General features: G+C 39.1%; 3 protein-coding genes across 8 annotated transcripts; all 3 read right to left on the bottom strand.

The window, feature by feature from the left end:
* Positions 1-11,318: 11,318 nt before the first annotated feature.
* Positions 11,319-14,312, bottom strand: LOC110875300 (disease resistance protein RPV1). The gene is made up of 4 exons (XM_022123496.2): positions 14,077-14,312; positions 13,450-14,017; positions 13,078-13,368; positions 11,319-12,986 (listed from the first exon to the last, which is right to left on the bottom strand). The coding sequence occupies exons 1-4, from the start codon at positions 14,310-14,312 to the stop codon at positions 11,364-11,366; spliced, it is 2,718 nt and encodes a 905-aa protein (XP_021979188.1). The 3' UTR covers positions 11,319-11,363.
* A 113-nt stretch (positions 14,313-14,425) lies between these two features.
* Positions 14,426-51,592, bottom strand: LOC110877204 (toll/interleukin-1 receptor-like protein). Of its 6 annotated transcripts, XR_004866822.1 has the most exons (9): positions 51,395-51,592; positions 51,229-51,278; positions 49,719-49,858; positions 49,271-49,331; positions 49,010-49,164; positions 48,834-48,936; positions 48,607-48,702; positions 21,899-21,987; positions 14,426-14,605 (listed from the first exon to the last, which is right to left on the bottom strand). XR_004866822.1 is itself a non-coding variant. In XM_022125371.2 (3 exons), exons 1-3 carry the CDS (start codon positions 22,616-22,618, stop codon positions 14,542-14,544), a joined length of 651 nt encoding a protein of 216 aa, XP_021981063.1. In that variant the 5' UTR covers positions 22,619-22,942; the 3' UTR covers positions 14,426-14,541. The 6 variants fall into 6 exon arrangements, 1 of the variants encoding a protein (XP_021981063.1); XR_004866824.1 differs by lacking the exon at positions 14,426-14,605 and having other exon boundaries at positions 16,690-21,987; positions 48,834-48,931; XR_004866820.1 differs by lacking the exon at positions 14,426-14,605 and having other exon boundaries at positions 21,415-21,987.
* Positions 37,745-44,500, bottom strand: LOC110877203 (trichohyalin-like). The gene is made up of 2 exons (XM_022125370.2): positions 43,836-44,500; positions 37,745-43,760 (listed from the first exon to the last, which is right to left on the bottom strand). Exons 1-2 carry the CDS (start codon positions 44,466-44,468, stop codon positions 43,431-43,433), a joined length of 963 nt encoding a protein of 320 aa, XP_021981062.1. The 5' UTR covers positions 44,469-44,500; the 3' UTR covers positions 37,745-43,430.
* Positions 51,593-72,089: the final 20,497 nt, after the last annotated feature.

Genomic DNA, 72,089 nt, shown 5'->3' on the forward strand with positions numbered 1-72,089 from the left:
TATACCACTAACTTTATAGTAAGAAACTAGAGTAATGCATGCTTTTTAGGAGTTATTTTGATTCTTCCAAAGAAAACATATTAGTCTTGAGAAATTTAGAATCTGGAATAACTCCCATGATAGCATTAATGAAATGAGTTCTTGATTATCATAAGAGATATAATGGTTGACTTATCACACTAGTCATGCTCTAGTTTTCTTCTGTAATACTTTTATCAGAAAAGAGCAGTATGATTATCATATCTTAAGAAATAATCAACAATCCAACAAGAGCAAATTTTGTAGAAAATCTTTAGTAAGCAAAACATTTTAGGTTTTGAAAATAAAGTGGATAAAATAGATGAGATACAAACTTAAGAAGAAACTTGAAGTGATTTACATTATGGGTTAATCAAGTAAGGCATACACAAATTATTATATTGAAGATATAGTTTACTATAAGGCCAAAATAACAGACTAATTTAAGTTTCTACCTGAATTTTGGCTTCGCTTTGGCTTTGACCAAAATTCAGACATTATAAACGTACATAAATAACATACTGTCTTTATGTTCTACATAAATACATAAATGGCTTCACTTTGGCTTTGACCAAAATTTATGCATTATGAACATACATAATAGAGTGACTTATTGTTCTACATGAACTTTGGCTTCGCTTTGGCATTGACCAAATTTCATGTATTATGAACATAAATAAATAAAACCAACTTAATGTTCTGCATGAATTTTGGCTTCGCTTTGGCTCTGACCAAAATTCATGTATTATGAAGGATATAAAATAATAAATTTCGGCTTAATGTTCTACCTAAATTTTGGCATCGCTTTGGCTTTGACCAAAATTCAGCATTATGAACGATATAAATAATAGACCGTCTTTAGTGTTCTACATGAACTCTGGCTTCGCTTTGGCTTTGACCAAAATTCACATATTATGAACACACGTAAATATAGACTGTTCTCAATGTAATACATGAACTTCGGCTTCACTTTGGCTTTGACCAAAATTCATGTATTATGAACACACATAAATAATAAAGTAAAGCACATAAATATTACATAACACCTTTGGGCCAGAAATGAAATATTTATGTAAATTAGGCTAATAATTTATTATGTGCATCATCAAACAATTAGTTGTTGGGTTCATTATCCAACAATACACATAATAACGTAAAATGACATAAATTAAAGTTGGGTCATTCGCAGGTTATGGTCACGGAAGTATCAATTAATTCTGTATATTAAAAGAGTCATGCGAAAATGAAGATAAAATCCACACTAAAAGTTAGGGTGTTAATTAATTTTGATTTATACAAAGTTTTACACACAAAACTGAGCAAAAATTCACACAAAATTAAGGTGAAAAGCATCACAGCAGCGCCATTTTAAGGATAAACATAACCATCAAATTGGATATCCTAAAATATCAGTGGTAATACTAATAAACAATCTACACCAACACCATCACTTAACGGTGATTAAGAAATATATATAATACAAAAATCTGTGATTAAAAATCCAACCATTGATCATCATAAGAATCATCTTTAATAATTTTCAATAAATTAATCAAAAAACTTCAATATTAATTAATAATTCACCAACAAAAATCAAATCTGTGAAGCAGAAAACGTTTTGGAATTTATAATGGCCTAGAAATTGATGCTTTAGATTCACATAATTGCAAATCAATTTAATTGTTTCCAAACTAATGTTAAAATAATGAAAGGATAAAACAATTAAAAAAAGTTTTTTTTATATTTTATTTCAGAAAATGGATTCATCATAATTGATTTCCAGATAAATATGAATCGATTATTAAGACTAAATTGATATAATCAACATACATGCTCTGATACCACATGTTGATTATATCTTTAAACATGGGTTAAAAAAATTGAACCCTAATCATATTTATTCAATCATGATCTAAATATAAATACCAAGTTAGAGATACTTACTTGTAGGGATGATTACCTTTGAGGATAAAGATGAAGTCATGATTCCCGTTATGGTACCTTGGGTTGATGGATCACCTTAGAGAGAATTTTAGTATTTTAGTATTGGTGTTCTTATGAAGTTGTTCATCTCTTATGATCCATATATATTTAACGTCAAACTGAATGATGATCATGAATAGTGATCGGTTATGAAAACACTTTACATTCTCTATTAAAGGTACCTAAAGGGAAATCATAATTGCCCCTTAAACTAATCAATAATTTCAAGTACTATCATCAAGTAATTGTCGGGGACTAGTTATGTCATATTGGTAATGTTACCAAATGATCCGTAAGGCCACATCAACGGGTTATTTCTAACATTAGTGAGTTATCAAACAACATCCAAATAGATTAAAACTACCTTCAAAATCAAGTAGACAAATTGAGTTGTCTATGTGCCTTTCAAATCTACAAAATAAGTCAACAAATAAATAAAACTGAATGTATGTCAATTATCTAGAGCGATAATCAGTCAAAATATTTCAAAAAAGGAAGCAAATAAGGACTATTATGCAAATGAAATATGTTCCTCAGATGTCTATGAATTTTAGCATGCTCATCATAAAACAAACCTCGATATGGATCTAGTTCATCGTCTTCATCCTATTGCAAAATCGATAGCGGAGATAAAAGCGAATCATCACCTATTTTGATGTCATCCTTCACCTCCTTCGTAGTAGTCAAACCTATGTCAATTTTAACTACTGAATATTTAAATCAAACTCGGTCCCTTTCAAGAATTAACCCAACTTGTGAATTTGGCAGCCCAAATGAATAAAATCGTAGTCAAATGTCGATTTTACCGATGCCCCCACATTAGAAAATTATTTAAGATGATGAATCAGATTTGAAATACTAATAACGGACTTCAAATGAAAACTTGAGTGAAGATATTTTTGGATCTCAATTTAAAAATCAAAGAATTTCAAACAAACTTAAATAACTTTGACTTTTCTTGCTTCAGTTTTAAGATTTGTTTTTGTTCATTCAATTCCCAAGAACCATAAACCTACTATCCTTTTAATCCCTTTGTCTTTGTTTACGCATAAACAACATGAAACTTTGTTTTCACACCTTAACCTTTAATCATCGCAACCACTAAAATCTTTGATCAAACTTAGCTTTAAATAAACCCTAAACCTTTATCTTAGCCGCTTTAGTAGTCACATCTCTCTTCTCTTGGTTACATCCAATTTATTACAGGGTCTATGCATTTTTCTTATATTTTCTCTGTGTTGTTTAAATATGCTAGTTTTAATTGTTTAGTTACCACTTTTGATAGTATATTAATTTACATATCATGAATGAAGAATAAGAAGGGATCTTAATTTACATACTAGATATTAGAAAACAATTAAATAGTGAATACAAAAACTGTAATTAAATCTTACAAATTCACAGATCTGATTCCTTCGAACAATAGCAAAGCTTCCTTCAAAAACGAAATTGATGCATCCAAACATGAAATCTTTGGCACTGGACTTACCTGTGTGAGCGGAATTCGGCTTGAACCCTAGCCAACTTTACCGGAAAGTCGATTCGCCAACCCTAGACACTAACAATACTGACAACCAGAAGCCATTCGAGAGCGAGAAAGAGGGTTTTTGGCATTTGAATGAAGGGGGAATTTAGAGGCAGTGTTTGAAATCCATTTGAATTTTGAAACAAAAACTTTAACAATTGCAGTTTTAAGCAAAGATGGGGTATGTATTTCAGAGAGAAGCTGAGATACATAAGGGTTGTTTTTGGGTTTTTTGAACCCTAGCTCAAAATGGGAAAGAAAAGATGGAGAAAAGATGATACAGAGGGAACGAATATGAAGAGGCAGAGGAAAGGGAAAGAAGGGTGGGAGAGCGTGTAGAGTTTTTGATGTTTCCTTTGATCTGCAGGGAAGAGAGATAGAGAGGTTTTGTTTGCAACCTTTCTTTGAACACGTGATATGCAGTTTGACTTTGGGATTTATTAAAAAAATGAAAATTCTTACAAAATGACACATCAGCTGAAACCAACGTGGGGGGCTTCTTATGTTGACAAATAAGATTTCTAACCTTTGCTTTATTATATTTAGAGATATAGGAACGAGATCAGGAGAGAACGGTGAAAAGTGTGAGAACGGTGAGAACGGACCCTGGCCGGCCACGTGATACAGCACTCTAAATTATGTGTGGGGATACGATTGTCATTGTCCACTTCCCGCTAAACAATGGCGTTATGATTCCGTTGCCCAAAAAAATTAAATAGAAATGGCGTTTTCATCTTTATGCTAGTTTTACATGGCGCTTTTTAAAAAAAAAATATTTTTTTACGAATGGCATTTAGGTTTTAATAACACAATGATACATGTATGGCGTTTTATTAATCAATAACAGATGATAGATGTTGAATAAGACAATAACTGTTAAATGGCGTTTATAACACAAACCATACATTTTTTGGCGTTTAGTAACAAAGTTATCATATGATACATGTTTGTGGCGTTTAGTAACACACAAATGATATATGTTTTTTCAATAACAAAATGACATATATGTAAAATTTCATTCTCATACATTATTAAACAAACAATACAAATTTTGGCGTTTTGGCAACAAAGTATCAAAGTGTATTTTTACATCACGAAAAGTAACATTCTGTACCATGTCCTCTTGTTGTCTTCTTTCGTTGCTCGTTCGGTTTTTGGCGTTTTGGAGCAGATGACCCATCCCCTTCCACACTTGTAGAAACAGCAAATTTATTGTTAAAATCAGAACGCCAAAAGCAGCATAAACTAGCACAATGTAAATCGAAGTTAACTTACTATGTTTTTTGCCTCTGGATCTGGTTTGATTTTGCGACGCCATAGATTTTGTTGTTTCGCGTTTTCTAGGGTTTTCGCGTTTTACGTTGGTTTTGGGGAGGTTTCTCTAGGAAATATATATGTTTCGGTCACGCTTTGATGTGTTTTGTAGATGAACATTTACCTTTTTGCCATTATGGGAGCGTGCCCCCTTTCAAAAGTTTATGTTATTTTCGAAAACGCCACCGCGCCATCTAGTCCATAGATTGTTTGATCTTGTTTATGCAGATTTTGTGTCTGATGCTTGTCCAATAGTTTAGTTTGTATTTTATGCTGATTATGTAATAGTTAGTGAAACGCTCAAACAAATGTGTATTGACCCGCTCGTTTGAAGTGGTCAAACGAGAGGGTTATGGGTTTGACCGTGTGTGTTTGCTAGACTAGTGGGTGTGGGTATAAATACCAACCCTTGTCTTTCATTTGTACTAGAAAGAGTTAGAGTGAGGGTGAGCTCATTGTGTGAGTTCCCTGTGAGTTTTATGGTTTGGGGAAGAGATCACCACTTGGTCTCGCTCCAGATGTATACTCCTTTGGTATTAAGCTACATGAAAGAGATTTCCGGAAGTCCACAGAAAATTGATTGCTAATTGCCCGAAGTGAGAAGCAAAAATATTCTGATAAAGACGTTCCTCAGTAATATCATCATGACTCTCAAAGTCATGCGTGGTAGCAATACCAAACCAAGTTCGGTTGTCATGTAATCGGACCGATTTGTAATGTTTTACTACCGATTAATACAAAGAAGTGTTTGTTTATCCATCTCTAATCTCTCCCGTCTTGAACTAATCTCACACTAATCACGGTTTCGGTCATGAAACACGGTCCTTCAATTGGTATCAGAGCCACGGTACCCGATTTAGTAAATCTAACCGTTTGCTAAATCACATGTGCTCTAGATCTGTGATTGTTTGTGATTTTTGTTCTAGATGTAAAAATGGGTAAACACGAAGAAAACCCAGATCTGGGCCGTTTATGCGAATCTGAGCTGAAACGGAACACACCAGGGGGTTAGTTTTCATGTTTCACATCAAAATCATCAAGTTTTCATCAACATATAAGGTATTTTGAAACAGATCTGCAAATGTGTTCTTGAGAAAGGGTGACAGCTGTTAAAGAAAGCTAGGGTTTCTTCATAACATGTTGACGAAACCCCTACACATGACGAAACCCCTGCACATAATCACTCCACGAAACTCCCCCTGTGATGAAACCCCACCCCCACGAAACTCCTGCTGAAGACCTTGATGAAACTCCTGCTGTTGATGATGACGAAACTCCTGCTTCTTATGATGACGAAACTCCTGCTGTTGATGATGACGAAACTCCTTGTTAATCAAAAACCCTTTGAGACACATTAGGGGTAGCGACTGAGGTAAATGATCCCCATACAATTCCACTTCAGACCCAATTTCAACATCAGAGAAGAAGATGATAATAGCGGCTGCTACGATGTTGTTCTGATTTGGGGTTTCATCAGATGTAGATGATGGAATCAGAGGTGTGTATCGCAGATGGCAGCTGTACAAGATATCTGCGGCTGGGGTGTTTTTGATTGTTGGAGGCTGTTCATCGAAGAGAGAGAGAGAGAGAGTCTTGAAAGTGCTATTGTTCGTCAAAGAAAATGGTGAAAGTTTTGAGTGTTTGGAGGTTGAAGAAATAGTGGGTGGCAGATACCTTTTTTTTATTTGGAGGTTTGACTTTGCTTATTGAAGATGTCTGCACATTTTTTTTTCTTTTCTGGATGTTTGGTATCGAGACATCTAGAAAGCACTAAGTGGACCTTCAAGTGAATCCAAGTGGGCCAAAGAAGATCACTAATTCGGGCCTCATATGATTTTATGTTGTTTTGGGCATCATTTGGAAACATTAATTTAAAAAAAAGGGGAACATTAAAAAAAATGTTTTAGATGAGACATTAGTCGTTATTTGCAGAGTGGGGTCGGGTGTTCGTGAAGTTTAGTTGAACCGCGCTTCTAAATGTCAACGTCAAATTTGTACGGGTTCGGGAGCGCGCGGGATGATGAAGCTTGGTGAAAACAAATGATTTTTGAAAAATGCGGGGTAGTCACGGTTACCGATGCAGACGTCAAATTTTGGTGACTTGACTACTATGGGCTAAAAACCAAAATGGTATGTTCACTTCCGCACGTCAATGTTTATGATTGTTATCGGTTAGTCGCAAATGTTTGAAAGCATTTTGTTTATTGTCATATTCTCGCATTTGAAAACGAACGTATGAACCTGGAATGTCAATACCAGTCCTAACGAGTTCACAAAGTCTTTGGAGGGATACAAGTCGGATCCTACGAGGTACTTGGCGAAATTTCTTTATCAACTAGAATATGCAACGAAGAAATCTTTTTTGTTTATTGTCATATTCTCGCATTTGGTAACAAATGATTGAACCTAGAATGTCAATACCGGTCCTAACGAGTTCACAAAGTCTTTGGAGGGATACAAGTCGGATCCTATGGGGTACTAGGGGACGTTCTTATTCAACTAGAATATGCAAAAAAGAAAGTCGTTTTCATGATTTTTCGAACAACTGAGAACATTCAGTGAAGATTGACGACAGTTCCGCTCAGTGGAGGGAATTGGTAAAAATTTGAAGATAAATTCTACTCAGTGGAGAGAATTTGTTCTGCAAAATTGACGACAGTTTCTCTGAAGTGGAGAGAATCTGTTAAGGCTTAGAGATCTTACCAAAGAAATGGGGGGATAAAAATTTTTCATATGTTGAATTTCTTTGGTAAATTTCTAAACGCAATCACAGGTGGTAGAGTTTGTGATTTTCTAGTGATACAAACGGTTCGGCGTGGAATGTTTTGCATAGAAGATTAAAGTGCATTACTTGGTCGATTCCACAAAGACGGTTTACAGAAGACGGTTCACCAGAAATCTCTACCAATGTAGTATGCTTGAATGAAATAAAGGTCTTATGACATATCAAGACTTGATGCAGTTCTTAAAGATTGGAACCCTTATCAAATGTCGGTTGGAGTATTGGAAGATCAACGGAAGATCGGTTAATTGAGCCTTGTGAGGAAATTGCACAACACCCAACACGGATACGCGTACTTTGAGGGGGAAATATTATACAAGGAGCGTCAAGATACTACTTACCTGGATCATCGTCAAGGGGGAATTTGTTAATATAGAGAAGATGAATACTTGACTGAAGATCGATTGCAGTTGCATTTTCAGCATTCGACAGCAACAGACAAGGGGGAATTTGTTGATGCAGATTTTGTGTCCGATGATTGTCGAATAGTTTAGTTTGTATTTTAAGCTGATTATGTAATAGTTAGTGAAACGGTCAAACAAATGTGTATTGACCCGCTCGTTTGAAGTGGTCAAACAGGAGGGTTATGGGTTTGACCGTGTGTGTTTGTAGACAAGTGGGTGTGGGTATAAATATCAACCCTTGTCTTTCATTTGCACTAGAGAGAGTTAGAGTGAGGGTGAGCTCATTGTGTGAGTTCCCTGTGAGTTTTATGGTTTGGGGGAGAGATCATCACTTAGTCTCTCCCCGGATGTATACTCCTTTGGTATTAGTTCGGTTGTCATGTAACCGGGCCGATTTGTAATGTTTTACTATCGATTAATACAAAGAAGTGTTTGTTTATCCATCTCTAATCTCTCCCATCTTGAACTAATCTCACACTAATCACGGTTTCGGTCACGAAACACGGTCCTACAGATCTGACTATCCATAATCGTTCTTACCGTTCTCATACTTTCACCCGTTCTCTCTAAATCCTGGCCCTATATATATAGGGATGAGTTAAAATGAGAACCACTAATGTCGTGAGAACCGTGAGAACTTTTGATCCGGCGCGAGTTGGGCCAATTTTTTTTTTTGCAAAAACATAGATGAAAACATTATAAACAAATCTTTAAAAAAGTAAAAAAATTGTCGATTCCTTACTTTTGACTGGTTGATGTTTTTTTACGCTCTAATAAAAAAAATAGTTATTAGCTGTAAAATTTTACGCCAGCGCCTAAAAAAAACTTATATCAGTCAAAACTAACGCATCCACAATTTTTTTTTTACTTTTTTTTACAGATGTGTTTATAATGTTTTCATTTACCGAATCATATATATATATATATATATATATATATATATATATATATATATATATATATATATATATATATATATATATATATATATATATATATATATATATATATATATATATATATATATATATATAGGGTAGGGATCCTAAGAGAAGTCCACCTTATTTCATAAAAACTAAACTTGAGAAGCATTCTGGACCCCACATTTTCCTTAAGATTTTCGTAATATACACATATGTATATAGTCAATTTTATACTATACATATATGTATATTACGAAAAGTATAGAGAAAATGTGTAGTTCAAAATGGTTCTCAAGTTTCTCAATTAGCCTAGTGCTTCTCACGTGATCCTAACCATATATATATATATATATATATATATATATATATATGTATATGTATATATATACTTTTTTTGAACGGCTAAATGTTACACTTCCCGGATATTAGGTATTGAACCATGACCTCCTATCTGAACACCAAGAGGGTTTTCCCTCTACCACTAGCCAAAGCTTCAATGGTATATATATGTACTATTAAGAAACCTGCGCGATACTGCATAACGACAATTTTTTTTTGTTAGTTTATCAATCCTTTTGTGCTATATTGTTGGGGTTTGCAAAGCTTAGCCATTAACTTTAATGAAGCGACACCCGGACTGCCATCAAACTGAATTAGAATTAGCCTATAACCGAAATTAACCAATGGGTACAGTTATTTGATTAATCGATTAACAAATTATGATTATGGTTAAGAATGTCCCATAACCAAACATTAACCAAACCGAAAAGAATATACTGTAAGAATGTGTATTGTCTATTTGCTTGACTTTTACAAAGGATACAAGAGCCTATTTATAATATAGAAAAGTAGATATCTACGGAAACTATACAGGGCTAATAATCAGGAATATAGCAAGGCTGTCAATCAATCACAAAGCTGTCAAAAGGATGCCCATAATATCGGCTGATATTATGGTCTAACAATCCCCCGCAGTTTGAGCCGTAGGCATCCGAAGGCATAAACTGGATCGAAAGCGTTGAAACAAGTGCTTCGGTAACCCTTTGGCTGATATTATGTTAGACCATAATATCAGCCGATATTATGGGCATCCTTTTGACAGCTTTGTGATTGATTGACAGCCTTGCTATATTCCTGATTATTAGCCCTGTATAGTTTCCGTAGATATCTACTTTTCTATATTATAAATAGGCTCTTGTATCCTTTGTAAAAGTCAAGCAAATAGACAATACACATTCTTACAAAGGATACAAGAGCCTATTTATAATATAGAAAAGTAGATATCTACGGAAACTATACAGGGCTAATAATCAGGAATATAGCAAGGCTGTCAATCAATCACAAAGCTGTCAAAAGGATGCCCATAATATCGGCTGATATTATGGTCTAACATATACATCTATATGTATGTATATATGACTATCTAAAACCAAACCGAAAGTAATCTATACATGCTTAAGTTGAAATGAATACATGTATGTATATGTGACTATCTAATTTTATAAAATTTAAGTAAATTTGCCAACCACTCAAAAAAGTAATTATCTAATATTATAACGTTAAATATCAAAAGCACAAACAAATCTTATATCCTACAACCCATTTGATAAAACCTAATTATCTTGTTCTGACCTTTGATTATTCTAGATTTTAGATTTAGTTTACCGAGTGCCAAGGGAATATACACCATTACCCACTGTTGAAAATTAAGGGATCAACAGTTCAGGTTCTTGTAAATGATTCACTTTCAAGTGAATTTGGTTCTCAGTGTTAATATACATCGCATAGGTTTCTTTCTAGTTTCTTCACTCATGTTGGCTCTTGAAAGACAATACAATTTGACTTTGAAGTCAAATATGTGTGTAGCATTCATTTTCTTTTGCAACTGGATTTCCTTTTCAATTGTTTCATCTAGTGCCAACGGTGGATAACAAAGTGTGTTAGCCTCTATAGAAAGCCAACCAAAGCGTTACTTTTTATGCCTTGATAAAATAAAATAAACCTAAGTACACAAGTTATTTTTTACACCTGCTAGTAGGACCCGTGTATCAAATGAGATACGGTTCTCAGTTCCTAGTTTTATATTTTATGGGTTAGGTCCGGTTTTGGTTCGTTCTGACCTGCGAAGATTCATCAAGAAGTCGTGGAACCGTTTAAAACCTAGTTTTTACAGAATAATCCAAATAAACCTAACTAGTCAAAGAGAACAAAATGTCAAAGTCATAGCTGGCTCTAATTCTGATTGAGGCTCCTAATTTTTTTGCTGAAAAAACAATCAAGAATTACAAATCGATGTAAATTTATTTACAGAACCCCTGTTACATTATATAAATAATAACATGTTACATTCTATACGTCATAAACTTAAATATCCAAAGACTGGACTTTTAATACTTGTGAGTGCCTATCTCTTTTCACAGCTCTACTGCGTAGAAGTTAAGGGATCCTGGGTATGACTCAGTGAAGGATGTAAAACCATATGACTGAAGCTGCTCTCTTGACCCAGTAATCCGCAGACCTTTCAACTGAAATATGCTCTGTGGAAGACGAAGGCGACTTATGCCCTCACTGAATATATTCAACTCTTTCAAACATTCTAAACACCCAATTTCCTCTGGCAAATTCTCAACTTGATCACAGCTGGATAGATCTAAACGTTTTAGACATTTCATCTCACATATGCTGTTTGGAATGCCTTGTAAAGATTTACACCTCCCTAATTCTAACTTCTCTAAATATTTTAAACATCCAAGTTTCTCTGGCAATTTCTCAACTTTATCACAACCAACGACACGTAAATATTTTAACCATTTCATTTTACATATGCTATTCGGAATATCTCGTAAGGATGTGCAAGAACATAGGTATAACTCCTCTAAACACTCTAATCTGCATATCTCTTCTGGTAACTGCTCAATAAGCAAACAATTACTAATTTCAAGTGATTTTAGATGCTTCAACATACAAATGCTATCTGGAAGATGCCGAATCTCTACCATATTCAAAGAAAGCTTCTCTAAGCTTTCTAACTGCCACAGATCCTCAGGAATACTGCCATCAAGTGAAAGCCCTCTTAAATGTTGTAAACCACAAATAGTTGCGGACCAATACTCAAGATTTTTGCAAGGGCATAGACCTGAATAAATAAGCTTCTCAATATTTCCCATCCATGAGTATCCAGGTTCATCTGTTTCACAATCAAACCCAAAATTTGGCAATTTATTATTAGGGTGTAGTGGGCATATATGTATGCACTCTGCCTTTATATATGATGTAGCTATAGAATAAAGCTCAGCTGAGTTATACCATTCATGAACCTGGAAACTTTTAAAATTTGAGTGAGTGTCTAAGCTAAAGTAGGCAAGCTTTTTTAGACATCCAACTGGAGCATGAATTTTTAGAAGACAATAACATTTTGAAAGATCTAATGTCTCAAGATTTGGAGTCAGCTCAAGGTTAAGATTACTCACCTTAGAACCTCTGATTTTAAGGTATATGAGCTTTGGACATTCAACTGGCATGTGGAGTTCGAACTCATTACATGCATCAAGATCTAACATCTCGAGATTTGGAGTCATCCCGAGGTTTAGGTTACCCACCTTAGTTACATGGAGGGTGAGGATTTTGAGGTCCAAACATTCAACAGGCATGTGGAGTTCTACAAAGTCAACACATCCTCCAAGATCTAACTTCTCGAGATGTGGAGTCATCCCAAGGTTAAGGTTAGCCACCTTAGAACAACTGAGATCGAGGATTTTGAGGTTCGGACATTCAACGGGCATTTGTAGTTCTACAAAGTCAGAACATCCTCTGAGATCTAAAAGCTCCAGATGTGGAGTCATCCAAAGGTTGATATTACTCACTTTAGAATAACTGAGGTTGAGGAATTTGAGGTTCAGACATTTAACGGGCATGTGGAGTTCGAAAAGGTGATCGCATTCTTCAAGATTTAACTCCTGGAGATCTGGAGTCAGCATAAGGTCAAAGGTTCTCAACTTTGAACCATGGAGATCAAGGAATTTAAGCTTATTAAGAACCTGTGAGAACAAAGAAAGGATGAATATTGGTAGCATACAAATTATAACATTATATGCATTACGCAAACCAACCGATCAACAATTATTCTACCTTTCTTTCTTCCCCTTGCCAAAGTTCAGTGATATTGCTCCAAGCCATTTCTAGGTTGACTAGCTTTTTTGCATGAAAAGTTTTAGGTAGAAAACAAAAAGGGTACGGACGCCAATAAAGATATTGTAAAGCATCTGGTAAGCATTGGCTACCTTTGTCAAGTTCTTCTGTGACATATACATCCTCCACATAAAGCAATCTAAGTTCCTTCATCTTTCCAAGACCTTTCATAATAATTGCTGGATTGAGGTCTATACGCTTGAGTTTTATACATAGTGTTTCTTCGGTACCCTATAAATAGAAAAAGCTTATATGAATTTTTGTCGTAACAAATAAAAAGCTTTCCAATTTTCATGTAAACTTCAACCTTACCGAATCATTTATAACCAGTATATCTATAATTTCCTCATCAATCCATAATCGAGTATGTCTCCTGGGCTCATGGGGGTGTAAACGCCTAACAATATTCCTGCCCAATTCTTCTAGATGATCATTCATGAACAACATCTCAACAACTTCACCATAGTTGTCAACCTCAGATATGGTTATCAAAGATTTTTGTTCAAGAACACTTAAACCAATCTCAGCATGAAATCCGCAACTTTCGAGTATTCTGATTGCATTCTGCTTCGTGGCACCTTTAAGTATGCATGCAATATCCAAAAATATTTCTTTTTGATCATTATCTAGACCAATATAGCTTAGTTCCAGTTTATCCAAAGTTTCCTTCAACGGAATTGTTTTTAGTCTTTTTATGGCATCTACCCATTCATGCTCACTTCTACCGCAAAGATGTGAACCCAAAACTTTGATTGTTAAGGGAAGACCATTGGCATAACGTACAACCATCCTGGATAGCTCATCATACCCTTGATTCGGAGACTCTCTCCCAAATGCATACCTGCTGAAGAGGCAAATTGCTTCCTCATGCGATAACAGGCTGACATCATGAATAAAGTGCACTTGGGGAATAAAGTTCACTTGGTGTGCCTTCAACACTTGCTTATTCCTTGTTGTAGTGATGATTCTACACTAGGTTTACCAGCTAACGCCTCAAGTTGCTCAGTATCATCCACGTCATCTAGAACAAGCAGAACCTTTCTACTACACAACATCCTTTTCATCAGACTTTTCCCATCATAAACACTTTCTACCTCAATGCTTTTATCATTTAACACACTTTGAAGGACCTTTTGCAACTCTTTCAAACCAGCCTTTTGAGCCTTCCCTGACATTCTCAACGAAACATTTAGTGTCACACCCTAACCAATGGCGGAAACATCGGGATGAGACGAAGTGTGAAGATTGCTCGAGACATCATAACGCTAATAATTGTGGCAAGTATTTAAATAATCCGATTTCATTTCATAAGACAAATTGTCAACATTACAAGAAATTCAAATACAACAAGTTTAACAAAAGAAACATAACAACATAACCAAAATTGATACTACATATTAAACCCTAGCGTCTATATGAGTATCTAGGCATCAACGCTACTTCATTTCTTAGCATCATCCTCATCAACCTGTAACATGTTTAAAAATACAATTCAATGCAAAAGCAAAGGCGAGTATACAAGTTTGATATATACATAGCAAAAGATAAGTTTTAAACAATTCCTCATAGCAAGCATGTGATTCAAGATAAACGTTTAAATATGGTATGTGTCTAACATATCAAACCAAGGAAACGCAATATGCTCATGACATTACCGAAGATAAAGAGGCGGGTCGTTAATCCTATAGCGCTACATATGTCACGGTTTGGCTCGTACGAAGTTAATGATAAATTCAACACATAAGATTAATCCAAGTTTAAAGTATCAAGCCATCACGTATACAAGCATGTTATAGGAATGTTCATATGTTTAAGCAAAATGTTCATGTGTAAGTTTGTTGATAGATAAACATGTTACACCCCAAAAGTGGTAAAAGTAAAAGGGGGGATACGAGTATACTCACAAAGTTTGCATGTGCTTTCCGATTATCCAATTATTGACGAGTTGATGAGGTTAGAAGATTGAATGTGTAGGGTTAAAGTTCAAGTATGCTTAGAGTCGAGATTCGGTAATTAAAACAACATAAAAGTAAGATATGAGAATAGCATGAGAAAGTAATCATCTTCAACACTTAACACTTGTATGACACTTGGTAACCACAAGGGTTATAATAATGTTTTCATGAGTTGAACACCCATAAGAATCACAACAAGGTTTAGGTCTTAGGTGATGTTCTACTACTTTAACATATAAATACGAGTTCAACATCAAAGGTTCGAATGAGTGTATATATATCTAGGTTAAGTACTACATATTATTTAGTCCAATAATTCAAGTAGGAGGTAGAAGATTAGGATCTTCATTTAGGCACCTCGTGTTATCATAGATGTCATGTATGGGGTAGGAAGGACATGCTTCCATTTAGGAACCCCTTGAATGTTCACCACTTCACTTGTTGTAAAAACAACCAAGGAGGGTCACGAACTAAGATTAGCACAATAACATAAACAACCTATCTATAGAGAAATCATCAAATCATGTGAGGATTGTATGTAGGACAACCCAAGTTGTTCCATAATCACTCATTCATCAAGATCTAAGCGATCTAAGCTTGACATGATTTGTGGGTTAAAAACCCTAAACAAAACAGAAAGTATTTGAGGATTATCCTCTGATTTTGCATGTCTCAACCTTGTTTTTAAGCCTAACTAACCATAGGAGCGGTTATAAGCATAAGGACATAGGTTTGAGTGAGTTAAACTCATGTCTAAACAAAGATTAATGAAAACAAACTTAAACAGTGGACTTTGAAGCCTTTTTGCCGGAGTTCCAGGGACTTGTTTGCTGTGAAACACCCCTAGAATCAAGGCCAAGGTCAAGCCAAGCATTCTGGAAAAAGAATGGACCAAAACGGATAAGAAATGAAGAAGTTATGCCCATTTTCGTAAAGCTTGATGAATCTGCTCGAACCTGAACTTTCAGCAACGATTTTGAGTGATTGAGAGAGATTTGAGAGTGTTTCTAAAGTGCAAAAGACTTGGGAGGCCTTGGGTATTTATAGGGAAGGGTTTAGGTTAAGTTTAGGTGAGGTAATTAATGTTAAAGCATGTTTTAAACTCAAAAAAAAGGCTAAATCCCGCTCAAAAACGTAGCTGAAAGGTTTCTGCGCGCTGAAGTTGCCTGGCGGAGGGACTGTTTAAATTAAATGGGGACCAGTTCTCTTTCGATGTGCAGCCGCAGCTCAACTGGCTGGTGTGTGCGTGTTTGGGGTGGCTGACCCGGGTTCGAGTCCTGTTATCAGCATCCTGTTTGTTTTATTTTTTATTTTTACTTAAAACCCTATATTCTCATTTATTATATAACTTACCCCTGTAATTTAACTAACCATGTTATATTATTACCTTATACTTAAACTAACCAAGTTAATTATAAAATCTTAATCATTTAGTTTATTTAAACAATTGATTAAGAAATTTTAACTAGGTTATTTCTTAACCTTAAAATCTATCGGGACTAACTGGATTATTAGAAAAATAAACATTTAATTTACAAAATTACCATATTTTATGAGCATATTTAAATTAGGAAAAATTCATTAAACGGTTATTCATTTTTACGAGACTTCCACTCTCATTATTAATTATTTTAACGAGCATCAAGTGTCGGTCAGTAACGAATCAAGAATCTTTGAACAATATTTCGTTCACATAACGCATTATTCACAAAGTTTCACGTATTTGCAATATTAGCACAAGGTTTCCAAGAATGGAAGTACAAACAAGACTGCTATCAATGGAAAGTACAAATAAGCAGGGCGTTACATTTAGCTTCAAACAAAATGGATATAGAATCAAAAACAGCTCTTGCCAAAGTCGTCTTACCACCACCTCCCATCCCCCAAATCCCTATCATACGAACATCATCGGAATCAATTTCTAACGATGAAACTACATCCTTTACCCGGGTCACCATGCCTACTAACTTCTCATCAATGATTGAATTAAAGAGATGTAGCTTTAGCGAAACCTCTTCAACAATTTATTGGAAAGAAAATTCTTCCCTAATTTCAGCCCCTCTTTATTCTAATTGATTGTATTGCCTTTTGTCAAGGCTTTTATTTTGGTATCTTTGGTGTATATAAACTGCACCTCTGTTTGTTATTCGATAACCCTTTTCAATACAATATTTTGGTTTTATTATGGTATCAGAGCGCTCTTCCAAAACACGCTCAAACAAAACCCCAAAATCCTAAACCAACCGGCTACCACCCATGGCCGGCGACAAAGAAACAGAATCAAATGCGACCAGCGACGCAGTCGCAGACCACACCTCACCATACTATCTCCACCCATCTGATTATCCACGACAGTTACACGTAAACGAAACCTTGAACGACAGCAATTACCTCGACTGGGTTTCAGAGATGGAGACCTTTCTGTTTGCCAAAAACAAGATAGGCTTTATCGATGGGACCCTTCGGAAACCTGAAAAACACACCCCAAACACATGCCATGGCTCCGATGTGACGCCATGATTAGAGGGTTGCTGACTACAGCCATGGAAAAGGAGATTATAGTTAGTGTGAAATACGCTAATTCAGCGGAAGAAATATGGAAAGACTTGCAGGAGCGCTTCGGGAAGGAGAATGCACCGAGGGCTTATGAACTCAAACAATTGCTGATGATGACAAAGCAAGACGGCTCCTCCGTGTCGGCTTATTACACCAAGCTGAGAACCATCTGGGATGAGATAAGTGTTGTTTTCTCCATTCCAAGATGTTCTTGTGCAGGGTGTACATGTGGTGCGAGCAAAAAGATAACCGACTCCAAGGATAAGGAAAGGCTGTACGAGTGTTTGCTCGGACTCGACAACGAGTATTCAACTATTAGAACCCAAATCCTTGCTATGAAACCCATACCCAGTCTAGGAGAAGCGTATCACCTCGTTTCAGAAGACGAACAACAGAAGGTGGTATCCATGGGTAAGAAGACAAACACCGACACCGCTGCGTTTCAGGCCTTCGTGAAGAAAAACGGGGCTGCTGGAAACCGAAACACAGCCAAGAGTAACAAAAAGGTTGCTGATGAGAAGATAGAGCATTGTGTCCTTTGTGACAAAGATGGGCATAGCCGTGACGGGTGCTTTAGAGTGATCGGGTACCCGGATTGGTGGCCGGGAAAGGGAAAGACAGAGAAAGGAAAGGCTAAAGCCGCATGCGTTGATACGAAGCAAGACACAAATGAACTCAGGCAGAGTGGAACCAGCCCCATACCGGGGCTAAATGAAGAACAGTACCGACAATTTTTGCACATGTTTACCACTAAAAATATGGCTAACGTGGAAATTACTCAACCTATGGCTAATATGGCAGGTATTTTCGACGAAGGTAACGGATGGATTATCGACTCGGGTTGCACCGAGTACATAACTCATAACTTAAATGCTCTTCATGAGATATTCAAAACAATACATGATGTTCCAGTCACCATCCCTAATGGTGATTCCATAGCAGTCAAGGGGAGGGGAACATGCACTTTGCCAAATGGGTCAAGGATTAAAAATGTTTTATATGTGCCTGAATTCACTTGTAACATATTATCCGTTAGCCGATTGACTAAGGATCTACAATGTACTATAATGTTTTTCCCGGATTTCTTTGTCATGCAGGACTTGAGTTCGAGGAAATTGATTGGAACGGGTAGATGCGAGAATGGTCTATACCGGATGAGGATTGGAGGCGAGAGGATGGCTATGGCTGTTGGAAGTAATCTTTGGTATAAACGCTTGGGGCATGCGTCTCACAGTAAACTTTCTTGTTTTGATTTCATTTCTTTGAAGACAAATGATGAAACTTGTGATTCTTGTGCTAGAGCAAAGTTTACTAGACTACCATTTATTACTAGTTTTATCAAATCAAAGGAGTGTTTTGAACTTTTGCATTGTGACATATGGGGTCGATACCGTACACACTCTCTGACCGCAGCAAACTATTTTTTGACTATAGTCGACGACTTTAGTCGCTCAGTTTGGGTGTACCTATTGAAACGAAAGTCGGATGCAAGTGATTGCCTAATTAGTTTCCACAAAATGGTCAAGACCCAATTTAATAAAAACGTTAAAAGGATTCGATGCGATAATGGAGGCGAGTTTACCTCTAACCGAATGGTAACCTTTTACAATGAAGAGGGAATGTTGCTTGAGACCACATGCCCTCACACTCCGCAACAAAATGGAGTCGTTGAACGAAAGCACCGTCATCTACTCGAAACAGCGAGGGCACTTAAATTTGAAGCTAAGTTGCCATCAACCTTTTGGGGAGAATGTATCCTAACCGCAGCTTATATCATAAATAAGCTACCATCCACGACTATTAATAACAAAACCCCTTATGAAATAATTTACAATCAAAAGCCCAATTATGACCACATGAGGGTTTTTGGTTGTTTATCTTACTACCGAAGCACTGAAACAAGAGGGGACAAGTTTGAAGAAAGAGGGAGACCCGGTATATTTTTAGGATACCCTTACGGAACAAAGGGATACAAAGTTTTCGACATTAAAAATAAGAAAATGGTAGTCTCAAGAGATGTGAAGTTTGTTGAGGATGTTTTCCCTTATGTCAAAATCAACAAATGCATTGAAAAGGAAGAAGGTGTCGAAATGTTTGAACTCCCTTCCTGGTGCTTTCATGATCAGAATGATATGGCCACAAATGAAGTGGAAGAAACCAACACAGTAGCAAACAACTCTCCCAAGAAACGATGCAACCGCCACCTAGAGAACGAAGAAGCCGAACTCGACCAGCTCGCCTCAACGACTACGTCGTCCATCTTCCTCCATCCATAGACCAATCGCCACCCGACTCCGATCAAGGTTCCTCTACGGTACATCCTATTGCCAATTTTATTTCCTATGATAAATTCACAAATTCTCATAAGGCTTTTTTATCGGCCATCAGTTCTAATGATGAGCCCAAGTCCTTTAAACAAGCTGTGCAGAATCCCAATTGGAAAGAAGCGATGAAACGTGAGATCCGAGCACTCGAACAAAATGGCACGTGGACCCTTGAAGATTTGCCAGAAGGGAAACATGCTATAGGGTCAAAGTGGGTGTACAAGCTGAAGTACAAGCCGGATGGACAGATTGAAAGATACAAAGTCAGGCTGGTTGCAAAAGGATTCACACAAATGGAAGGGATCGACTTCCATGATACATTTGCACCAGTAGCCAAACTTGTTACCGTTCGAACGTTGCTTGCTGTAGCTACCAAAAGAAACTGGGTGATCAACCAACTAGACGTGAATAACGCCTTCTTGCATGGAGAGTTGGATGAAGAAATATATATGAAGATACCACAAGGTTTTGAGAAAGGCAACGAAAACAAGGTTTGTAGGTTAAGAAGATCTCTCTACGGTCTAAAACAAGCCTCGAGAAACTGGTACCAAAAGTACACTACTTCCCTACAGCAAATCGGCTTTGAACAGTCTCGGGCCGATCATTCCTTACTCATCTTCAAATCCAAAGAATCATTTGTTGCGGCTCTCATATACGTAGACGATGTTATCCTCACTGGGAATGATGTTAAGAAGATTGAAGAGACCAAGGCCTTTCTTGATAACAAATTCAGCATCAAAGATCTCGGGCCCTTGAAATACTTCTTGGGGATTGAGGTGACACGTACTCGAGAAGGATTAATTTTGAGCCAACGAAAGTACATACTTGACATTCTTGAAGACAGTGGGATGATGGGTTGCAAACCGAGTGCCTTCCCAATGGAACAAAATACAAAACTTGCAAAGAATGATGAAGAAGTTCGGGCCGATGCCAATCAGTACCGTAGACTCGTGGGGAGACTCCTGTACCTGCAGGCGACTAGACTCGACATCACCTACTCAGTCAACGTTCTTAGTCAATTCGTTGGTGATCCACGGGCAAATCATATGGAAGCAGCCATGAGGGTGTTACGATATTTGAAAGGGACGCCGGGTCAAGGCATTCTCCTCTCTAAAGGGGGAGGGACAAAATTAGTCGGGTATACCGACTCGGATTGGCTCGGCTTCCCCGACACGAGACGATCAAAGAGTGGTTATTTGCTCCTTTTAGGCGGGTCACCGGTGTCGTGGAAATCAAAGAAGCAAACGGTAGTGTCTCGCTCTTCGGCAGAGGCAGAATACCTAGCCATGGCATCAACTGTTAGCGAGATTCTCTGGCTTCGATGGCTTCTGAAAGAACTAAATGTTGAACAGAACAATGCTACACAACTCTTTTGTGACAATTTGGCAGTTAAACACATAGCAAATAATCCGGTCTTTCACGAACGGACGAAACATGTCGAAATGGATTGCTATTTTGTTAGGGAACGAGTTGAGTCAAATGAAGTTGTGCCGCTGCACATTGACACCAAGTCCCAGATTGCGGACCTGTTTACAAAGCCACTGGGATCTCGACAACTCGTATTGTTGCTTGGCAAGTTGGGCATTTGTGATCCGCACGCTCCAACTTGAGAGGGAGTATTGGAAAGAAAATTCTTCCCTAATTTCAGCCCCTCTTTATTCTAATTGATTGTATTGCCTTTTGTCAAGCCTTTTATTTTGGTATCTTTGGTGTATATAAACTGCACCTCTGTTTGTTATTCGATAACCCTTTTCAATACAATATTTTGGTTTTATTACAATTTGTTGAATGAAATTTGCTTCATGTCTGTGTGTTAAAGATGATTCCTTTAGATGATTAGAGAAAAAAGAATCCTACATGAAACCTGAGATGACATCGATGTCCTTATTAAAGACAAATTAGAAGAAACAAAAGTGAAGGATGTACCCATTGAAAGTGTTCTTCAACTCCATCCCAGCCAGGCCAGCTGCTTCCTTCATAGCATTTCTCCACCTTCCAACGTTATCATCATTTTCCTGTTGGGCAAAGTTCAAAACTTTCTTAGTATCAACACAAGTACAAGACATTAGAATCAGAAACTTCTACTATAAAACACAAAGAGTTCACTGAATAATACAAAATGCAGACATGTAATGATAAAGATGTTACCAGATCTACTATGGATCCGTTCAACGAAGCAGAAGATTTGTTGCAGCAAGATTCTACAATAGAACAAAGACAGTCCAGAGGTAGAACAGAGCTCCAACTACCTCTTACATGTTTTGCAAAGGCTTCTCCAACAGCGCCACTTTGGTGGCGCACTTCAGTGGGTTCCACATCAAAGAAAACGGGGAAAGCAGTACGCTCCGTCATCTTCTGGCACTCCATAATCTTGACGAGCTCGTCTAAGCACCATGATGAAGATGCATAGTTCTTGGAGAATACAATTATGTAAAATCTAGAGTCTTCGATGGATCTCATCAGCTGCTCACTGATCCTTTCCCCTTTCTTGATTGTGTCATCGTCTTTGTAAGTAATAATGCCTTTTTTGACAAGAGCATGATAGAGATGATCAACAACAGTTTTGCGGACGTCTTCACCCCTGAAACTCAAAAAGACATCGTACTTGAACCTCTGTTGAATGGATGAAACTGAAGTAGAAGCCATTGAATGTATGCTTAAAGGATCGATTAAAACCAAATTTTCCTTAATCGGTGGTAATCTAAACGAACTGAAAAGAAATTAATAATCCAGTGCACTGAGCGTTTACCAAGAAGACAATTGTTTGGAAAAACTATATGATGGGTTGGATACAAAAGTTCTTATCTTTATAATAAAAAATTAATGAATACGCGTAGTGACCATTAGCATTGCAGTGGTATTTTCTTGACTTTCTGGTGCTAATAGATGTATATTATATATGTAGGTCCCTTTCACGGAGGATGACGAACCTAAACCTTGTTATACAAACCTACTAGCGAGTGCGGAATCCAAGCTAGTAAGCAAACCGAGATGAAGCAAGTAGAGAAACAAACACACAAGAGTTCACCGATTAACACCACTGTATTAATACGTATGAAGGTTCCAGTTACAAGCACAATGTTTACAAATCTAACTTGCAAACTCTCACTATGTGTGTGTGTGTTTCGGACAGAAAGCTCTCAACTATCTCTCGGGTGTTTCTGTCTCTAAGTGTCTCTCTAAAACACAACACACTGCATGGGTATTTATACCCAGCCCATGATGTCTGGTCCGAAGGATCCGATAGATGGTCCGAAGGATCATCTATCGATGACAAAGCATTCGAAGGATCAGCAGGGACCTCGAAAGATCACCTTTCGAGATCTATCATTCGAAACATATCTTTCGATGAGATTGAAGGATCCACATTATCCTTCGATCTCTTATCCTTCGACACAGAACATCTTTCAACATTTTACAAACTGTTGTCCAAGTCAAACCGGAGGATGGTTGACTTGGTCAACTTACAACACTAATCAGGACATCGTTTACATCGTGACCGAATACAGACAAAGTACAGACACAAGTGCACCAACAAACTCCCCCTTGGCTGTAGCTTTGTCTTTATCTTCTATAGTTGTAGACTCGTCTCGAACTTCGATGGTCTTTGGTCTTCGAGTTCTCAAAACTCTGATGTCCTTTCAAGTCTTCAAAGTCGGAGGATCTTCAAAGTCTTCACGTATTGAAAGCAGAGAGTGTATCAACAAACTACCCGTATCATGTAGGAAGTGTGTTGACAAACTCCCCCTTGGCATAAGCTCCCCCTTGAGTTTGTTTAGAGGCATTCTAGTCTTCAATCTCATCGAAAGATATGTTTCGAATGATAGATCTCGAAAGGTGATCTTTCGATGAGATTGAAGGATCCACATTATCCTTCGATCTCTTATCCTTCGACACGGAACATCTTTCAACATTTTACAAACTGTTGTCCAAGTCAAACCGGAGGATGGTTGACTTGGTCAACTTACAACACTAATCAGGACATCGTTTACATCGTGACCGAATACAGACAAAGTACAGACACAAGTGCACCAACAAACTCCCCCTTGGCTGTAGCTTTGTCTTTATCTTCTATAGTTGTAGACTCGTCTCGAACTTCGATGGTCTTTGGTCTTCGAGTTCTCAAAACTCTGATGTCCTTTCAAGTCTTCAAAGTCGGAGGATCTTCAAAGTCTTCACGTATTGAAAGCAGAGAGTGTATCAACAAACTACCCGTATCATGTAGGAAGTGTGTTGACAAACTCCCCCTTGGCATAAGCTCCCCCTTGAGTTATGCTCGTGAATGACTTGATCTTTATGAAGTGAGATCCTTGTGGTGTTGATGATGGCCAGCGGCAACTCGATCATCTTCATCTTTTGAGCGCCTTCTCGTCGTGTCTTCATTCCAAAGCTTGTCATCGACCATGTTCTCCTAGCCTTTAGAATCTGCACATGCAAGAAATCTAAACGCGTAATGAGAACAACTGCTTGGAATAGTTAGCATAAACAAATGACACACGAATGACCATGTCACAATCAAACACCGTCCGACAGTTTGAAAGTTTAATAAATTTGTCAATTTTCGATTTAACTTTCAAAACTTGCAAATTTCGACCGTTTATGAAGATTTAGTCAATTCGGTTTTCAGTCAGGTTTCAGGCAACGAAGACTTGAGCTCCAACATCGTACGATCGAAAATAAGGTAGAAATAAAATCTTTTTGGCTTTTACAAAGTTTATATTAAAACACAGATTTTAGGTGTGTTTTTGAAATTAAAAGACAACAATTTTAAAATCCTTTGAGTGTTATCAAACGACATCACCGCTAATGTCGTGCTGATATGCACCAAACGACGAAACTGTTTAAAATAAGACAATAAAAGTTAAGCAGTAAATAAATATATACAGACATTCTTTTTGCGAGTTTCGAGGGTAAGAGAATCATATCAGTGTACGGTCATGCCAAAACACTCTTGTTGTTCAGTTAGTTAACATTAAAATAAGCATCCTATAACAATTATCGGTATTGTTGTCCACTTAAGCTCAACTTATCAGATGTAATCATGGCGAGGGGATACGTTAAGGTATGATTTATACTTACCGACCGGTGTTCATCCACATCACGACACATTCCCGTATCAAGGTATGCACGAGAGTTCATCTTACCGGTGAGTATACCGATTATCATCTGTTTGACCATATAAAATGTGAGGTACTCACTTATTTTGATTTGAAAACAAGCCCTATGTGATATAATCACTTATTGATGAGGAACTTGATTTTCATATGCATGAGGGCACAGGTGCAAGTCCGTGAACAGGTCAGTACTTCCGTACAGCAGAGAGACGAACTTGACACCCGGATAAATGTGATATTTTATCACTTATTTGTTTGGACATGTGATTGTTTATCACTTAGGTCGAATGCAGTATGTAATATGTACACGTATGTATAGTATCATGGAAGATCTAGACTTGCGTCCCCGTTATTTTTCGGTAAAAGATACAACCATGATACCCAGATGATAAGCAGCATAAAGACCGAATATCTCAGAACCTCGGCAATCTATCAACCGAAATTTCGGTACTAAGACCATATGCCAATGAATGGTTCCCACCTGGTCGTCAGTCGATTAAGATTTATATCACCCTGCACACTTTAAAATGATTGTGAGCCTACCGATACATCTTATATAGAGCTGCTTATCGTTTTTCATTTAAGGTTTAAAGAGGTTTGGATAGACCACTGATGTACTATCATTTTCTCTTTTGCTCGCCAGGAAACTCATTTTTGTTTTTCTATTGTTTTTGTGTTTTTGAAATTTTTCGATGTTTTTGGATTTTCAGATTTTTGGATTTACTCCCCCTAAAATCAATAAACTAAGACAAATTTAAAACACACAAAGGTATTTACAAAAATGATTTTCCGATGTTGGTTTACTCTTGCTTGACCTTAATGCCATTTACCAATAATAAGAAGTCAAATCTAGATTTGTCAAAAGCTTTGGTAAATAAGTCGGCACGTTGGTCATCGGTGTGGACCTTAACAACATCGATTAGCCTTTTCTCAAAGCAATCACGTATGAAGTGATATTTGATTTCGATGTGTTTGGTCTTTGAATGCTGCAGATGATTTTTAGTGATATCTAAAGCAGCAGAATTATCAACGTAAATAGGAGTAGTTAGGAATTCAAAACCGTAGTCCCGCAATTGTTGTTGGATCCAAAGAACTTGGGAGCAACAACTTGAGGCAGCGATGTATTCAGCTTCGCATGTTGATGTAGCGACGCATGTCTGCTTCTTGCACTGCCATGTGACTAGGCGATTTCCTAAAAACTGACATCCAGCCGTTGTGGATTTGTCGTCGATTTTACATCCGCCAAAATCAGAATCACTGAATGCGACCAAGTCAAAGTTATTATCCCTAGGATACCACAGACCGGTGTCGGGGTAAGCCTTCAAATAACGAAAAATCCTTTTTACAGCTGCAAGATGAGAGGCCTTCGGGTTGACTTGATATCTGGCGAGCAGGCAAGTTGGGTACATTATATCTGGCCTTGATGCTGTGAGGTACATAAGGGATCCGATCATCGCGCGATAGTATGAAGGGCTAACAGGTTCACCCTTCAAGTCTGGAGTAATTCCGTGATTAGTTGGCAGTGGGGTACCAATGGGCGTTGCATCGGACATCTGGAACCGGCTCAAGATGTCTCCAACATATTTAGTCTGATGGATGAATATCCCAGACTCCGTTTGTTGCACTTGTAGGCCCAAGAAGAAATTCATTTCCCCCATAGCACTCATCTCGAATTTATCCTGCATAATGCGCTCGAAATTCCTACACAAGACATCATTAGTAGAACCAAAAATAATATCATCAACGTATACCTGAACCAGAAGAAGATCTCCATCTTGTTCTTTGATGAAGAGAGTACAATCGATAAGACCTCTTCGAAAACCGTTCTCCAGCAGATATGTAGATAAGGTTGCATACCAAGCTCGTGGCGCTTGATGAAGACCATAGAGAGCTTTGTTTAGCAACCAAACCCGATCGGGATGGACAGGATCTTCAAAACCTGGAGGCTGTTCGACATATACCTCTTCTTCAACCACACCATGTAGAAATGCACTTTTGACGTCCATCTGGTAAACCTTGAATCCTTTGAATGAGGCATAAGCCAGAAAGATCCGAATAGCTTCCAGACGTGCAACAGGTGCATACACTTCGTTGTAGTCGATCCCTTCAATCTGACGAAAACCTTGAACGACTAAACGAGCTTTGTTCCGAATAACCACTCCACGGTCGTCTTTCTTGCATTTGAAGACCCATCGAGTGCCAATCTTCTTGTAATTCGCAGGTTTTTCAACAAGCTTCCAAACACCAAGCTTGTGAAATTGCTGCAATTCTTCCTGCATGGCTTCAACCCAAGCACTGTCTTTCAATGCTTCTTTCCACGATTTTGGTTCTTCTTGTGACACGTAGCACGCGAAGGACCAGTCATTTTGTTGACCAGATTCTCTTATAGCTGAATACAAACCAGCATTCCGGTTGTTTCTCAGCTGATTACGCGTCTGCACACCGCGATGGACATCTCCTATAATGTTCTGCTGGGGGTGGGTATCATGAATCCTCATTTCAGGATTATCTGGCACACGTGCATTGATACCCAAATTGGTAAGATTAAGATCAACAACCAACTCCACACCAGGAATGTGGGTAGAGGTGGATGCATTCCCTTCAGCAGTGTCTATATTCTGCGTATGAGGTGTATCACCAGAGGCACCTTGAACAGGAGCAGCTGGAGCTGAGGATCCTTCGGCTGCATCATGATATTCATCATCTTCAGAAGAATCATTATAATCAGCAGCATCTTCATAAACCTCATTTTGAACCATATTGTTGACTGACGAAGAAGCTTGAGGGTCAACAACAATAGGTCTAACCAATGGTGAGACAGCAGCGTTGTCACTTTCCAACAACATCCTAGCCGCTGCTGATTCTTCGTCAAATGTTGGCAGATTGAAGGAGTCAAATAGCCCATCATAATCGAACATCCACGGATCACCCGGAGCCCTAACAGGACTCGTGTACCTTTGAACCCTAACTTCACTCCATAGCTCAATCTTTTTGGTAGCTAGATTCCAAACACGAAAATTCGGAGTAGCATATCCAAGGAAGAAACCCTCGATAGCTTTAGCTCCAAACTTTCCATCCGGCTCAATCATAGTACAAGGAGCACCAAACGGTTCAAGGTAAGAAAGATCCGGTTTCCTTTTCTGAAGGAGTTCGAAGCAAGTTTTGCCATGTCTCTTTACTGTGAGAACTCTGTTTAACGTGTAGCATGCAGCCGATACAGCCTCCCCCCAGAATTGAATAGGGAGTTCCGACTCTACTAACATTGTTCTTGCAGTTTCTATAATCGTCCGATTCTTCCTCTCCGCGACACCATTTTGTTGTGGAGTATAACGGGAACTGTACTCATGAAGAATGCCTTTAGAAGTACAAAACTCATCCATAACTTGATTCTTGAATTCGGTTCCATTGTCGCTTCGGATCCTCTTCACTTTCAACGAATAGAGATTCTCCAACATTATAAGAAGATCCTTGAGGATGCCAGGAGTTGCACTCTTGTGTGCCATGAAGGATACCCAAGAAAATCTAGAGTAGTCATCAGTAACCACTAAACAATAGGCATCTCCGAACGTTGTCTTGTGCTTCATAGGTCCAAAAAGGTCCATATGAAGTCGTTCGAGAGGCATGCTGACAGTGTTGATTTTCTTCAAAGGGTGAGACTTCTTAGTTTGCTTCCCTTTTTGGCACGAGACACAGATATCTTGCAAATGAAAACTTCTCACATGCACACCATTTACAAGATTATTTTTCACCAAATGGTTCATCTTTCTCAAGTGAATGTGTCCCATTCTTCTGTGCCAAGATATAGACTCCTTTTCTGTGGCTTTTGAGACAAAGCAAGTGACTTGTGCAGATGTTGTAATCGCCTGGCTCATGTCGAGAATATAAAGATCATTAACTCTCGGAGCCGATAAGAGAATCCATTCTTGTGGAATTTTGAATCCAGGTTTCAGCACATAGCAGCCGGCATCATCAAAATGCACGGTGAATTTCTTATCACAGATTTGTGACACACTGAGAAGATTATGATCAATTTGCTTAACATAATTGATCTTATCGAAGCACACCATGCCATTTGAAATACTTCCTTCTCCAGTGATAAATCCGCCTTTGTCACCCGCAAAAGCAACATACCCTCCTCTAATGTTTCTCACGTCGTATAGGAGCCGTAAGTCGCCAGTCATGTGCCTGGATGCTCCACTATCAACAATCCAATGACTATTAATAGTTCCTCCTAGAACATCCTGCACATGTCATTTAAACACATCAGTTGAGAATGGGGACCCAAGCCTTAGTGGTCTTGGGTCGTCCCTGAGCATCACGAAACGTGATATCAATCTCTTGATGGTTTTCAAGAATAATTGCTCCCCCTGAATTGTCACCCGACTTAGGTAACCAAGTTCGTCTGTGCCTACCAGTTTTAGAAGATTCTGGTTTTACAGGTTGTGACACACTTGGTTCCCTTTGAACTGTTTTAATCTCAGATTTTAAAGCTTTTTCAACAGTTTTCATGTTCTTACGTCGTTGTTTAGTTTCTTGTTCTTTTACAGTTCGTTTATCTTGTTTAGGTGAAACTGACCGACGTTGAGGATGAACTGTTTCAGGTGGAGTTTTCTCAACAAATTTACTCTTTGAAGCATTTGGGCAGTTTCTGATGATGTGCCCAATTTCTCCACATTTAAAACATGTTCTCCTTTCAACAGATTTTGGAGAACTTGATTGACCACAAGATGTCGAACTCGTGGAACCCGAGGTACTAGCCTTTTCATCACACCCATTTGTGCGTTGAGTGTAATTGTTATCACTGTTACGCTTTAAGATTGTTACTTGTTTTACAAAATCCGTGTTAGATTTGTTTTCAAAAGTTTCAATCTTATCAGTACCCTTGGATGACACGAACTTGACATCTTTTGCTTTCTTTTGAAAACGAGCTCCTTTTGTTTCAGACTTCATCTGAGAAACTTTATGCTTTTGAGCTCGTTTGACTGGTTGTTTACCATTAGAAGCAGCATGTTGTTGAGTGGTTGAAGATTTTTGTTTACCAAACTGTTTTCTAATCTCAGCCTTAGGAATTGGATCACAGTGTGTTACCACAATTCCCGGAAGTGTTTTTCCCAAAAATTTGTTTGTGTTGTCTTCAAAGACTTTGTCAATCAAAGATTTATTTACATTTTTAATTGGGAAAACATGATCTGAGTAGATTTTATTATCTCCAACCAATGTATACAACACGTTACTGCTTTTAACAGTAGTCACACCTGTCTTATCAGCTTTGACAGGATCAATCACTTGCTTCTTAACAGATGGAACCTCAGGAGTATCAGGATCACAAAGGATGTGATTCTCTCGTGGAATATCTACTCCTTTCATCTTGCTAAGTGATTTATCCTGATCACTTACAGCCACTTCTGATTCATCATCCGATGTCTCATAGTCCTCGATAATTGGAGGACTTTGCTTCATGGATGATGAAGTTTCTTGTTCCTTAGAGGCTGTGTTTGAAGAATTGTCCGGTTTGAACCCAAGGCCAGTAGCAAACTCCTCAACATCAAGAGGCACACTGGGTTCATACCGAGGCATTTCCTCCTCATCAGGCATCTTGGTATAGTTGTTCATCAAAGGGGGCGGACATTTCCTATACCCTATGCCTTTCTGATTTCCCTTCGGTTGTTGAACCTCGATGATGTGATCAAGCACAAATTGGGAGTTAGAATAACTATCCAATTTCTGTTTGATCGCATCATGCTCGCATTGGGCAATGGCTAATTGCTTCTTAGTTTCTTCCACAATGTTAATGTATTCGTTTATACTTACTTGCTTGTGGTAAACTACTTTGTTAACCTCGGACACATTCTTCTTTAATGTTTCTATTACAGATTTAAATTCTTTTTCATTCCGGGTTAAAGCCATGTTTGCCTCTTTGCATTTCGACAGTTCAATAACCAAATTCTGGTTATGACTATGAAGCTTTTCTGATTCAAGCTTCATATCAGCACATGATTTACAGACACTAGGAGCAGGAGGTTCAGAATTTACCTGACTAGAAGAGGCTGAACCGTTTGCCATAAAGGCAGTTTGAAAAGAAAAAGCTCCATCTTCAGAAAATAGCTTTTCCATTTCCTTTGATGCAGTAGCAGCCTTTCTAATCAGAATTGATTTCTGACATTTAAGCTCATCAGCTTCATTCAGTAGATCCTGAATATCATCATCTCCTTCCTCCTTCACTCCAGGCTCTGAGTGATTATCCCCAGAAACAGAGCCTTCTTCATCCGAACTTCCAGAATAACCAGAACTGTCATCACTTCCAGAAGACTCTTCTTTATGAACATGCTCGATGACCTTAGCATACAAAGCTGTTCCACTTCCCTGATCACCTTCACCAAACTGCACTGACCAGTCACATCCTTCATCAGCTTGAACAGCCAAAGCCCGATTGTGATTTGTAGTTCCAGGCTGTCCCTGATTGTTATTCACTGCCACCATCCTCCGTTCACGGTTTTCTTGTTGGGCATTCACATTCGTCTGGTTTCTGAAAGGGTTGTGATTGCCGTGTTTTGTTGGTAGAGTGCACTCACGTTTGAAGTGCCCTTTATTTCCACAGTTGAAGCATGTAACGGCATTGATATCAAACCCATACTTCGTATCTTTCTTTCCTTCTAACGAAGTTCTACCAGTACGACCCATGAAGTCTTTGGCCCTTCTAACCGCACTTGCAAAAGCCCACTTAATATCCATCAACTCCATTTCTTCCTTGTCGATCTGTTGGTAGTCTTCATTGGTCATATTGATGTTTCCAAACTGACCTACTACCAAACCACAGTAAGCACTGACCATGGTGTTGATAATTTCCATATGCTCCTTAGCAACTTCAATGCTAAGGTGTGAAAGATTTGAGTTGTCGACTCGGATTGTGTTAGGATTTTGGGGTTGAGGTTTAGGATTACTTGCATAATGAGCTTGCTGTTGTTGTTGTTGTTGAGGTTGTGGTTGTGGCTGTGTTGGGACAGGAATGTAAGACCTCGGATCAAATTGAGGTTGTGGTGGAGCAGCTGTTGACTGAGGAAATGGAAAGGAACTTGTGTTGGACACAAAAGCAGTCTGCAGTTTAGGTTGCTGTTGCTGAGCTGCAGCGGATCTTGCCAAAGCATCGAAGCCTGGAAGGTACATTTCTGTATTCTGAGGAGCTGGAGCACGCCTTGCTTTCCTGATTTCTTCATCATTTTTATGTTCCAGCTTTTGAATGAACTCGTAGATGTTAACTTGATCTAGAGTTCCAGTATGCTTCAACAGCTCAATGAAAGAGCTCCACTTTGGAGGTAAGGCGTCAGCAAACCTACTCACCATGTCTTGTTGAGTAGAGACAACTCCATAAGCACACATTTCACTAATCAAATGATAGAAACGTGTGGTCATATCATTCAGAGTCTCGTTTTCCAAAAACTGAAAAGATTCAAACTCTTTCTTCAACAAATCATGCCGAGACTTTCGAGCAGCTGCATTGCCTTCTCCTCTAGCAACTAAACAATCCCACAATGCTTTCGTGGTCTTGCAGTATGAGAACTGATGGTAGATGTCTTTGTTGAATGCTTGAGTAAGTGTGGCAAAGGCCTTTTTCTCCAATTCATAAGCCTTCTTGTCTTTTTCAAGCATATTGGCATAACCCTCAGAAGTGGACGCAGCAGTCTCCAGATTTTCATTGAATGCATTGATGAAACACGTCCAAAGATCGGTGCTTTGCCCTTGGACATACGTGTGAAAGCGGTTTTTCCATGATGGAAACTCATTCATATGATTTAGCTTTGGTGGACGATTGTTATTGCCCGTTTCGCTTTCACTGATCAAAAGGTTTTGAATGCTTTGACTTTGATTGGATACCAAAGCCCATTGACTTGGACTGATTGATGGAGGAGGAAACATACTCTTTGCCCAATCTGCAGTAGTGACTAGCTCTTGATTGGATCGTGAGTCCAAACTCCAATCCCAGGGACTTGTACAGCTCATTTTGATCAAATATTAATTGAATATCTACACAAGCACAAACTGTTAAGTGTACATAGACACACATCGAAAGATACAAGACTTGTTCAAAAGATCGAAACTTGTTCGAAGGATCAACAGTGATCGAAAGATTACTGTTGAGTTTCGAGCAAAGTTTTCGAAAGATTCACAATGAAAGATCCTTATCTTTCGAGCAATTATCACGAAAGATTCACAATTCGAAAGATCTTTATCTCTCGAATACTGATCTCGAAAGATTCACAATGAAAGATCCTTATCTTTCGAGATGAATCCTTATCTTTCGGACAACTAACTTTCGAAAAGATTCCAGAAACGAAAGATAATGCTTAGACTTCGAAAGACTACTCGAAAGATGCTAAGACTACTCGAAAGATGCTAATCTGTCGAGCTGTCTCTGATCGAAAGATGATCTTTCGAAATCGAAGGATATCTTTCGGAAGCTTCTGACACACACTGACACGATGGGACAGGTTGGTGAAAAAGGTGATGGGTTGGTGCACAACTTTCGGCAGAAGGGATGTGCAGGCACCAACTTTTCACCAAACTTGTTGACTTTTCAAAAAAATATGCCCAAAAAGGAAAGATCTTATCCAGATCCAGTACCGGAAAATATGACCGGAGATATGGCCGGAAAAATCAAAGTCACTTAAAAACAAGTTTTCAAGTTACCCAACCCAACCTTGAACACTCCCGAAAGTTTAGAACTCGTTTTTCAGTTTTAAGATGCAAGAAAAACCACCAAAACGGGTGCTAAACCTAGTGTCCAAACACACCAAGAACTCGAACAAACCCGGTTTTAAACAAGGTAAAGAGCCAAAGCTCTGATACCACTTGTAGGTCCCTTTCACGGAGGATGACGAACCTAAACCTTGTTATACAAACCTACTAGCGAGTGCGGAATCCAAGCTAGTAAGCAAACCGAGATGAAGCAAGTAGAGAAACAAACACACAAGAGTTCACCGATTAACACCACTGTATTAATACGTATGAAGGTTCCAGTTACAAGCATAATGTTTACAAATCTAACTTGCAAACTCTCACTATGTGTGTGTGTGTGTTTCGGACAGAAAGCTCTCAACTATCTCTCGGGTGTTTCTGTCTCTAAGTGTCTCTCTAAAACACAACACACTGCATGGGTATTTATACCCAGCCCATGATGTCTGGTCCGAAGGATCCGATAGATGGTCCGAAGGATCATCTATCGATGACAAAGCATTCGAAGGATCAGCAGGGACCTCGAAAGATCACCTTTCGAGATCTATCATTCGAAACATATCTTTCGATGAGATTGAAGGATCCACATTATCCTTCGATCTCTTATCCTTCGACACAGAACATCTTTCAACATTTTACAAACTGTTGTCCAAGTCAAACCGGAGGATGGTTGACTTGGTCAACTTACAACACTAATCAGGACATCGTTTACATCGTGACCGAATACAGACAAAGTACAGACACAAGTGCACCAACAATATACCGTAAAAGTAGACAATTTATATATTATTACGGATCAAATACAAACCACATTTCGTATACAAACTGTAAGAACCATTTCAAAAGTGTCATTTGATATCCATTCAGTTATAGAGAAATGGTAAAATGATAATCTAAATAATATCAATTATCTTGAATTCCTTCTAATTATGCTAACAAGCAATTAATTCTTTATTTGGATATTTCTTCTGTTTGCAATGTGCTGATAAAGAAAAGTGCTGATATCATTTCGCATATGTGCTAAAATCAATTATCTTGATTAATTTTTATTTGCTAATATAATTCAAAAGTGCTACTTTTATGTATGTATTGTTTTAGTATTTGTCAATTTAGCTTTTTTTAAGTGCTATGATCTGTTTTTACGGTTTGTAGGATAAATGTGATTTGTACCAGAACCAACCCGGTTCCTTAATAATTGTTAATAAGGCTTTAATTAATTATTTTACTGAAGTTGATTTCGATTACAACAATTTGCCCACTTCTTTAGTGCGCTTAAAAAATAGTCACTGGTGGAAGGCATTGGGTTGGAGAATGGTCTGGATGAATTCACAGTAAATAAAGTAACAAAGTAAAACAACAATGTAGTGTTTTATTGAAAAGAAGTTACATAAAAAAAATACTGCGTGTCTGGCCAGATGGTAGGGGGTCAATCTGAATTATTTTAAAAACAATGATGGGCAGCTGGATATCTTTGTGGGCTCTTTGGGGTACAATAGTATAGATGGCGGTTGTGCAAGGCAGGTCCAAGATTTGAACATTTTGTATTTTATTTGTTTGTTGGGTTCTAGATTGTAATAGATACGGATTGGATGATGTTTTTAGTTGGGCTAAACAAGATATGCAGATATTTTGTTCTGAGATGGGCCTGTGTTGGTCCATCGGAGATAAATTAATTGTTAGATTTTGACTTGGTTTTCTTTCCTTTTGGGCTAGTGTTTTCCTCGGGCTTATCCCAGGTTTCAAAATTTCAAAATCATAACATCAAATTTTCCACATAATAAACATTTATCTACTATAATAAAAGAAATCAACTGTTAGACACGTGTCATTCATTGAAGGTATCCTCAAATCTATACTTATTTTATATTAGCTAAATAAATAATAAATTAATATCAAATTATATCATACTTTAATAAAATATTATCCTCATATCCAAATTGTTAATTTAATCTTTACTATATAATAAAAGAAACCATTTTGGGGACACTTGTCATCATATTAGAGCATCTCTTTTAGATAATTATTATTTTAGTTTAATTTCTTTTAATTAAGTATAGATAACCCTCCAACTAAATATTATTTAGTTTAATATCTTATGGATAATTATTATTTAGTTCAATCTTCTTCTCATTTATAATATTACTAGGTTAGAACCCCGTATATTACACGGGTTGAATAAATGTAATTTTATATATCAAATAATATAAAAAATATCTCTTAAAAATCTCGTTTATTAGACGGGTTGAATAAATGTAATTTTATATACCAAATAATAAAACAATATATATTTAAAAATCTTGTTTATTACATGGGTTGAATAAATGTAATTTTACATATTAAACAAAAAAGTTGTATTTTTAAGAACCCCGTGTATTATACGGGTTAAGTAAATTTAATTTTATATATTAAATAATGAAAAAAGTTACATTTTTAAGAACCTCATGTGTTATACGTGTTGAGCACATGTAATTTCATATACCAAACAATAAAAAGTTATATCTTTATAAACCCTATGTATTATATGGTTTGAATAAATCTAATTTTACATACTACATAACAAAAAAAGTTATATTTTTAAAAAACCCAGTGTATTACACGAGTTGAATAAATGTAATTTTGTATAGTAAAAAAATAAAAAATGTTATATCTATAAAAAACCTCATTTATTACACGGGTTGAATGAATCTAATAAAAATTTATATCTTAAAAAAACTAACGGATATACTCGATATACGATGGATGGAGTGATTGCGGTGATGGTTCTTATAAATGTCACGTAAACATAGTGATTACCGTATTTAAGTTGAGAGTTGAACACGAAAATAAAAGTATAGAAACAATAAACACTGATTAATATTTTTGTTTACTCCTTATAAGGATTTTTGAAATAGGTTCTACCATTAATTACTTTAGTTTAATAAAATAAATAAGTCATTTACATAATATTTTAAAATATTATATTATCTCCTATACGAATTATTTAAATTTATATTAAATTTAATTTTATAATTATCTTTTAATTGATATTAATTATCTATAAAAAATAGATGGCTTCAATGAATGACATGTGTCCTCATATTGGTTTCTTTTATTATATAGTATAGATTTACTTAAATTAATTATTACTATTTTATTTATCTATTTACTTCAAATTCAAAATTAATTATCTAATTTGATCTTAACTAAATATTTGAACATTTTGTTTAGTTTGGTATTAAATAGATTTTACGAAACTTAAAATAAAATTAACTAATATTATTTATCATTTATACATTTACGGAGTTTTAAATAAAGGGTTAAATTTACTGAGGCTTTTTTAACAAATTTTGCAACAACACAATAATCTATTTTTATCACGAAAACCAAACTTTGTGTTAATATATTAAAGAGTAAACTGCCATTTTGGTCCCTGTGGTTTGATCACTTTTGCCACTTTAGTCCAAAACTCAAACTTTTTGCATCTGGGTCCCTGTGGTTTCAGTTTTTTTGCCATTTTGGTCCAAAAATGAAATCAGGTCATATTTGTCTTATAAAATCCTGCTATTTTGTCATTTTCCGCAGAGGCAAAATGATCATTTTTTTTATAAATAAATACCATATTTTATAAGACAAATATGACCTGATTTGCCCCTGAGAAAAATGACAAAATTGCAGGATTTTATAAGACAAATATGACCTGATTTCATTTTTGGACCAAAATGGCAATAAAACTGAAACCACAGGGACCCAGATGCAAAAGGTTTGAGTTTTGGACTAAACTGGCAAAAGTGACCAAACCTCATGGACCAAAATGGCAGTTTACTCTATATTAAATATTTTTATTTTCACTATACAAAATTACATTTACTCGACCCATGTAATACATGAGGTTTTTAAGATATAACTTTTTTTATTATTTGATGTATTGTAATACCCCAAAACCCGAATGCTTATGTTCGTTAAATATTATGATATGGTACATCAAGAAATAAATAATTAGGTTATTTAACCTAGTTAAAATTATGGTAGGGACAATCGAAGAATGAAAGTTATGCCTTATAATTAACTAAGTGAAACTTTAAGGGCTAAATGTGTAAATTAAGAAAATAAAGCATATGAAAAATAAAACCCAGTGTTTTGGGTGGGGGTGTGGTCGCGAGAAAAGCAGGAGAAGGAGAAATTCTTCTCCTTCAACCTAGCACAAGAAATTCCTTCAATTGAGGGTGTTGCAAGCCAAGAATCATATGCATGAATCTGAATGTGCAACCATTTAAGCCTACTAACCAAGTGGTAAGTTGTAGGTTTTCGATTTGATGATCATTGATGAGATGGGTTGTGTTTAATCCTTGAGTCTATGTGAAATTAGAATGGTAATGGACTAGAACCATCTCATGTAACATGAAGTGTGTTCGAATTTCTGATTATATTGATGTTTTAATGAAAACCCACTTGTAGAAGTAATGTTATGATGATGATGATGTTGCATGTGCTAAATCAAGTATAGTCTTGATGTATATGAAATTGGATATGGTGGATTATTGTTAATAACCTTGATTTAGGATGAAAGTTATGTGAGGTTAGTGGAATTTGATGATCTTGATATGAACTAGTAAGGATATGCAAAGAATGCTTGTACAATATGCTTCGTTGCGTCCAGGGCTGTTAGCCAAACCACAACTGGACCCATCTTCCAAACACCAGCAAGAATCATCACTCAAACCACAAACGGAGCTGCTCTCCAATCTCCAACGGGGATATTACACCAAACACCACCGCCGATGCAGACTGTAAGCCATGGACCAGGCCCTTCTGTTCCATCGGAACAAGCACAACTCAACTACTCTGCACTTTTAGGGCTACCCGAGGGAAAAACTCTGGCTTCCTGGTATGCCGAACAAATGGCGTCCATAAACCTCGTTTATACGCAGCTCAGCGCACAACAAGCCTTGCTCCAAGCACAGGCTAACCAATCAGCATTCGTAACTCCACAACCAAGGTCTCTGAGTACACACACGGCTCAGCAGACAAACGCATAGAACTTACGACCAGAAAGAGAACCAGTGCAACATGTCAGAAGACCCAGCATACAAGACACGCGCGATACTTATGCTGAAACAGAGAGCAACTTCGTCCAAACCTCCAATCTACAACGAAGGCCGGTCCAAACCCGTTTGGGCGCGCGCAACATGAATACAGAATGGGAAGAGGAGGAAGACGACCCAACTTACAAGGGGGAATCCACAGTGTTTAGCAGACTTCCTCCGGAACACGAAGCATACAAACCAACCAAGCGCGCGGGGTACAACCCCAAAGCAGAGCATGATTACACCTTGAGCTATCGTCCTGAAGACATGGCTGAAAATTCAAAATTCATTCGAGAAATCGCGTGCGCGGCCATCGACAAAATGAAATTACCACACAACGTGGGTAAATACAACGGGTTGACGGACCCAGACGATCACCTCCAGGTGTTTAAAGGTGCAGGAGCAACAGGCGGACGGAACTTACCAACATGGTGCCACCTGTTTGCTCAGACATTCGTTGGCGCGGCGCGCATTTGGTTCGACAACTTACCGGCTGGCAAAATGAAATCATGGGTCGATTTCCGAGAGAAGTTCCTAGCACACTTCTCTCAGCAACGAAGACAAGCCAGAGATCCGGGTGATTGTCTGAACATATGGAGAAAAGACTATGAAAGCGTAGAAGACTTCATTACAAGGTACAACAAAGAATGTCTAGAGATCGGAGACATACCAGAGAAAATGATGCGCGCACACTTCATGCGAGCGGTCAAGTGCGACGATCTAGTTAAAAGAATCAAAGGGCGAGATGGAGGACCCAAAGACTGGGAAACCTTCATTGAAGCGGCCAAGACAATTGCGCAGACAGACAGGCAACTGACTGGTGACGATCACCGTCAGCGCGCACACAACCATAACGATCGAAACAACAGAAGGGGCAGGAATCAACCCTGGAGGGCTCCTGGGAACAGAGAAAGAAGCCCCCCACGGGACGATGCACACCATACGATCAATCAGATAGCCCATCGAAAAGAAGTAAAGCGCGAAAATAGAGAAAAGCAGTGGACTCCACTAACCAAAACACCTTCTGAAGTCCTAGCCACAGAGAACCATCAGTTCAAACCACCCTTGTAGATGCGCAACAAAAGGGGTCAAGACCCAAATCTCTTCTGTGAATTCCACAAAGATACGGGCCACTTGACCGATGACTGCTTTAGCTTAAAGCAAGAAATCGAAAGAGCTCTAAGAGACGGAAAGCTCAGTCACTTAGTCAAAGGAGGAAAGCGCGATTACCGTCAGATACAACGAAGAGATGAAGGTCCAGACAACAAGAAGCTCAGAAAGCTAGAAACTCATATGGTGCAAGGAGGTCCACGGCGACCAAGAAAAAACTACAACAAGCGCGCGCAGAATGATTCATGGCGCGAGAAGCAAGTGGTTTTCCCAGTTGTCAGGGGAGGCCCAAGAGAAAAGCGGCCAATAGTCATCCCAGGGGTGATCGGCCACTACCAAACAGATTACATCTTTATTGATCCCGGGAGCACCGCGGACATCATATATGAACAGTGCTTCAATCAATTTGACCAAGAGGATAAGGCGCGCCTAGAACCAGTCGATTACCCACTAACTGGTTTCTGCAACGAGGCCGTCTTTCCCCTAGGACAAATATCATTCCCAGTATTGCTTTCTGATGGGAGAAATTCAAGAACTGAAGAAGTCACATTCATGGTGCTACCGGCACATTCAAGACATGACATCCTCTTAGGAAGAGAATCCCAAGGAGATTTCAGCATGATCTGTTCCGCACCACATTCTGCCATAGGCTTTCCAACCGAAACAGGCATTGCGTTGATATACGCAAGCAAAGAAGTGCTAGCAACAGATGAAATCAGGCCGGCAAAAGCAAGCAAACAGGCACCGCGCATAGAAGCAGAGAAATGGGTATTGAACAGCGCATACCCAGAACAAACGGTCACTCTGGGACCCGCAATGTCTGACCTAACGCGCGCGGCGCTAAAGCTGGTCCTTGCACTGATTCACGCGTCAAGAAGGCTGCGCCGATATTTCGCCAATCACGTCATCCATGTGCTAACAAATTACAATATTGGGAATATCCTAGCAAGGCCAGAAATATCAGGAAGATTGGCCAAGTGGGCGATAGAGCTAGGGGGACACAACGTAGTCTTCAGACCACGACCGTCGATCAAAGGCCAAGTTTTGGAAGACTTCGTGACGGAAGTCCCAGATGACAAAGACAGAGAGTGTAAGGCGACGGAAAAAGCTGAAAAAAAAACAAACCGAAGAGCCATGGCTGCTGTATACAGACGGGGCTACGGCTAGTAAGCCCTGACAAACACGAGTTCACTTACGCCATACGCCTAGACTTCAAGAGCACAAATAACGAAGCAGAGTACGAAGCCTTTCTGGCCGGCTTCCGTTTGGCAATCAAAATGGGGGTCCGACACATCGAAGCACATGTGGACTCCATGTTAGTAGCAGGCCAAATCAATGGTCAATACGAAGCCAAAGGCGACATAATGGCACTCTATCTCAACCAAGCAAAGACGTTGCTGCAAACCTTCTATTCTTACAAAGTGCACCACATAAACCGCAGTGAAAACAAGCCGGCAGACGCCTTAAGCAAGCTTGCGTCAACAAGTTTCCAGCACCTAGCCAAAGACGTGCGCATAGAAGTTTTAAGCAACCCATCTGTTCCACTCAGAGAAGTCAACGTCATCCAAACAGGAACCACGTCCTGGATGACACCCATAATCATGTACTTACAGTCCGGGATACTTCCAGAAAATAAAGCTGAGGCGCGGAAAATCTAGTATAAATCAGAACATTATCAGATGGCAGACGGGATACTGTACCGAAAGTCATATCTCGGCCCGCTGCTAAGATGTGTTGACGCCGACGACGCAAATTATCTGATCCGGGAAGTACATGAAGGCATTTGTGGTATCCACACCGGGCCGCGTATGGTAGTGGCAAAAGTAATGAACGCCGGTTACTACTGGCCCGGAATGCATCTCGATGCCGTGAAGGAATTAAGGAAGTGCAGCGGCTGCCAACGGCATGCACCATAAACCATGCGCCCAAAAAACGAACTGGTACCAGTAACAACCGCATGGCCCTTTCAGCAATGGGGCATAGACATGGTGGGCCCCTTCCCAAAAGCTCCGGGGGCAGTCAAGTTCATCATAGTCGCGGTCGATTACTTCACCAAGTGGGTGGAAGCCAAGGCACTCGCATCAACCACGTCGGCAGTTGTTAAACGATTCATTTGGGAACAAATCATATGCCGATTCGGCCTACCACTCAGAATCATCACCGACAATGGAACAAACTTTGCAGCAGATGATCTCGAACGATGGTTTAAGGAACTAAACATCGAACATACCTTCTCGTCGGTCGCACATCCGCAAGAGAATGGTCAAGTTGAGGCAGTTAACAAGAGCATCGTCGATGGCATAAAGGCAAGGCTCGGTGAAAAAAGACGTGGATGGGTCGATGAATTACCCACCATATTATGGGCCCATAGAACAATGCCAAAAACAAGCAACGGAGAAACACCATTTAGCTTGGTCTATGGGTCCGAGGCTGTGATCCCAGCAGAAATCGGGCTTCCATCTCCGAGAATGCTCTCCATGAATCTGATCAATAACGAAGAAGAAAGGATGATCGACCTGGATCTCCTAGAGGAACGGAGGGAGATGGCAGCAATCAACGAAGCCAAATACAAATCAAAGCTTGAAAAGTATTACAACTCCCGAGTCCGGATCTGCACCTTCAACCCAGGTGATTATGTCTTAAGGGACAATGAAGCGTCCAACGCAGAAAAACCGGGAAAACTGGCTCCCAAATGGGAAGGCCCGTACATCATTGATGAGGTCCTCGGCAAAGGGGCATACAAGCTACGCACCATGAACGACAAAGAGGTTCCACGAACCTGGAATGCCCAACAGTTACGAAAATGCTACATATAATACAAACATGTAATCGTATAGGGCGAATCGCCGACACATTTACCTAATACAAGAAGTGTTTGGCTACCTTTATTTCATGCAAATTTTTTGTCACAACTGCATTTATTATTTCGGGCGTACACGAAAACATCAATGGCTCGACCATAGGAAACGTTGTAGACCTCCAAGGCTCGTCACAGCCAAGTGAACAGCCGGGTCAGAAACACAACCAAAGCCTACAAAACGCCAAAAAACATAACTTCGTGCCCACATAAACACGAAAATATCGATAGCAAGGTAACTAAACATTGTAACGCTCCCAAGGCTGTGATCCCAGCTGAGCTCACACAATAACCTGCAACTCGATCACTTCGTATGTCACATACAAGCGCGCATACTTAAACGACAGAATAAAAACGTTGTAGTAACACAACATAACCTGTCAGCGCCATCATTCATTCGTGACACCTGATCAAAGTAATTAAACATGCACATATTATGACGATTTCAAAATTTGCATAACCAAAAAACAAAGCGGCAAAATATGTCAATAACACAACCAAAGTCAAGAAAAGTAAAATTGTCTTAAACACCCATTACAAGCCCATCCAGGGCCATACACGGCACGCAGGCCAGAAACAACCTATCAAGTATGGCTAGAGCTAGCACCTCCCGCAGCATCATCGCCATCTTCTCCCAAGGCCTTTTTCAGCAAAGCCACCCCATTCGCTTTGTGAGCCAACTTCCCAGAGGCCCGAACAACAGCTAAATCAAGCGTCGAGAACTCTTTTCGCTTCTCAGCATAAGCAGCATCACAATCATCTTTATATAACTCAAAGTGAAAATCCTTCTCATTGTTCGCGGCCGCAAGTTTGCCTTCAGCATACCCAAACTTGCGTCCACTATTATACCCTGCCCTACCCAATTCAAACATATAGCGCGCAAGTTCATCAGAATGCAAAATACGATCAGCAAGCTGCATGAGAACGAGATCGAATAAGAACAAGAATATACAAAGACAAAAACGAAATGAGAAAACCAAAAACGTTACCAACGGAACGCCGCGGGAAAGCAACCACCTACTATCAGCTGAGGCCTCCTCAGCAAGAAGCTCAGAAGCACGACACTCAGCCGCCTTCTCATCAAGAAGGCGCTGAGCAGTTTCACACTCCGCAGCTTTCTCCTGAGCAAGAAGCTCCAGCTTATCGATCCGCGCAACATACTCCTTTTCTTTCTTCTCCGCAGCAAGACGCGCCTGATGAGCCTCATCAGCAAGGGCCGTGTTCTCACCAGACAGCCGCACAATAGCATCACGCTGCGACTGCATCTCTGAGTTCGTACGAGCACATGCAGATTCCCAATCTTTCTGTTTTTGCTCATTCAACTGCTTCTGCTCTTCGAGCTTCCGCTCAGCCTCAGCAACCCGCCATTGCAAACCTTTTTTCTCTGCATTAAATTTCTCTCTCTCTTCAGAAAACGCCTTCTTAACCTCTTCAAACTCCAGAGTTTCTTCTCCCATATATCGCCATTCGCGAAGAATCTCCTGAGAAGTGGCAAAGAAGTTAACCCCAGCTCTAACATGATCATCTATAAGGACAAAGCGGTTGCGGTTTTTCTGAAACATTCTCTCGGCAGGAGGAAGTGACAAAGAGAAAAACTCATGACAATTCTGTAAGTCAGTCATTCGAGAGCCCTAAGTAAGGCTCCAACGGGGGACGTGAGGCATATCATCACAAGCTGGATTGCCCCATGAATCATCAGGAACACGTTCAAAGTGCGAGTCCCGCACGGTACCAGAAGTAGCCCCACCCCCACCAGGAGGACGTTTTGTGTACATGGTTTGTTGCGGAGTAGTCTCACTAGACTCCATCTCCACTTCAACACCTTTACCCTTATCGCCTCCAGCAACATCACCTCCAGCACCGTCACCTCCAGCAGCGTCACCTCCCTCAAATATACCTTCAACAAACCCTTCACCGCCCCTCACAGTTGCATCAACACCATCTCGAGGAGGGGTCAAGCCAACAATCCTCGAAGGAGGAGAAGTAGGTGGAGTAATCTGAGAAATATCCACCGGCCGCGGCTTCGTGCTAGTCTTGAATACTGCCATAAGACTACAATTAAAGAGCAATCCAAGGAAAGATACGACAAACGTACAATGAAAGAAAATTACCAGGCAGCATATATCTCCTCCAACAAATTCCCACGACCCCCACTAAACACGCCCAAATCAATCTCAGACTCTGAGTGCGTTGGGGGGACCTCTTTTTGAAGCTTTGCCATCTTGGCAGCAAAAACAGCAGCAGCTTGCTCATCAAGGCGACGTTTGTGGTCGTCGAGAGCTTTTTTCTTCATGTGCTCAGATAGGGTAGCACTGTCATCAGGATCCGACTGTTGACTCTTTTCACCAACCCCTAAGCCAGACAACGTGTCAGAAACTACCACATAACCTAGACAAGGATGAGGAGAGGGTCGCTTACGAGAAGAACCAGCACCTGTACTCCCAGGCTTCTCCTCTCTCTTTCTAGACTTATCGGTCCGTGCTTTCTTTCTCGTCTCCAACTGGGCAGACGGATCAACAGACGCCTCCGCATCATCATCATCCTCAACAAATTCATGTACCGGCTCAGCAACACCACCAGGCGCGTTACCTGCACGCGCGGAATGAGATATTAGATCTCCAACATCCCGGTCAGAACTTCCACTAGAAAGGATAATGACTTCCTCTCGACCAGAGTCGACAAAGTCATCCCAATCATCCTCACCAAGAACTTCATTCGCGTATCTGCTCAAACTAGCGTCGGTAGGATGCAGAAAACGGTCCCGTATCTGATCCAACAACGTCGGATTCCCATCAGCCTGGATAGCTTCAACCATGGCACCCGCTGATTTAGGGTCCAAGGCATTCAACAAAATATAACCAACTGCAAAATGGCAACAAAATAAGGACACATAGTAAACATAAAGGGAAATAATCAAGTGGTAAGACACGAAAGAACAATACATTTGCCCTTATGGCTATACGCAGGCTGACCCAGCGGATGTTTGGGCACCCATAGTAAACTCATCCCTGCACCAACCAAAGCCATCTCATCCAGTTGAGAAATCGCAGTTGGCTTCGCAGTTATCTTCCCATACCATTCTTGAGCAGCATAATCTGGCAGCACATCCACTTTAGGGACCCCTTGACCCACCTGCCTATATGACATATCCGCCGGAATCACACCTCGGCGGATATAAAAAAACTTCTGTTTCCAATAATGGATGCCCTTTATCGGAACCGAACACACCTGAGCAACTCTCATCCTAGCCTGAAAAGAGTAAAACCCGCTGGCATACGAAACGCTGTAGAGAGCGTTGAACATCTCAAACGTAGGCTCAACACGGTAAGACCTACAGACAAATTCGAAATGGGTAATCCGAGGGAGCCCAATCGCATTTATCTGAGAAATATGGAGCCCATAACCCCTCAAAACAGCAACAGTGAACTTCGTAATCGGCAACCTAAAATTGCCTTCCCGGAAAAAAGCAGCGTACAACGTGATAAAACCCGGAGGGGCATCCAAGGCAGTAGATCCAGAAGGAGGGTACCGAGCCCCCCACTCAGGACGAAAGTTATGCCCCCTAACGAGGTTATGAAACTCTTCCTCCTTCCAGTTAATAACAGCTTGGTCTGGACCAGGAGGAGCCCTACCTCGATGCTTCCTTTTCTTTTGAGTTGGATTCTTCTCAGCCATGATAAAGGTCAAGCAGCAGATGGTTCGAACTCAAGAAAATGTGAAAGATGGAACACACAAGAAGAAGATAGAGAGAAATCACACTTAGAATTCGAAAATGAGGGAAGAAAGAGATAACCGCCCCATATTTATACCCATCGCATTTAATGCGATGGGTAGTGGAACGGCAGAGCACAGATAAAGCATCCAATAGATGACTGACACGTCAGATGAAAGATAAGACGTCGGCTCGTTTTTCGGGAAGCATGGGTGACAAGGCCTGCTGATGTGACAGAAAGTCACTGCAAAAGCAACTGTTCATCTCCGAAAAGACAGGGACGCCAGACGGTCACACCAAACACTTCCCCATAACCACCAAACTTCCAACAGAAGGAAACACAAAAGGGCCAAAACCAATGCGGCATGCGTCCATTTGGCTCACTTTTTTAAAGAAGCCAAAACCCATGCGTCATGCGTCTATTTGGCTCACTTTTTTCAAAGGCCAAAAACCTATGCGGCGTGCGTCTATTTGGCTCACTTCTCCAAGAGGCCAAAACCCATGCGGCATGCGTCCATTTGGCTCACTTTTTTAAAGAAGCCAAAACCCATGCGGCGTGCGTCCATTTGGCTCACTTTCCCAAGAGGCCAAAACCTATGCGGCGTGCGTCCATTTGGCTCACTTTTCCAAGAGGCCAAAACCCATGCGGCATGCGTTCATTTGGCTCCCTTTTTCAAGAAGCCAAAACCCATGCGGCATGAATCCATTTGGCTCACTTTTTCAAAGGCCAAAAACCCATGCGGCATGCGTCCATTTGGCTCACTTTTTTCAAAGGCCAAAACCCATGCGGCATGCGTCCATTTGGCTCACTTTTTCAAAAGGTAGAAACCATGCGGCACGCCTCCATTTGGCTCACTTTATATGAACCAACTTCAACGCGACGCATGGAGATCATAACTCTCACAAGTCCAGAATCCCTCCTAGACGATCAACTCAACTAGAAGGCACACTGGACTGGGGGGACTTGAAGAGGTATGGTCCCAATTCCCTGCCTACATGGCAGGGACCACACCACTTTTGTGCACACAAGACATCCATGTCATCAGAACCTTCTAGAAGCTTCCAGAAGACATCTAGACGGTTCACAGCTGGCATCAAAGATGCTTTGCCCAACATAAAGGACAACACGTGTCACCATTGAGAGAAGGCCACATAGGCCTGCGACAATCCAGGGAGCAGGGCTGACGCGACCAGTACGAGATACCCAGCGCAAGCGAATACAAGGACGCCACGTGTACCACTACACCCTTCGCGACAGAGCAGGCCAAGAGGATATTCCCCTTGGTCGGACAGCTGGCGCGCACCCACAGCTGGCACAGCTGCTTCCTCCTTCTTCACCATCCGGCTATAAATAGGACCCTTCATCATTCAGGTTCAGGATCTTGGCTCTCTTTACTCTCTCTATACACACACTGATTTATTCCTCTCAGAGCAGTACTTATTCTCACGCCGGAGCCTGGTTAAGAGGGAAAACCCCCTTCCCCCTCTTAACGAGACTAACGGTGTTTACTATTTTGCAGATCTCAGGCCACTGATACGAGCAAGAGAAGAGGTTGAACCCCATAAGTGAAACGACCCTCTTGGTTATCCTTGTGTTAACCATTGTTTCAACAGCTTCTGAGCTTCTCTCTTGAAAATTGTTAGTTAAATATTTGTTTTAACTAGAGTTAAATGCCATATTAGTCCCTGTGGTTTTATTTTGTTAGTTTAGTCTAAAGGTTCCATTTTTCGCCTATGGGTCCAAAAAGGTTTCATCATTGTCATTTTAGTCCACTGGGTTAACTTCATCCATTTTTTTTGTTAACGAGGATGGCAATTCGTTCATTTTATATGTAATTTTGTTAACTAGAAGGCAATTCAGCCATATAAAATGACCGAATTGCCCTTTTCGTTAACAGAAATAATGGATGAAGTTAATCCAGTGAATTAAAATGACAACAGTGAAACCTTTTTGGACCCACAGGCGAAAAATGAAACCTTGGACTAAACTGGCAAAATGGACCAAACCACAGGGACTAAAATGGCATTTAACTCTTTTAATTATTTACCTCCTCCATCTTATTGATCTTGAACATGCTGCGTCATCACGAAACTGTTAATACATATATTGGGCTTGTTCTACAAACAGTTTCTCTTCATCAGGTCTGCACATATATTTGTAAAGTAGTCAGGGCTATAACAAAAACTTATAAGAATTAAACAGAAACTGTATTTCAGGAAATAAACCAAATTGATTAATATTTGTCAAGCCTATATATATCAAGGATCATCTAACCTGAATGGGCGAACATCTGTATACAGCTCAGCATATCGTCCCTTTGATACAACTTCTTCGTTGCAACCAATCTTTTCATATAGTTTCTCCATATTGAACTTAACTGCAACAAACTTCGTCAGAATTTAAACTAACTCCAAAGTTAAGGAAAAGAATTGTAAGATATTGTAACTGACATGAGACTACACCAATTGAACCCGTTAAAGTAAGATTCTCCGAGACTATAGCATTTGCTGACATGGCCATTTGGTATCCTCCACTGCCCGCCATATCAACCAATGATGCAACTACAGGCTTAGATTCAGCCAATAGTTTGATTTCCCTCCACATTCTGCACAAAATATATAATCCTAAATACACTAGAATTGAAATTAAATAGGCTTGTACATTCCCATTAGTTTGTCATAAATTATAAATTTCGGGTCAAAATTACTTACAAGTCAGAAGCAAGACCATCAAATCCCAGGGCTATCAATTCGGATGATAACCGCCTTATACCTTTTTGAAATGTAAATAATAAATTAATTCCATGTCCTTATTGCCTTTATGTTGTCCTTCAGACTTAAAATAGTTTGCAAACCTTTTATATGTTCCAATTTTTTTTTACTAAAATTAATACTTATCATTCCACACGAAAAAGGGCAATTACAAAGCAATGGCAGGTAGTCGGGCAACAAGTTGCGCCGCCGCCCCCTTTTGAATAGAAAAACCAATTCTACTAAATACAAAGTTTGAAACCTTTAGCGACGTTGAATTACTATTAACGACTTTTTGAACCCGATTCAAAAGTCGCACAGCGTCAGGAGCGAGACCTTTACACTTATGTTGGCCCTTTACACTTTAGAGTATACATTTCCAAGATAAAAGGAACCATGTTTTACATACCTCTTACTTTGCTAATCGTTTTGATGAATTGTTCAGCTATGATGCCTACAGGACCAATGCTACCAGAAGCTCTAATAACCGCAATTCGATCCTTGCCACATGATAATCCCACACTCCATTTCCTAATTCTCGAGTATTTCCTGAAGCATATGGTAAAAAGTAGTCTATAAACGGAGAAATTTGAAATTCTGGAGCAAAAAAAAAAAAAGAAATAAAAGACTATTGAGATAAGGAGATATTCACTTGTAATCAATAAGTGGAATTTTTAAACTTGTTTACAAGCGGACCTCGAACCTAAAAATAAGCTTATTTGGTAAACGAGCTCGAGCCCGAGCTTCACTTATCGAGCTTGCGAGCCTAAAAAGTCTATTATTTATATTATTTTTATTTAATATATTAATTAATAGATAATAAACGAGCCGAGCTCGAGCTTGAGAAAATACAAACGAGCCAAGCTCGAGCTTTGCTTTAAAGCTCGAATCGAGCAAAGCTCGAGCCCGAGCTCTCATAAGTTAATCGAGCTCGAGCTCGAGCTTGAGAAAATACAAACGACCCAAGCTCGAGCTTTGTTTTAAAGCTTGAATCGAGCAAAGCTCGAGCCCGAGCTCTCATAAGTTAATCGAGCTCGAGCTCGAGCCTGGTTGAGCTCGGGCTCGGCTCGTTTGCACCCCTAGTGCTGATTTATATCAGCCAGATTGATATCAAAGGCAGGCTGCAGAACCAGAACATATGTACCTGGTGTACACATATGTTGTGTGATAGTTAGTTAATATGGTAACACTTAGCAAATTATGTTTATGTAATTGAAAAAAAAAATGAGTTATTGCTTTCTCACAGCCTTGAACCTCTTAAATCCAAGATAGGTCTCATACCAAACAACTATTTAATTTCAAACAATGTAACATTCAGATCAATCACAATTCAAACACATCTACATACTACATTCACATTCTAGTTACAATACAAGCATATAAAATACTAGATCCTCCTAATTATATTCGTAATCACATTCCTAATAATCAGAGGATTTCATGTAGTTTACATCATTAATACGTCAAGAAGACCAAATTTTTAGCAAATACAGAAACAACTCACTAGATCAATAATTCAATAACTAGTCAGCAAGATCACAGTTTCACCATTAAATTATAAATCACAACAGTTCAAACTCAAGTCATCAGTATATAGAGATTTGTCAGTCAAAACATCAATTTATGTAAATTAAAACAACAAAGAAAATGCATAAGAAATAAAGAACAGAACACATGTGTAGAAAGTATCCATCAACTATCAATTTATTAAACTACAACAAGATAGACAACATCTAACTTCCATCTCACGCGCAGATTACATCGTAAATCGAAACATTTAATAGTTACTCAGCAGGATCACAACAGTTCAAACACATATCATCAGCATACACATAATATCATCTTCAACAATCAACAAAACATCACAAATTTCACTCGATAAAACTAAAACAAAACACAGATCTACAAATCATAATTACTCTGCCGTTCAAGCTCTTGAGGTATTCAACCTTCTTCTCGAGCGCATCACCTGCAAACATCCACAAATCAAGTGTCATTTTACACTATGGATCAATTCAAAGTATCAAACAATTAGCCATGAAACCCTAGGTTGTGGTTACGATGAAATTGCGGGAATTGCGGTACCTTTGGTAGGAGTGAATGGAGATGACGATGAGAAATGATCGTGTGGGAGAACATCAGGAGTCACCATTGATTGGAAATTGAGTGATTGTTGAAGCTGAAAGTTGTTGAAGATTTTGGGGAATCTGAGCCCTAGAAATTAGAAATTAGGGACTTTGGGGAATATGTTGTGAACGATACACACAAAACTCTTTGGAGAAGAAACACTTGAAATGGAGGATCAACATGATATATTAAAAACTAAAAATAAATTAAATTCATTATTAAATTTAAATAAACATAATCTAAAAAATTAAAATACCTTCTCGGTCTCGGTTTAAGGCGGCTCTCCTAGTTTGCCATTGTGACGACGTTTCAGACTCTTCGTCCTCCTCCATGAACATCTGAGCTGCGTACATAATGACGTTTGCAAAAAATCCTTCGTTTTCACCCGAAAATGACGAATACCACGTTGAAGAAGAAGATGAAGACATGCCTATTTTTTTTATAAAAGTATGAAAGTTGAGAGAGATGGAGTTGAAGTGGGTAAAAAATAGGGTGTTGGGGTTGTATTTATAAAAAAAAAAAATTATTGAATTTTGAGCTTTTTTTAAATACTAGCCTTTAGATTTAATTTAATTTTTTTTCTCTTTTGTGACGGTCAAAGGAAGCCAATTGTCCCCATTTTTTGTCATATAGTGGGCGTCTTCAACGTCTGAGGGGGGACGTGTATGACGACGAGGGGTGGGGGGGGTGAAATGGTGTTGGGGGCGGCGACGGGGCAGGCCGAGCCCAAACCAACCCCCACACCGCCTAGCCTAATAAACGTTTTTAGTCCAGGGGAAGGGAGGTGGAGCATGGCCTAATTAAAATTTCATGAAATAGGTAGATAAATTTGCTACCGAGAAAAACGGTAGCAAATTTTAGTGGCTATTGCCTACTATTGTGGTAGTGATAGTTTGTGTTTGCATAGTAATTGATACTTATAGTGTCTTTAAAGAACATAATACTTTGATTCAATCGGGTATTTAATCCTGTTTTGTAAACATAGTTGTTTGAACAGTATTGTTAATTTGTACATCTTTTTAGTTTGATTTGTGTTTGTATATATTTATAATAGAAAAAACTGGAATGAGTAGGGAAATAATTTTTTTTATGAATTAATGCAGAAACTTAGCGACGGATTACTGGTAATTGGTAAACATACCGGGAATTGGGAATTAACGAGGATTCTTGCGTCCGTGAAAGTCTAAATTGTAGTGTTGTTGTTTGTTTGGCCAACTGAAGGTGGAGAATCAATATATTGTTGTTAAATAATTAAATGTTACAGTAAGTAACTTGAATAATTATAAACGGACGTAAAAATACATACCTTTCTAACATGAATCATCAACTTTTCAACCTTCTTCACAAATCACCAATAATTGCCATTGACCTGATTGATAACAAGCCCCGCTCAAAAGAAGCCGTCGGGAAAAAAACATTCATCCGACCATTCTAAATTCAGACCTTTCATTTGATAAATGCTCTGCGGAAGACAACTTGTGGCCGTACCGTCTATACTCAACGTTAAACATTCTAAACTCCCAAGTTCATCTGGCAATTTCTCAACTCGAATACAATGGCAGAGATATAAACCTCTTAGACTTTTCATCTTAGAGATGCTGCTCGGAATATCTTGTAAGGATGCACACTCTCTTAGGTCTAACACCTTTAAACACTCTAAACATCCGAGTTCCTCTGGCAATTTCCCAACTCGAATACAACCGGAGAGATCTAAATTTTGTAAACATTTAATCTTACAAATGCTGTTCGGAATATCTAGTAAGGATCTGCAACCTCTTAGGTCTAACACCTCTAGACACTGTAAACATCCAAGTTCCTCCGGTAATTTCCGAACTTGATGACAATTTGAGAGATATAAACGTTTTAAAGATTTCATCTTACCGATGCTGTTCGGAATATCTAGTAAGGATCTGCAACCTCTTAGGTCTAACTCCTCTAGACACTGTAAACATCCAAGTTCCTCCGGTAATTTCCGAACTTGATGACAATTTGAGAGATATAAACGTTTTAAAGATTTCATCTTACCGATGCTGTTCGGAATATCTTGTAAGGATTTATAACCTGTTAGGTCTAACTCCTCTAGACACTCTAAACATCCAAATTCCTCTGGCAATCTCTGAACTTGATGACAACGTGGTAGAGCTAGACGTTTTAAACGTGTCATCTTGCAGATGCTGTTTGGAATATCTTGCAAGGATTTACACTTTTTTAGCTCTAACTCCTCTAAACATTCTAAACATCCAAGTTCCTCCGGCAATTTATTAACTCGGTTACAATATGACAGATCTAAACGCTTTAAACGTTTCAGCTTACAGATGCTGTTTGGAATATCACGTAAGGATGTACAACCCGTTAGGCTTAACTCCTCTAAACATTCTATACATCCAAGTTCCTCCGGCAATTTCTTAACTTCAGTGCAATAGGAGATAGTTAAACGTGTTAAACACTTCATGTTACAAATGCTGTTTGGAATATCTCGCAGGGATTCGCACCCGTGAAGGCACAACACCTCTAAACATTCTAAACTTCCAAGTTCCTCGGGCAATATCTCAACATCACGACAACGAGTGAGATGTAATTGTTTTAAACATTTCATCTTACCAATGGTATTAGGAATATATTGTAAGGATATACAACCTGTGAGGTCTAAACCATAGTCGCGCATTTGTTGTTGTATCCACAAGACTTGGGAGCAACAACTGGAGGCAGCAATGTATTCTGCTTCCCTTTCTGGCACGAAACACAGATATCTTGTAGATGAAAACTTCTCACAAGCACACCATTCACAAGATTGTTTTTCACCAAATGGTTCATCTTCCTCAAGTGAATGTGCCCCATTCTTTTGTGCCAAGATATAGACTCCTTTTCGCTGGCTTTTGAGACAAAACAAGTGACTTGTGCAGATGTCGTAATCGCTTGGCTCATATCAAGAATATAGAGATCATTAACTCTTGGAGCCGATAAGAGAATCCATTCTTTAGGAATCATGAAACCAGGTTTAAGCACATAACAACCGGCATCATCAAAATGCACGGTGAACTTTTTATCGCAGATTTGCGACACACTGAGAAGATTATGATCAATTTGACGAACATAATTGATCTTATCGAAACATACAATACCATTGGAGATACTTCCCTCTCCAGTGATGTATCTGCCTTTGTCTCCCACAAATGTGACATAGCCTCCTCTAATATTTCTCACATCATATAGAAGCCGTAAGTCGCCTGTCATGTGCCTGGATGCTCCACTATCAACAATCCAATGACTATTAATAGTTCCTCCTGGAACATCCTGCACATATCATTCAAAGATCAGTTGAGGATGGGGAACCAAGCCTTAGTGGTCTTGGGTCGTCCCTGAGCATCACGAAAAGTGATCTCAATTTCTTGATGATTCTCAAAAACAACAGCTCCCCCTGAACTATCACCCGTCTTAGGTTTCCAAGTTTGTTTTTGTTTACCAGATTGAGTGTTGTAAACAGATTTTGAAGCTTCTGGTTTTAATGGTTGTGAAACACTTGGTTCCCTTTTTACTGTTTTGACTTCAGATTTTAAAGCCTTTTCAACAGCTTTGATGTTCTTACGTCGTTGCTTCGTTTCTTGTTCTTTAACAGTTCGTTTATCATGTTTTGGTGAAACGGGACGACGTTGAGGGTGAACCTTTTCAGGTGGTGCTTTCTCAACAAATTTATCCTTTGGAATGTTTGTGCAGTTCTTAATGATATGCCCAAACTCCCCACATTTAAAACATGTTCTCCTTTCTACTAACTTAGGAGAATCTGATTGACCAACAGATGTCGAACCCGTAGAACCTGAGGTACTTGCTTTCTCATCACACCCGTTTGTATGTTGAGTGTAATTGTTTTGACTGTCACGTTTTAAAATCTTGACTTGTTGTACAAAATCGGTGTTTGATTTGTTTTCAAAAGTCTCAATTTTATCCGTACCCTTTGATGCTACAAATTTGACATTATTGTTTTTCTTCTGATAACGAGCTCCTTTTGTTTCAGATTTTGATTGAGAAACGTTAGGCTTTTGAGCTCGCCTTTCTGGTTGTTTACCCTTAGAAGCAATAGGTTATTGCTTTGTTGGTGGTTTTTGATTTCCAAATTGTTTTCTGATCTCAGCTTTTGGAATTGGATCACATTGAGTTACAATGACTCCTGGAATTGTTTTTCCCAAAAACTTGTTTGTGTTATCTTCAAAAACTTTATCAATCGAAGATGGATTGACATTTTTAATTGGAAAATCGTGATCTGAATAGATTTTAGAATCACCAACCAAAGTATACAACACATTATTACTCTTAATGGTAGACACAGATTTCTTGTCATTTTTGACAGGATCTATCACTTGTTTGACAACTGGTTGAACAGCAGGAGTATCAGGATTATAAAGAATATGATTTTCAAGTGGAATTTCTACTCCTTTCATATTGTCAAGTGATTTATCCTGATCACTAACATCTGATTCTGTTTCATCATCAGACGACTCATAGTCCTCAATGATCAGAGGACTTTGTTTCGTAGATGTTGAGGTTTCTGGTTGCTCAGATGATGTACTTGAAGAACTGTCCGGTTTGAACCCTAGGCCAGTAGAAAATTCCTCATAATCAAGAGGCACACTGGGTTCATACCGAGGCATATCCTCTTCATCAGGCAATTTGGTATAATTATGTCTTAAAGGGGGCGGACACTTCTTATACCCTACGCCTTTCTTGTTTCCTTTCAGTTGTTGAACGTCAATGATGTGATCAAGCACAAATCGGGAGTTAGAATAACTTTCCAATTTTTGCTTGATAGCATCATGCTCGCACTTGGCAATGGCTAGTTCCTTTTTGGTTTCCTCAACAATGTTAATGTAATCGTTTATGCTAACTTGTTTATGATAAACAACTTTGTTCACTTCGGAAATGCTTTTCTTTAAGGTTTCAATTACAGATTTAAATTCCTTTTCGTTTCGAACTAAAGCCATATTTGCCTCTTTGCACTTAGACAGTTCAATAACCAAACTTTGATTATGACTATGAAGCTTTTCGGATTCAAGCTTCATATCTGCACAAGACTTACAAACACTAGGAGCAGGAGTTTTAGAATTTACTTGACTCGTAGAGGCTGAGACATTTGCCATAAAGGCAATTTGAAAAGAAAAAGATCCATCTTCAGAGAAGAACTTCTCCATTTCTTTAGATGCTACAGCAGCCTTCTTGATCAGAACTGATTTCTGACATTTCAACTCCTCTGCTTCATTTAAGAAGTCATCAACATCAGAACTTGCTTCTTCCTTCACATCAAAATCAGAGTGATAATCTCCCGAAATAGAACTTTCTTCATCCGAACTCCCGGTATAACCCGAACTGTCGTCACTTTCATAAAATTCTTCCTTGTGAACGTGCTTGATGTGATTGATGATCTTTGCATAACACGCTGTTCCTCCTCCTTGATCGCCTTCCCCAAATTGTACAGACCAATCACACCCTTCGTCAGCTTGAACAGTCAATGCTCGATTGGTGTTTGATGGTCCAGACTGGTTCGGATTGTTATTCACTGCTACCATCCTCCCTTCATGATTCTCTTGATGGGCATTGACATTGGAAGTACTCACGATTCTCAAGTGTCCCTTCTCCCCACAATTGAAACATGTGACTGCATTTATATCAAACCCGTACTTCGTATCCTTTTTGCCTTCCAACGAAGTTCTTCCAGTTCGAGCCATGAAGTCTTTTGCCCTTCTAACTGCACTTGCAAATGCCCATTTGATATCCATTAACTCCATTTCATCCCGGTCGATCTGTTGATAATCTTCATTGGTCATATTGATGTTTCCAATTTGACCTGCGACCAACCCGCAGTAAGCACTGACCATTGTATTAATGAGTTCCATATGCTCCTTTGCTACTTCAACGCTAACTTGTGAGAGGTTTGAAGTATCGACTCTGACCGTGTTAGGGTTTAGGGGTGGAGGATTGTTGGTATAATGAGCTTGTTGTTGTTGTGGTTGGGCTTGAGGTGTGGGTATTGATTGTGAAAGATAGGCACTTTGATCGAACTGTGGTTGTGTAGTGGTAACTTGAGGTGGAGGTATGGATTGTGAAAGATAAGCACTTTGATCCCAATGTGGTTGGGCTTGATTGAGCTGTGGAAACAGAGAAGAGCTTGTATTGGATACAAACGCCATTTGAAGCTTCGGTTGCTGAACAGAACTAGAACTAGCTGAAGGACCAAAACTAGGCAAATGCATTTCTGTGTTTTGAGGAGGTGCAGCTGCAATTCTTTTAGCCTTCTGAATTTCCTCTTCGTTCTTGTGCTCCAACTTCTGAATGAATTCATAGAGACTGGCATTGGCTACATCCAGAGCACCCGTATGTTTTAGAAGCTCAATGAATGGACTTCACTTAGGAGGTAGAGCATCAGCAAACTGTGCAATCATTTCCTGATGAGTTGCATTAGCATTATAAGAACTCATTTCACTGATCAAATGATAAAAACGAGAAGTCATATCATTTAAGGTTTCATTTTCCATGAATTGAAATGATTCAAACTCTTTCTTCAACAAATCATGGCGTGTCTTCCTAGAAGCTGCATTCCCTTCTCCTCTCACTACCAATGCATCCCATAAGCTTTTCGTGGTCTTACAATATCCGAATTGATGATAGATTTCTTTGTGAAGCGCTTGTGTAAGAATAGCAAATGCCTTTTTCTCCAAGTCATAGGCTTTCTTGTCATCTTCAAGCATATTAGCATAACCTGCTGAAGTTGATGCTGCTACTTCGAGGGCAGGGTTGAATGCATTAATGAAACATGTCCAAAGTTCGGTGCTCTGCCCTTGAACGTAGGTATGGAAACGTCCCTTCCATGATGGATAGTCGTTCATGTGATTTAACTTTGGCGGGCGATTGTTGCTGCCTGTTTCACTTTCGCTAAGCAGAAGATTTTGAATGCTTTGATTCTGATTTGATACTAACGCCCATTGACTTGCACTTATGGACGGTTGCTATTGAGATATGGAATTTGCTAAGTATGTGGCCATAGAAGTCTGATTCGGATTTTGACCTGGTCGTGGGTCCGTACTCCAATCCCACAGACTTGTGCAACTCATCTTTGATGTATACAAGTAGAATACCTGATCAATTACTTGAAAACACAATGTTATGATAGTTTTGCAAACCTTCTGTTTAAAATTGACAACACACACGACGAAACACTTCCCACGAAACAACTTCTGTTTCGTCGAAATAACTTATGACGAAACAGGTTGTGTTTCGTCGAAGGAACTTTTGGCGAAACTCTTTGATTCGTCAAAGAGGCCTTTTGGCGAAACACTCTTGACTCGTCGAAGAGGCCTTTTGGCGAAACCCTTTTGATTTGTCGCTTGATTGTTTCGTCGTTGACTGTTTCGTCGTTAACTCGTTTCGTCAAAAAAGTAACAGAGAGTTGGTGAAGTAGTTGAAACCTTATCCTCAAACAGACAAACCACACGACTTTGTCAACTCACACCATACTTAGACCACCAACCAAAGTATGGCAAACAATTTTTTAATACTTTTTCAATTCTTTTCAGTTTAAATTTTAAATCTAAATCCAATGAATATTCAAGAACAACTTGAATGTCCCTTGAATATATGAAGACCAAAACCCAGAACTTTCCGAAACCCGAAATTGCACAAGACTTTCAATAAAAACCCGGTTTAACACTAGAACAATCAATCTAACAGGGTTTTTAACAAAACCCTTTAGCAACCAACAACATTCAAGCAGTTTTTATAGCATTTTTCCAGAAAATATGAATTTTTAAGAACACCTATTTGAAAATCAACCACAGACACTTGATAAAAATCGAACAATGTTGGATTTTAAAGAAGGATAAGAGCCTAAAGCTCTAATACCACTTGTAGGTCCGGAAATCGGAGGATCGATTTACACAACCAAAACCTTGTTTATGGCAAACAAAGTCACGTATGCGGAATCCACGTAACTAAGTCAAATCAAACATACAAAGCAGTAACAACAGTGGTTTAACCAATGAAACACAATCGATTGATTAAACGGATGAGAAATCCAACTGATACAAACACAGTCTAGACAGAATGACTTTTTGGGTATGCTCTGATCTCTAACTCTAAACGAAACAGAATGTGTCTATATATAGCAGCCTGGGCCATAGTAATCGACGAAACACAAGGTGGGCCGACGAAACACAATGGGCTAAACACTGGGCCAAAGGAAGCCCAATCAGACGGCGGAACAGGTCTATTTTGTCGCTGATCATGACGAAACACACACAATTGTCCAAAGACTTGTTTCGTCGTCAAGAGTTCGACGAAACATCCTGTTTCGTCGAAGGCTGCAAGTTGTGAGATGTTTGCTACAAACAGACAGCAAACAGCAGACAACATAAACACACCTGCAAATGACAGAAATACCCTTTATGCAACATGCATCGTTCGTGTTATCATTACATACCAAAAGGAGACAAACAAGTCGGACACAAGCGGATAGGAGGATATCCGACTTAGTCGACGGCAAATACAGACTCAATAAACAACAAAAGACCGTACAAAATACATCGTAATTACAAGACTAGTGACAGACACAAAAGTGCATCAGCAGCTATTTTATAAATAGCGATACACTAGAAAAAAAAATTAAATTTTTTTTATATGTATATTATGTCAAAATACCCTGGTATATATGGTATTTTACATGTATATTTAACAAAAACCTAAAATCCAGCTATTATAGCTATATTCAATTGCTATTTATACTAAAAAAAACAAAAAAATAAATAAATAAATTGCCCTATTATCACTACAACCCAAATAGTGAGTCTAGACCTATACGCTACGTAGCACGCTATAGCGATCGCTACGCTCGCTATTGACAACTATGGTCTATGCTATAAGATTGGGGTAATTGCTTGAAATTAAAACAATATGGTACATATCAAAACAGCATGTACGGTAGATAAATTTAGTCATATTTCTATTATGGGTCTATGTTATCAACTTATAGGATTGGGGAAATTCCTTGAATTAAAGATAAATTTAGTCATATTTCTATTATGGGTCTATGTTATCAACTTATAACCTAATCATCTTTGACTTTCTCTGAAGTATAAATTGACCAACAGTAGTGTTTCTTTTAAGTGCACTTTGCACAATAAAACACTAGATCCACCTAAGGTTACATTGCATCTCATATCAGGAAAATGTAAACTGCTAAATCTTACTCACAAAGAAAATAAAGAAGATGGCAACTTCACAATTTAACTTAAAGAGGACTCTGAATTTAACACATTTACTAATTTCGCGAAAAATTATACCATGTTTCGATAGTAAACTGATACGTACCTCATGCAACCACACCCACGTACACCATACATCATCTTTGTTTCCTTATGTTTAGCAATATTAGGGTAATGGGTTGTTATTTTTCAATCATGTTCTAGTTCATTTCCTTGCTTTTGTAATCCTATAAAAGAAGACAAGTATGTTTATTGTTTTATTATGAACGAAGAAATGAATTAGTCACTTCCAAAAGTCTTGTTTTCTCTCAAGTTCTTATCTATTTTCTTTGGATCATTTGATTACGATTCGGTTAGTATCATAAACATCAACACAAAAACTGCTCAGTTTGCAACTGATACAGATGATGCAAAAATACATTTAAAATCATCTTCTGTTTTTAAACCTTAATTACAGAAACAAGATCATATTACAGCATAGAGAGCAAATATATTATGTTTTAAGTGCAGAATAATTACAATCGAATTACAGCTAAGTTAACCCTAACAGAAACAGAAACCACCATTAAGGATAAAGATGAAAGATTGCAGCTGAGAAATACATAATATTTTGATTTATAAGAGAAAAACGAAGGGTACCTGCTTGGATTTGTAACCCATTCGGGTCGGGTAAGCAAAAAAAAAAAAAATTATTAATCTCTGAGTTAGCTCCATGGGGTTTGTAGATTTTTCAAGCTTGATCCTCAGACTTTAATAATTACACAGTTGGTCTCAATGATTATAAAAATGTAACACGGATGGTCCTTATTAGCTAACGTTGTTAAATTTTTAGTTAAATACGTATGAAATTACTTATTTACCCCTTAAACTAAAAAAAGAATAAAAAAATTGTGAGGCCCACCCCCATCCCCACTTCTTCTTCAAACCAGCACCCGTCATTCTCCCCAACCTTTCTTATCCAGCGATCCTTTCTATCTCCGTCATCTCCCCAAACCTTACCAATCCGTCAATCCAACCACAACAACATTTAAGAAAAACATCAGATCTTAAAACTATTTATATAATATCAATTTGTAACATATGTAGGCATGAAGGATTGTACTATATGTTTAATGGGTTGTACTTATATTTTGGTTCTTTTATCTTTAACTAGTCTTAAGCCCCCGCGTTGCGGGGGGGGGGGGGGGTGTAAAATTGTTTTGCCAGTGTTATCGGCTGGGAGCGTAAACCGTGCTAAGTAACAACTGAACTACGATCAAGAGGGGGGGGGGGACATAATACGAAAACACGAAATTTTAACAGCAAGTGACATACACGTAAAAACTACCAAATATCATGCTAAATAGCAACCGAAACGACGACCAATCATGGAAAATGCGTACAACAAAAACTAATAAAAAACTAAGCTTGTTTAACTTTCTATGGCAAAATTATAAAAATAAAAATCAAACTTGTAAAACAAAAATAAATAAAATACCCTAAAGTTAAACAAAAAAACAAAACCATAAAAGAAAAAAATATGCACTATTCATCAAAATCTTATGAATTAATACATACTATTCTTAGCCCTCCGCATTACGGGCGAGGGCATAAAACCGCGTTGCAATCGTCATGGAGTGTGGGGCGTGAGGCGTGAGGCGTAAAACCGTGCTTAGTAGCAACTAAACGACGACCAGAATCGGAAAAAGCGTAAAACAAAATCACGGATTATTAACATCAAGTGACTCACGTGACGTAAAACATAGACGAAGTTGAATGTATACCGACACGTGTTAAAATTTTGATGGGGTAAAAAAAAATGAGGGACTAAATGTGATCACTAAACACCGTGGTAAGTAACAACCAAACGGCGACCAAACCCGAGAAAAAATGTAATAAATATATAACACCAAAATTTAATAAAAAATAAAAATATTAAAGTTCACTACAAGAAGAAGAAAAAAAAAGAAAAGAAAAGAAAAGAAAAGAAAAGACAAAAAACTAAAAAGCTACTGTTCCTCGAAGTGTTATGAATTAAGACCATGTGTAGTGGTTAAGAAAAATAATGCCCCCATCATGGGCATTATCCGACACGTGGCAACCCAGTTAGCATGGGGCGTTATTGCAAAAGTGGCGTAGTGGGAATAATGCCCAAATAATGCCCCTTCCAATCATTAAACAAAAAAAAAGGCTAACTAATTTCTTATTGGCCAGTCAAAGATCAGTCAACCCATCACACTCCCTTCTTGGCGTTTTAATAATAACGCTAACACATTTTTTTTTCAGAAATAACCCCCCAAAACGCCCTATGTAATGGGAGTGGGGGCGTTTTTTTTTTTTTTTTCTTTTTTTGAAAAATAACCCCCCACTACGGGTGGTCTAATAGATATGATCAATTTGTTTTACTTTAATTATAAGGAATAAGTTATTATATAATATCAATTTGTAACAATGTAGGGATGAAGGATTGTACCATATGTTTCATGGGTTGTATTCATATTTTGGTTCTTTTATCTTTAATTTGTTTTACTTCAATCATAAGGAATAAGGGGTTGTACTCATATGTTTGGTGGGTTGTACCCAATTTTCGTTTTTTTTTTCTTTCTTTTTTATGTTTAATTTTTTTTTACTCTTGACCCCATACATTTATATGTTTTATATTTTAACCAATCACTTTTAACCCCATACAGATTTTTTGTATTATGTTTTGGTCAAATTTTGCGAGTTAACAAGCTACAACGTGCGTGTATGATTCAATGTTTTTATACGTAGTTTTCCTGTTTAAAACCCCGTCACAGTGCGCGGTTCTAGAACAACTTAGTTATTGTTTTCTATGTTTAACATTTAGAGTATGTGGTTCAACATTGTTTCATCGTCTACTTTTCGTTCGGTTTTATATTTCGTTCTGTATTTCTTTTTTTACACGAACCTTTCTTTTTTTAACACGCTTCAACTTCATTGTTGGTGGTCGCTGTTAGTAGTGTGGCATTGGTGTTCGCCCCGCCGCAACGCGGGGGTGCTTAATACTAGTTAGCATTAATTGACATAGAACCAACCTACAACATCCATGGACAATCAAAACGAGATACAAAAGGCTAAAAACGAGATCATGTACACGCAAGGATCTAGACTAATTGGAGAGCAGCTTATTTCTTCACAAACATGTTACTTGTTGAGCCTTTTGTTATGAACATAAATGGGGAATCGCTTTCAAGGGATGAAACAGGGTTGCAGAAGAATATGAAGTTTGCTCGATTATTGGGTGATTATGATGATGGTCAAAGTCAAAGCATATTCAGCAAAAACGTGTATAAGGTTCTTATTAAGATGATTTCGAATATTCTAGCAAGCATAAACCCTTATGGGTCAAATTTAAAAGTGTTGTAAGAATCGCTAGGCGCTAGTCGGGCGGTGGGGTACCGACTAGCGATTAATCGGGATTAATAGGGATTAATCGGAATTCATCGGATCGAGATTTTTATATGTTATTTTTAGTTATATATATAGACACACATTTTTATATGTAGTTTTCTAAAACATATATTTTTTAACTACTCATTGACACATCTATTTAAGTAATTGGAAGGAATTTATAAGGTTTGGTCGAAATTTGGCCAGCGTGTAGCCAAAATTTGGCCATAATAGGACTGCCATTGACCGCCTAGTGTTTAGTCGGCCATTAATCGGTGAACCACCAATTAGTGATTAATCGGCGACTAATCGGAGACTAGTCGGGATTTTTACAACCATGGATTTAATACATAACTTATCAAAATCATGTTTCATACGGGCCACCTTTTGTAGTTGTTCACCTATTTGGGTGGGAGACGGCCCAAAGGGTGTAATATTTTTAGTAGAGATGGTAGTGTCCAATGGGTTGATTATAATTAATTCATGGGCTTGTAGTATGGGTTTTTTAATTGGACCAGATTGATTGGCACCATCTTGAAAAGCTGGTGATCGTGAGATTAAGGGAAGCCAACTTGGATATCTTTGTGGGCTCTTTGGGGTCCAACAAGATAGGCATATTATTTGGTGTTATGAGATGGGCCTATGTTGGCCCATTGGAGATAGATTTTGTATTTGGTTGTGATTTGTCCAAATCGGACTCCACGCCCAATTGTTAGATTTTGACTTAGTTTGCTTGATCATTTTGGACTATTTATTTCTTCGGGCTCCCGGGTTTCACAATGCCTTTTGTTTGTAATTTTTTCATTCTTTGAAATATAAAAGTTTTTCCAGGGCAATGCCCTTTTCCTAAAAAAATCGATATATACAATAATGGTTAAGTTATTCTACAAAACTCCTAAAATAAGAAGTGTAAGAAAACATTATAGACAGTGTCGAAGCTTGAAAAAAAAAGTTCGGGGGGGTCGGAAGGTAACGGACCTAAAAAAAAAATTTATCGCGTAGTTTCGAGGTGTATGTTTGGGTCGGACGTCGGTGATTCAATTCGGGTCGGGTCAAACATTAATATCAAATAAAAAACGTTCACTCATTATTCGCTTCATTAACCGGTTCGCTTTTTGAAGCTTTTTAACGTTTAATCTCATTGTTTCTATCAACAATTCCCTCTACTTGTTCTTCATTCTTTCTTTTGAAAAAAGAAGTTATGAATTTATTCATCCCCATAGCATAACCTAATAACACAAGTTAACAAAACAAATCACCCTAAATTGCAAACTCTAATAGTTACAGAAAGATTCAACAAGTTTAGGGCAAAAAATCGGACCAATTTCACCCCTAATTTCAACCAAAATCACATAAATTGAAGCACTAAATTAAACCTAAAGATAAAAAACACATACTTGAAGATTGGAGAAGTCGAACAAGACCACAAAAGCGATTCCAACGAACAATTTCGTCTCCTCGTCTCCTCAGCAGTCAGCAATTCCAGAGAACAATGTCACACCCCTAAAATCCACATGCGGAGTATCACCGCTTAGAGGCGTGACTGACCAGGATCAAGCCACCAATCATATTGAACATAGCATACAAATAAATGCGAAACCCAAACCCAATATAATTGGTGTCCAAACAAAACATAGTTTAAGTTGCAAGCGGAAGCATAATGTTTAAAACCAAAGTATAAGTTCAAAGTATGATAAATGCTTAACATGGCATATGACTATCCATGTCCCACAACGTCCACGCCTTCTCGTGCAAGCTCCTGAAATACCTAACGACCTGCAAGGCATCTAACAACGAGTCAACAACAAAGTTAAGCAAGTTCACAGTTGGTTGTTTAGTTTTACCAGTTTGTTTTGAATTCACAAGTTGTTTCGTAAACCACGAGTTAACCAGTCCTTTTGTTTCCCAAACCATAACCATAATCAGTGGGGGGCTTCCCCTGTGAACCACTAGACCATACCATATCGACTACTAACGAAATATAAGTTGTGCCCTGCATCAGTGTCTATCATCACTGACAGTTTGCCATAGTCCATTAGTACACGCCCGTTCGAACGACACAGTGTGAGGTTTGTTAAACCTAATAGCGCTATTAACTAATGACTCGCTCGCCATCAGCCTCGGCGATTAAGTCGATATAAAGAGGAGGGACTTCATGATAGAGTTTTGTCTAGTAAGTTTAAGGTTGTTGTCCTACCCAAGGGGGACGAACGTACGTAGTTCTACCCAAGGAGAATACGCAGGAGTTATAGTGGCATCCTACCCAAGGAGGATGGCCGTACATATCCTACCCAAGGAGGATATGTAAGTTCCGTTTTAGTTTATTAACCCATTCCCAACCCTTGGGAATCCCATGCCTTATAGAAAGTGTGAACTCACCTCGGTTTGCTCGGTATGCTTAATTACTTGTGCACAATTAATTCAGTTAAAGCCTATAGTTTGCACGTACACACAATCAGTTTATATTCACAAGGTTCGACTATCAATCAAGATCATCACTTACATGCAAGTAACAACTAACACATAGTATTTATCAGTTATTCAAGCTCATGCAACCATGCTTTACAATTAACAGTTACTTGTACTATTCTTATCAGTTAACATAGTCTTCACTAACCTAGTTAATTACTAACAGAGTTAACCAAGTTACTGTGCTTGATTTATAGTTGACGAAACATACTTGTTTCGTCATGAGCTCCTTCGACGAAACCCATCCGTTTCGTCGTGATTACCCTCGGCGAAACTCCCTTGTTTCGTCGTAAGCCCCATCGACGAAACTCTCCGGATCCGTCGACATGTGATTCGTCGATAGCAACTGTTACGTCAACATCAGTTTCGTCGGCATACCAGTTTCGTCGTAACCATAACAGTTACCCTATTTATCTGCTCCCGTAATTCTTGCAAACAACCTCCACATTCCCAACGCGGATCAAACAAGTCAACCCTAGTCATGAACCCTACGTAACTGGATTATCATTATCACATATTCAAAACACCGATTCTCTAATCTTACATGAACAACGGATAACACACATATGCAAACATCAACAGGAACATAAGTTTTGAGCAGTAAATCATGGATGAATACAGTCACAACACTAGATCGAGTCCAATACTTTAGCAACAGGATATCAAACCCTAATTTACACGAACATCACTCGGGCATATAACTGGTAACCATATGAATCTGTTATTATCAAAAATCATCATCCGATTAAGATCCAAGCATTACCTAGACGAAACTTATAATGATCTCTAAGATACAATCAGTGATGATTTCAGTCAAACAATCAAGTAAGGTTTAAACACTAACCAAAAAAGACAGAACAATAACTTGATTGATCTAGAGGGCTTCAAGGACTCAAGGTTGCCATCGCACAGAGAGAGTTCTAGGGTTGAAAACTGATTACTAAGACTTTTACGTAACCCTACCTCGTTAAATATGAAGTTGTAACGTGTTAGGCCCTAACTGGGCTTCGGAGAAACTGGGCCGGCGAAACACCCATTTCGTCGAGGTGTTTGTGACGAAACAACCCTGTTTCGTCGATCCCTGTTTCGTCGAAGTGGGTTATGGTGGAACGCCCTGTTTCATCGAACTCATTCAGGTTTAAACAGTTTAAGTTTTTCAAACAGGTTACATGTTATATCAACAAACATATAGATGCAACAATCACAAAACTTCTCAACATATATCAAACACGTGTACAATTACAAGGCAAACAAGTCATGTAAACAAACAACTTAACAATTAACGTGCAATTGATGCGAAGATGGAATCTTGGAAACTCGAGTTGTCACATTATCCCCAACTTGAAAGAAATTTCGTCCCGAAATTTAGCATGCGGTTACTAAGGAAGCTAGTTAGGTTGCGTGGTTTACTGGTTTTCCTGGGGTGTCACACCATCCCCCCGTTGATTTGGAATTTCGTCCCGAAATTCCACAGTAGCTTCAGCCTCAGTAGTAGTTGCATTGTTGCCGAACAACTGGGGATACTTGAGTTTCATTTGGTCTTCTTGTTCCCAGGTGAACTCTGGGCCACGACGGGAGTTCCAACGAACTCGAACAAGAGGTATTCTGGTGTACTTGAGAACTTCTCGGTCAGCAATCTCTACTGGTTCCTCGACGATTCGCAACTGGTCGTCTATAGTGAGCTCCTTAAGAGGAACTATGAGGGTCTCATCTGATAGACACTTCTTCAGATTTGACACGTGAAATACGTTGTGAACTCCACTGAGTTCTGCTGGTTGGTTCAGTTTGTAGGCCACCTTGCCTATATTCTCGATGATTTCGAACGGTCCAACGTAACGTGGGTTAAGTTTACCTCGTTTACCAAAACGAACTACACCTTTCCAGGGTGAGACTTTAAGTAGCACTCGATCGCCAACCTGGAACTCGAGTGGTTTCCTGCGCTTATCAACGTAGCTTTTCTGACGGTCACGAGCTGCCGCCATTCGTTGTCGTATCTGTGCAATCCTTTCCGTTGTGTCCACTACAAGTTCTGGACCCGTGATCTAGCTATCACCCACCTCTGCCCAACAAAGAGGTGATCGGCATTTACGCCCGTACAATGCCTCAAATGGAGCGGCCTGAATATTGGTGTGGTAACTGTTATTATACGAAAACTCCATCAACGGGAGATGTTATTCCCAGCCGTTACCAAAATCAATCACACATGCCCTAAGCATGTCTTCAAGGGTTTGAATGGTGCATTCAGACTGCCCATCTGTCTGTGGATGATAAGCGGTGCTCATGTCTAAACGTGAGCCAAAGGACTTGTGCTTTACTTGCCATAGTTCAGAAGTAAAACGCGCATCACGATCGAAAATAATAGAGTTTGGCACCCCATGCCTCGAAACCACTTCCTTTAAATAAACGTCTGCTAAAGTAGAGAACTTTTCTGTTTCTTTAATAGCCAAAAAGTGTGCAGACTTAGTCAATCGACCCACTATCACCCAAATAGTGTCATTTCCACGTTGAGATCTAGGCAGGCCAGTAACAAAATCCATGGAAATTTGCTCCCATTTCCATTGTGGTATCTCTGGTTGTTGGAGTAGGCCCGATGGTTTCTGGTATTCAGTCTTGATTCTCGCACAAGTCAAACATTTGCCAACGTAGGTTGCTATGTGAGCTTTCATGTTAGGCCACCAGTACGTGGTCTTCAAGTCGTGGGCCTCAGCCCTGACGTTTTCTGGTTTCAATGCTTCTACCTGAGCATCTCGTATCTGAGCAGGAAGACTAGATTGGATGGTGAGTTGTAACGCATACACGCGTTTAGGTGTAGTCTCCTTTCGACTGAGGGCATCGGCCACCACATTGGCCTTGCCCGGATGGTACTTGATCGCGCATTCGTAGTCATTCAAAAGCTCGACCCATCGACGTTGTCGCATGTTTAATTCCTTCTGTTTGAAGATGTGCTCGAGACTCCTGTGATCGGTGTAAATGGTACACTTGGTACCGTACAGGTAATGTCTCCATATCTTAAGTGCGAAAACAACAGCTCCCAGCTCCAAATCGTGTGTAGTGTAGTTCCTTTCGTGAACTTTAAGTTGGCGTGAGGCGTAAGCAATGACCTTATCTCATTGCATCAACACACACCCAAGACCCTGAATTGACGCGTCACAATAAACCACGAAATCGTCTGTGCCCTCTGGCAATGAAAGAATTGGTGCGCTACATAGTCTATCCTTTAGGTGCTGAAATGCAGATTCTTGTGCATCACTCCAACGATAGGAGACACCTTTATGAGTTAGTGAAGTGAGAGGTTGCGCAATCTTGGAGAAATCCTTGATGAACCTTCTGTAATAGCCCGCCAAACCCAAGAATTGGCGGATTTCCGTTGGTGTACGGGGTGCAGGCCAGTTCTTGATCGAGTCTACCTTGGATGGATCGACGTGAATCCCATCCTTGTTTACCACGTGGCCTAGAAAGTGGACTTGACGAAGCCAAAAGTCGCATTTCGAAAACTTGGCATACAACTGTTCTGTTCGAAGGAGTTCCAAAATAAGCCGTAGATGGTGCTCGTGTTCCTCCTGACTCTTAGAATAGATCAGGATGTCGTCGATGAAAACAATAACAAACTTGTCCAGGTAAGGCTTGCACACTCTGTTCATAAGATCCATGAAGACTGCAGGTGCGTTCACCAACCCAAAAGGCATAACCAGGAACTCGTAATGCCCATAACGAATTCTGAACGCTGTCTTAGAGACATCCTCGTCTCGAACTCTCAGTTGATGATAGCCTGACCTCAAATCAATCTTCGAATATTAGCTCGACCCTTGCAGCTGATCGAACAAGTCATCAATGCGTGGAAGTGGATAGCGGTTCTTCACTGTCACCTTGTTGAGTTCACGGTAATCGATACACATTCTGAAGGTACCGTCTTTCTTCTTCACAAATAATACCGGAGCTCCCCAAGGCGAAGAGCTAGGACGAATAAAACCTTTGTCCAAGAGCTCTTGTAGTTGCGTGGACAGTTCTTCTAGTTCCGATGGAGCTAAACGATAAGGTGCTCGAGCTATTGGTACTGCTCCAGGAGCTTGCTCGATTTGAAATTCAACCTGACGATGGGGTGGGAGACTAGGTAATTCCTCAGGGAATACCTCAGGAAAACCACGCACAATCAGGATATCTTCGATCTTCTTTTCTTTCTTCGAGGTGTCAGTAATAAGGGCTAAAATAGCAGTGTGGCCCTTTCGCAAACACTTCTGGGCCTTAAGAAAAGAAATGATGCCCACCACGGCACCACTCTTGTCACCATGAATCACTAAAGGTTCTTTGCTGGAACGAGGAATGCAGACGATCTTCTCTTTGCAACGGATCTCTGCTCGATGTTGCCATAACCAATCCATACCAATAACAATGTCGAAACTACCCAAAACAATAGGAATGAGGTCGATAGAGAAGGTCTGATCAGCTAAGATGAGATTACAACCCTTAACTACATGTATGGCCTCTAAACTTTTACCATTTGCTAGCTCTACCATGTGCTTGGTGTTCAAAAGTGTTGGGACACGCTTTAACATTTGACTAACTTTTAGAGACACATAACTGGTATCAGCACCCGAATCAAATAAAACATTAACATAAAAGTCATCCCGTAGAAACTTACCCATCACGACGTTGGGATCATTCCTAGCATCACCCTGACCAATCACGAACGCACGGCCCCGGGCGCTATTGTTCCCATTGTTTCTCCCATTGTTATTTCCGTTGTTGTTCCCGTTTCCCTGATTGTTGTTGCTGTTCTGATTCTGGTTTAACTGAGGACAATTTCTCTTGAAGTGACCTTCAGCACCACACTGAAAGCATCCCCTGTTACCCTGCTGCTGCTGCGGCTGATTCTGTGGTGTTTGCTGTTGCTGTTGACGATTCTGATTCACAGGTCGTGCGCCCCTACAATCCTTCGCTTCATGACCAAACTTGTTACACCTCAGACAACGACCCTTGTTGCACTGCCCATTGTGATGCCTGTTGCATCGATTGCACTTGGGGTGGTTTCCCCTGTATCCACCCTGCCCTTGACTACTAGACGATTGCTGACCAGGACTTTGATAGTCGTCAGTCTTTCGCTGCTGAGACTGAGACTGAGCCGATGTTGAACCCTTGCTTGAGACTCCATCGCATTTGCGCTTGTTGTCGTTGGGGGCATCAGAAGTAGTAGTGTCACACCCCAACCGATGGCGGAATCATCGGGGCGCGGCACTGAGCGGAACAGATTGTCCAGAAGTTTCCATAACAACTATTCATAGAATCCAGTTAAAGATACGTCCCATACCGTATCCCGAATAAACAAATATTTTATTACAGATAACAACCAAACAAGTAGTTCTATTCCGAGAACTCAGATTCAAAAGTAAATACATCAATTGTTTATCTGCTTCTAGACCCCTATTCCGTTGACTTTCTGGCTGTATTGCCAGAGGACAAGATCTACAGACAACTATGCCCCAGACGCTTTTTCTTGGCAGACAACCATTTGTTGGGGGCTTCTAGAAACTTATTTTAGCCTCGCTTTCCTA

The sequence above is a fragment of the Helianthus annuus genome, chromosome 9 (assembly GCF_002127325.2).
Source record: "Helianthus annuus cultivar XRQ/B chromosome 9, HanXRQr2.0-SUNRISE, whole genome shotgun sequence".
Lineage (NCBI taxonomy): Eukaryota > Viridiplantae > Streptophyta > Magnoliopsida > Asterales > Asteraceae > Helianthus > Helianthus annuus.

Bases quoted from the DNA above. Each gene is read 5' to 3' on its own strand.
- LOC110875300 (XM_022123496.2), bottom strand. From the start codon at position 14,312: ATGTCAGGGAAGGCTCAAAAGGCTGGTTTGAAAGAGTTGCAAAAGGTC. The intron at 14,018-14,076 runs GTGTTGAAGGCA...TCATGATGTCAG, and splicing joins CTACAACAAGGAATAAGCAA to CCTGTTATCGCATGAGGAAG. The intron at 13,369-13,449 runs GTAAGGTTGAAG...TTCTATTTATAG, and splicing joins TACTGGTTATAAATGATTCG to GGTACCGAAGAAACACTATG.
- LOC110877203 (XM_022125370.2), bottom strand. From the start codon at position 44,468: ATGACTGACTTACAGAATTGTCATGAGTTTTTCTCTTTGTCACTTCCT. The intron at 43,761-43,835 runs GTAACGTTTTTG...GTTCTCATGCAG, and splicing joins TTTCCCGCGGCGTTCCGTTG to CTTGCTGATCGTATTTTGCA.
- LOC110877204 (XM_022125371.2), bottom strand. From the start codon at position 22,618: ATGGCTTCTACTTCAGTTTCATCCATTCAACAGAGGTTCAAGTACGAT. The intron at 21,988-22,120 runs GTAACATCTTTA...TTTGCCCAACAG, and splicing joins ACGGATCCATAGTAGATCTG to GAAAATGATGATAACGTTGG. The intron at 14,606-21,898 runs GTACATCCTTCA...AACATGTTACAG, and splicing joins TTGAAGAACACTTTCAATGG to GTTGATGAGGATGATGCTAA.